The 54,006-nt window shown below is 37.6% G+C and overlaps 7 protein-coding genes across 8 annotated transcripts in view; 5 read left to right on the top strand and 2 right to left on the bottom strand.

The window, feature by feature from the left end:
- Positions 1-6,685: 6,685 nt before the first annotated feature.
- gnly (granulysin) lies at positions 6,686-7,439 on the top strand (the record flags this gene model as incomplete). The annotated part of the gene is made up of 4 exons (XM_079832746.1): positions 6,686-6,750; positions 6,918-7,024; positions 7,107-7,178; positions 7,266-7,439. The coding sequence occupies exons 1-4, from the start codon at positions 6,699-6,701 to the stop codon at positions 7,437-7,439; spliced, it is 405 nt and encodes a 134-aa protein (XP_079688872.1). The 5' UTR covers positions 6,686-6,698.
- A 4,004-nt stretch (positions 7,440-11,443) lies between these two features.
- Positions 11,444-13,902, top strand: spdya (speedy/RINGO cell cycle regulator family member A; the record flags this gene model as incomplete). The annotated part of the gene is made up of 6 exons (XM_079833771.1): positions 11,444-11,648; positions 11,813-11,871; positions 12,014-12,099; positions 12,951-13,122; positions 13,388-13,673; positions 13,841-13,902. The coding sequence occupies 6 exons, from the start codon at positions 11,444-11,446 to the stop codon at positions 13,900-13,902; spliced, it is 870 nt and encodes a 289-aa protein (XP_079689897.1).
- Positions 13,903-14,356: 454 nt separating this feature from the next.
- trmt61b (tRNA methyltransferase 61B) lies at positions 14,357-18,059 on the bottom strand. The gene is made up of 7 exons (XM_079832924.1): positions 16,973-18,059; positions 16,026-16,128; positions 15,693-15,883; positions 15,523-15,614; positions 14,847-15,034; positions 14,593-14,676; positions 14,357-14,478 (listed from the first exon to the last, which is right to left on the bottom strand). Exons 1-7 carry the CDS (start codon positions 17,639-17,641, stop codon positions 14,444-14,446), a joined length of 1,362 nt encoding a protein of 453 aa, XP_079689050.1. The 5' UTR covers positions 17,642-18,059; the 3' UTR covers positions 14,357-14,443.
- Positions 18,060-18,899: 840 nt separating this feature from the next.
- On the top strand, positions 18,900-31,831 carry wdr43 (WD repeat domain 43). The gene is made up of 18 exons (XM_079833035.1): positions 18,900-19,144; positions 20,405-20,539; positions 24,184-24,305; positions 24,421-24,541; positions 24,628-24,746; positions 26,286-26,388; positions 26,470-26,534; positions 26,624-26,786; positions 26,868-26,954; positions 29,006-29,131; positions 29,222-29,362; positions 29,501-29,587; positions 29,704-29,735; positions 29,985-30,048; positions 30,203-30,316; positions 30,402-30,471; positions 30,784-30,842; positions 30,927-31,831. The coding sequence occupies exons 1-18, from the start codon at positions 18,944-18,946 to the stop codon at positions 31,086-31,088; spliced, it is 1,971 nt and encodes a 656-aa protein (XP_079689161.1). The 5' UTR covers positions 18,900-18,943; the 3' UTR covers positions 31,089-31,831.
- A 7,431-nt stretch (positions 31,832-39,262) lies between these two features.
- Positions 39,263-43,229, top strand: gjb10 (gap junction protein beta 10). Of its 2 annotated transcripts, XR_013817756.1 has the most exons (3): positions 39,274-39,318; positions 40,368-41,764; positions 42,016-42,822. XR_013817756.1 is itself a non-coding variant. In XM_079833053.1 (2 exons), exon 2 carries the CDS (start codon positions 40,412-40,414, stop codon positions 41,207-41,209), a length of 798 nt encoding a protein of 265 aa, XP_079689179.1. In that variant the 5' UTR covers positions 39,263-39,318; positions 40,368-40,411; the 3' UTR covers positions 41,210-43,229. The 2 variants fall into 2 exon arrangements, 1 of the variants encoding a protein (XP_079689179.1); XM_079833053.1 differs by having other exon boundaries at positions 39,263-39,318; positions 40,368-43,229.
- Positions 43,230-44,592: 1,363 nt separating this feature from the next.
- On the top strand, positions 44,593-51,134 carry gjb3 (gap junction protein beta 3). Its single transcript, XM_079833049.1, has 2 exons — positions 44,593-45,109; positions 47,688-51,134. Exon 2 carries the CDS (start codon positions 47,762-47,764, stop codon positions 48,692-48,694), a length of 933 nt encoding a protein of 310 aa, XP_079689175.1. The 5' UTR covers positions 44,593-45,109; positions 47,688-47,761; the 3' UTR covers positions 48,695-51,134.
- hmgcl (3-hydroxy-3-methylglutaryl-CoA lyase) overlaps positions 49,671-54,006 on the bottom strand; it is an 8,789-nt gene continuing 4,453 nt past the window's right edge. Inside the window, exons 8-9 of the mRNA XM_079833048.1 lie at positions 53,475-53,600; positions 49,671-52,323 (exon numbers count right to left, since the gene is read on the bottom strand). Of these exons, the coding sequence (XP_079689174.1) occupies positions 52,222-52,323; positions 53,475-53,600 (228 nt within the window). The 3' untranslated portion in view covers positions 49,671-52,221. The remainder of the gene's footprint in view (positions 52,324-53,474; positions 53,601-54,006) is intronic.

The raw sequence follows: 54,006 nt of genomic DNA, 5'->3' as shown, positions 1-54,006 counted from the left end.
CTCTTAGTCTCATCATCTCTTGTTCCACTTCCTCATTCTGGATGCCTGACTCTGCTTCTCCGTGTCTGCCTTGTTCCGGGGTCGCCTGCCCCGACTTGTTCCATAAGTCTCTCAGCTCTCCCTTTGCTTCAGGTGACATTCCTTTCACGCCATTGCTTGTTAATTTGTGTTGCTGATGCGACCTTCTGACCCCGTTCTCATGACTTTGTTGTAAGGTTGGAATCCACCTGTCGGAGTAGTACCCCTTGGTTATATTCTGCATAGCCTCCTCCTGGTACCGGTAGGAGTTGATTCCGCTGTTTTGTGGTCCATATATCTCTTTGTTCCAGTTCTCAGATGATGGTCTCCTCTCCCTCTGTTGGCTATCTCGAAGTAACCTGTTTGGATAGAGTTCTTGCTTTTCTTTTTCATTATAAGTGTGTATGTCTGCTGGAATGTCACATTTTCCCTTGGCCTTTGTGGATGGCTGCATAACTTTAACAAAGTTCCCTTCGTCATCTTTCATGTAGGTCTCTTCATGCTGGGATTGTTTCTTTTTAGTGGGGCTTTCTTCTTTTTGGCTACATAATGGACTGGCTCCCTCCACATCCTCAGTTTGCTGTCTCAGATAATTGTCTAATATGTCGTCTCCTTCCTCTGCTGCAGCCCCATTTTCTTCTTCATCTTCCAGTGTTACGTTCCCACTAATCTCCACTGTCCCTTTCATTAGTGGGAGCTGTCTGGCTTCATCTATTTTATATTTTGGTGCATATGGGGGTGGCCTATCTTCCTTTACTATCTCTCTTTCTTCCTCCCTCTTGCCTTTGATTAATCCTACTGCCCAATCTTTGAATAATTTTAATACTTCCTGTTCCTTACCCCGTTTTTCCTCCCTCTTTTTAGTTTTATCATGGGCTTTATGATTCTTTATCAATGCTTCCATATCCCTTACTTGGGGCAATTCAAATGTTCCCTCTGCTGGCCACTTTGTGTTTAGTTTTTTGGTTCTTTTTTCCCACTTCTTTGAAAGATTTTTAATGGTGTCAGCACACATTGGGTATTGGGATGCTATCTTTTCTACTGGGGTTTTATCGCTTTGTGTCACCGAAGCCATTGTCTCAGGATTTTTGTTTATTATTTACTGGTCTTTAATAATTTTTCTTTATTCTCTTAATTGGTTCTTTTATTCATTTGTTTTAACTTTAGCCTTAGTTCCACAGCAGTTTCTTAGCTTTGGGACTTCTTATGTATTTTAGAATTGCTTTTATTTGTACCTCAGTCAATGACTTCGTTTCCACGCCCTCCAATTCTAGCCAATTGTGATTGTTGCGTTTCCAAACAATGTCCCTCCCCAGGCAGATCAGTTCAAAACTCCAGAGCTCAGACTCGTCCACCCTTCGACTTCTCAGAGTGACTCCTCCTGCCCAATAGGAATAGGTAAGACATGGGGTTAATTGGGTATCAAATCCAGCTGCCACAGTGATCGAAATATGCAATTCACTTTTTGGAAATTTAATAAAATCCAATGGTTCAAAGGCTTCAACCAGAGCTTTTCGTTCATCTAGATTTAGAATTTGCCTTCCCTTTTTTCCCCTCCTCCTTTTCTTTTTCTTCCCTTCTCTAGTCTCCATTTTCTCGCTGCTCTTCCTGCTCCTCAGCTTCCCTTTTGCTCTTGCGTATCTCCACCCACAGGTGGTGTATGTGCGCTGGGTTGTTTCCAAGCACTATTGACACTGCCAATCTTTCAAGTGTCCAGTTTGTGGTAGGTAGAGGCTCAACTCTCTCCCTCCTTCCTACTCTACACAGTGTCTGACTTTCCCACTTCACTGGCCTAACCCCAAGTGCCACTATGATGTAAGCGTTCTGTAGTATGGTCGCTCCTCCCCACTGCTGGGGTCGAAAGCGCCACAGGTTCTTCTTCAGATATGGGATTAGCACTGGTTCCAGTTTTATTTCTACTGATGTCAGTAAGGTTTCCAAGAGGGTGGTTCTGGGGGAACAGATCCGATCTAAATGTGGTTTCAAGTTTTTCAAAGTCATGTATTTTCTGATCTCATATCGCCAGCCCATCCATGGCCATTCGTCATCAATCTCTTTCAAATTTGTAATTCTTGTGAGTTGCCGCAATAACTCTTCTTTCTTCTCCTCTGTTAGTTCTCTCACCTGTCCTTCTTTGTCTACGTATTCCTCCTCTAACCAAAAGTGATTTCTGATTCCCTTCGACTCCACTAATGCCTTTTCAAAGTTAGCCCAATCTATTGAATCTCTTCCTCTTCTTCTAAACAAATGATCTTCCCATTCACTCCTAATCATCCATTCTGGCATTCTAGTCATCTCTTGAATACAGTAGTTTGGTTTTTGCTTTTAATTCTGTGCTCTCTGTAATCAACACAGCTCTTCTCTCCCTTATCTTGCCTTATCTGCCTGCCGGCACTCAAAAAAGCACTTTACTCAATGATTAACTGCTCATCCACTGCACACACTCTCACACACACACTTTTCAGGGGCCCCCTTGTTCATTCAGACGCACACATATACATCTCTTTCATGAGTCACAACACTTTTATTTTTATCACACTTCTATTCGCTCTGCTCAGACATTTATTTTACACTTTTGATGACTTTTGGGAGGGAAAAGGGTTATTTTTCACAATTAAAGGTTGTGTTTCTCCGTTTGGATCACACCGCTTGCAATCTGGAGAGTGTCCAAACAGACGACACAATAATTTTCTTGGAGTATTTTTAGTCTTAGCTTGAATTCTCACAAGACCTATTTTATTTTGTATATCCTGCTTTTTATCATTCATTTATATTTAATTCACATAGTATGCGGCAGTTGCATATTGCCAATGTTCATATGGTAATTTAGTCACTTTTAAGCTAAGTTTTCCCGTCTCTCTATTCAAACACGGCCTCCAGTGTGGGGCATTAAAAGCCACCACAACTGTTTGACCTTTATTTAATGGTGATTTTCTGCTTGTGGTAACAACCACTGATAATATTGCTGGATCTGTCAATATTATTTGCTCTATTTGTTTCCCTTTTTCTCTTCCCAAAAGCCTCAAACAATATTGCGCTCCCACTGGAGCAAATAAATACCTCTTATTCCACACTGTTTCTGCTCTCCCCCGTCCCTGTTCTTCTATTGCAATTGGAACAACTCTTTTCCACGGTATGCAAACACTTTCAGTCATTTACAACTTATTCTTTCTAGCTTTATACAGTTCAATTTACAATTTTTACAAGGCCTTTTTACTGTATTAATCTAATGGTTTTTCTCAGCATATTTCTCAAAGAAACTCTTTATGCCACTTTTCTCATACAGCCTCTTTCTAGGCTACACACACACACAAATAATGCACTCCTTGTGCTGGTCTCTCCCTGGACCCCTATGCAACCCTTGTGCATATATCGCGTCTCCCTGCGCGAGCGCACCTGCGCTTTGGCCTCTCCCTGGGCCTGGCCTCTCCCTGGGCCTGATTAACTATAAAAAACTGCGCGCTTTTTCTGAGACCTAGAAATTACACCTTTTACTCAAAAATATTACGTTTAATCTTACCCCAATTTATTCGTTTGGCAAGGCTTTTTAGGCAGAATCCCTAGGCAGCAGCTCGCCAGGGACCACACAAAACAAAATATAAGCAAAGTTGCTTACCTTATTTATGTGGCGCGCCTTTTGTTTTGTGAGGCCTCCTGCCAATCCGCCCACCACAGGATCCACTCCGCCTTTCCCAAGTCCCATCTGGGTCGCCAATTTATGTAGAAGCAGATCGGTGGTCTCAAGTGTCCTCTCAATCCAATTATTTCAGAAGAAAATAAGTCTCAGAAGCGAAGTTCCAGGTCTCAGAAGATTAAACTTTATTGCCAGAACAACAAAGTGAGATGCCAGCTGATCATCTGAAGTTTTTAGGGTAAAACATCACTTTATGTACCTTTTTCTTATCGCTATGGATCCAATGAGCACTTTTAAGCTTATCTCTAGCTTTTGGCTCCACCTTAGGTTTCGCCACCATTATAATTAAGTCATTCATTATGTTTCTAATGGTGGAAAATCCCATGCTTTCCATTTTTTTAAAAATCATCCTTTTACTTAACATTCCATTGTTTCCATATAGATACACACATTTCAGGTGGTTTCCATGCATACATACAAGTGGCATACATTAGGGACCTTCTTATCTGATGGTTCCTTTACCTCTAAGTGCCTAAAACCATCATCCTTCTGTTACCATTAAATACATGCACTTAAACTCATCCTTCATATTCTTCCATTAAAAGCACAGTAATGCAAACATTAATCATTACAACATGAAATAGACTTTGTGAAATTTTCCAACACATCCTACCTGGAGTAGACTCTTGAAGGACCAGCACCACATCCTCTTGCACCACTGTTTGAAGAATTCATCTTCCAGAATCTGGCAGTACGTTTTGGGAGTTAATTTTTAGTCCATCTCTGCCAAACGGACTTCAGGATGGACTAAAATGAACTTCCAAAACTTACTGGGCATGGGCATTTAAAAAAATTTGACTTTTCAGTCTGAGTTAAATCTCTTTTTTGGCTCAATTTATCTGTAAAAGAAAACATGCCTAATAATTCTGCACATCTGAATATAAGGTGTTTTTAATTTACAGCCTTCCTGAACAATTACATATCACTTATAGATTATTAAATACTAAATGAATAGTAGTTATTAGGATTACTGTGGTTTGGAATTGGTCAAATGTGCCTGTAAAAAAAAATGATCAGAAAATCAACGTGCCTAATAATTCTGCACACAGTGTATTCATAAACTAGGCCCCTAGAGGTCCTAGTAGTTGGGTTCTGATGTATGACTATTACTTAGTGTCTTAGTGTCTTGGAGCCCTTGGTTAAGTGCTTCTCACTGTATTTAGTCGTCATCTTTCATAGCACGGTGTGATTGTATTATCCCCGTAGCGTCTTGTCTTATTTATATTAACAAGACGAAAAACGCAGTACTTGTGTAGTATCACAAGGGAATGTACTCGGTTACTAACGTAACCTCGGTTCCCTTTGATATGGAACGAGTACTGCGTAATTTGCCGTGCTATGCGCAAAGACGCCTCATGCGTCACTTCAGTCGAAAGCTTGATTTGCCATGGTGAAATGGCCGCTTTTATAGCACGAGTCACCGCCTATTTCGGCGGGTTCGAGCGGGCTCGCTCACCATTGGCTCGCGCGTGCCGCGCCGTCATTGGTTCAATTTCTTTAACTTTTTTAACTAATTGACGTGCAGTATTCACTGCGTGATTGTATAAAGGCTTCAGAATCGGAGAAAAAGGAGTTTTCCCCGTAGTGCCTTGTCTTATTTATATTAATAAGACGAACGACGCAGCACTCGTTCCATATCTAAAGGCCAATTTATACTTCTGCGTCGGGTGTACGCCGTAGACTACGCGCGTAGCCGACACCGTCGTGAGCATTTATACTTCTGCGCTGTTGTCCGCGTCAATGTGCAATTCCACATGCAGACGCTAGTAGGCAGTGTCCTCGGGCATGTTGGTGTAATCAAGACAACAGCCGAAGAAGAAGCAGCTTGTTGTGTAGAATGTGTACATTCATGTCGGAATATCAGCAGCAGTGAGAGAGCGGCTTTTCTTGCAGCTTGAGTTGTTGTATCTAATACAAATTAAGCATCTCTAGTTGATTAGTAAAGTTAAATAAGGCGATCTGGCGCTGGAATGCGTTTGTGAAATCATGGCTCGTGGCCGCTGTTTTCACTAGTGGTGGCTCGAGCAATCGATTGCTGTTGCGGGGACTTAATTCACGAAATGTACCCTAATGTGTCCCTGTTCTTGATATACAATTACTGATTAACATATTTGGTTTTAATGAGAAAATAAATAAAACTATACTCAGCGGATCTATGTATTTATTTACTAGCATAAATAATCGCTGGACTACAAAATGTTGTGTTATAGCAGACGTAAGGAACTATCATCCCATTTCTGGACACACACACACACTCCTATTGCAGATTTTTTATTTATTTATTGACCTGAGGGAGGGGTTCTGGCAGACCAATCACAGCGCTTGCGGTCCGCGTAGAATTGACATGTTGTTACATTTTTGGAGAGGTGCGTGTCAGGGTACGGCGTAGGGTACGCGCGTATCACACACCCTACTGCGTAGCTACGGCGTAGGTCCGACGCAGAAGTATAAATTGGCCTTAAGGGAACCGAGGTTACGTTAGTAAACGAGTATGTTCATGTTACATCGTGCCCCTCACATGTTACAATGTACCCCACATATGGGGCATGTTGTCACATTTCACTTCCATTCTTTCGGGGTAAATCAAGAAAAAAAGTATACACTGTATTAATGGGGGGGGGGGGGTGTAAATTGTACTAGATGTGTGCAATTAATGTGTGATAAAATAAATAGGCTACTCTGAACCCCAAGTGGATTTACACAAAATGAGAAAGTCAAAAAGCGTTAGGTTGTGCTGCTCTCCCCTACTATAAAATGTAATATTTAGTCAAATTCAGTCGCTAGGGGAGGCCAGGCCCCTCTGGCCCGGCCGCAACCCACACCACCACCACAAGCTACGGCCATCTTTTACGCTGACCGCCCTGTCAAGATTTTGTATTTCAGCAACCTAAACAATTTCTCTAACTTCCCTTATTTACCATATAAATATGATATTCAGCCATAGCAGGCAGTTTTCTATACTGCTTGACTAAACTGTGATGCAGAGATGACAAAAAAATCACTTGTTTTTCTCCTGGGGTCCCTGCTGCTCTGTTCAGGTAAGATTCTTAAAAAATAACGGTTACATGTATGTTTCATGTTTAGACAGAAGAATTACAAACGATGTTGCCCTGCCGATAACAATCTGTAGTGTTCCCTAATATAAATGTAATTGTCATTTTTCCCTTTTTTCTTTCAAAGTTTTAACATATTTTGTGTTGTTCAGGCATTTCTGGTGTTCAGATGGGAATGTCTCCGCACTTTGACCATCTGAATCCTGTGAGGGAGATGGAGTTCAGATATCGTGAAAACAAAGCAACGGAGAACAAACAGGTAAATAAAGTATGTTCACTTATTCAAAGGAAAAAATAACACCAATTTCTTTTCATTAACAATATTCTAATTTCTCCCTCAGTTTATATTTTGTGGTATTTGCAAGAATGTTGTTGGGAAAGCAATAGCATATATTGGAAAAACAATGAATAAGGTTTGTAAAACATATTTATACATCTGTTCAACATACTTTAACTTCAGTGTTTTCCCTTTATCTTGATTTGTTCTCATCTTTTTGCAGGATGAGGTCAATCAGAAGATTGATACAATATGTAAAAAATTAAAAATTCCTGGTTGTGCAAGATTTGTGAAAAAATATAAAATTAAACTGGTCAATGCGCTGCTCTCTGGAGCCAATGCACAACAAATCTGTGTCAATTTAAAATTGTGCAAAAAGATGTACATGCAAGCTTAGAATTGTATTGTCACGTGTTATCATTTCTTCAAACACTTTATGACAATAAAGTTATGTTTTCAGTTTGCTTGGGATATTGTCCTCTACAGGTGATTTTTGCAGCAAATATCAAACAATTTACTTTTATGGGTATAACAGATTAAGAAAGCTCCCCGATTATTCTGCATGTGTTGATAGATATTTTTTCAATTAATCATAACTGTCATAATTAATCATAAAATGTATTTTCCTTGCAGTATTAACTTTTATATTTTATATTATTTGGTTCCGAACCGGAGTGTGTTTACGTCATCAAAGCAGCAGATGTTTACCCCGTTGCTTGGTAATGACAGCGAGCTAGAAGGTGGTAAAATGCATAGCGTTGCTCACCACACTTTTATATTTTTGTTTTTTAACTGTTGATTTTGTTACCAAAGCTTCAGTATGTAATGGCACTTGCGTAACCACCATAGACATTGAGGGGGGCAAGTATGTATTGCTGCGCAGCAGGCTAGACAATAGAGATCTTACTTCTATTCTTCTTACATCCAACTCAAACAGGTTTTGAAGTACACTTAGTAGAGAATAAATTCATAGGTGTCTAGGACACCTGGGTTAACTTAAGTCAGTTGACAGGTGAATGTTTTCCACAGTGTGTTTTTTATAGCTTCTGTATGTGTCTGATACAGTGAAATTAAATACATTCATCAAATACTAATATAAAGAGAAAACCAAGCTTCAAGAAATATTAGACAATGAAAAAGTGATGACATAAACATTAAACAGTTTTAGATAACCGGTAAAGCAATGATGTAGACATTAGATTAACCTAAGGAGACATTACTGATAATGTAAATATAGTAGGCTAACATTACTAGTTATAGTTATCATTCAAAGGTTTTTGTGTTGTTTGTTTTTTTGTTTTTAGGATAAAAGAGGATATGTTTTTGACTGAAATACTTGATTTTGATGTGAAAGTTTGAGGTTTGTACAAATCGGTGTGTAGTTACAAGATTGTGTTTGTGAGAAAATGTTCTCTCTAAAAGAAAACTGACAATGCCTCTCAAACAAAGCAACCGTTTAGCACTGTGGTTTTGTGGTATTTGCATTTCTGTCAGCTTCTTTACAGGACACGAGTAAACAGTTTTAACTCTCCAGAAGAAAATAACTGCTAACACAGTTTCAGTCATCATAAATAAAATAAAATAAAAAATAAACATTAAATTGACTTCATACTTTAAGTGCATGTTGTCTCATGTTCTTTTTATTTTCTGTGAAGTTAATACTGTTGCACATGCAAGAATGCTCATCCTAATCACATTGCGTGACTCCAATGACATGATTTCATAAATTAGACTGCAATGTGCAGTTAACAATGTCACACTTTTAGTTCTTTGACACTGGTCTGTTGTGCCTCTGCTCAGTGAGAGAGAGAGAGAGAGAGAGAGAGAGAGAGAGAGAGAGAGAGAGAGAGAGAGAGAGAGAGAGAGAGAGAGAGAGAGAGAGAGAGAGAGAGAGAGAGAGAGAGAGAGAGAGAGAGAGAGAGAGAGAGAGAGAGAGAGAGAGAGAGAGAGAGAGAGACTGATGAGCTTATAAGTAAGCAAAAAGGAAATGGAAAGCCTGAGGAAAGAGTGAAAATGAAGCTCTTTAAGTTCGGTGGGAGCCAGAGATGCCCTCATATTCTAAAACCTTACATAGTTTAATGGACGGATATGGAAATTACTTATCAGTATGTACAACACTTTGTCATTACTAGGGCCACTTAGCAGGACTCACTCATTCATGTAATTGAATATAATTATTATTATTATTTTTTTTTTTTTTTACCTCATTTCCCATTCCTCACATGCAAAGAGTGCGGCCGAAGCATGCAGTTTATCAAAAGATAGGAGAAAAATGGCAAAGTCACTTCGATGTGCCACACTTCCTGCTGCCAGCAGATGGTGACTATCCGCTTGTTAAGTCATGACTTGAGAATGCCATCAACAGCCGTTTATGGGCGCTTTTTATTCATATTAAACATCAAACATTTTAAAAAGTTAAACATTTTAAATACTTACAGTCTACACAACAGCGTCACAGACATTAATATTTTATTGATTTATAAAAGATGAATCACTGTCTGGCCATCTGGAATTTTGGTATGGAGATAAAGGTTATGATTGTAATTTTTTTGTAGTATCACACCACATTGTGTGTGTATATTAGCACCGTTTGTTGTTTTTCTTGTGGTATGAGATATGAGCGTTTGGACCCGGAAGCACTGCCGCGTGACGTCAGACTTAACAACCGAATAATTGAATATTGGCATGTAAATGTCTTCAGGACTCTTATCAAACATGTGAAGTTTGGGGCAGATCGGACATTACAACAGCTTCCCGTTTTATGGCGAAACATCAAACTTTGTCAGGCCGCCAGGGAAAACTCAAGACCTTCACAATTCAACTTCGCCAAGGCCTTTAGATTAGACTGACCCGTTTCAGATGTAAATTTGCGCAACTTGTGACGCATGTGCAAAGTTTAATGAGTTTACAAGCATGTTTATGCCCTCAAAAATGCGATTAATTTCGGAGAAGAAGAATTATAGACCGAGCAATTACAATAGGGTCCGCACATCATCGGTGCTCGGGCCCTAAATATGCAATTCTGTCAAATAAATATTTTTTTCAAAAGCTGTTTTAGATTTTAAACTTGATCATTTTTGTTTCCTCACCGTTGATGTGCTGGGTTTGCAAGAAGTCAGTTCATCAGATCAAGGGCATGGTTCTCCGTGAGAGGTAAACAAAAACTCTTTCTCCTACCTAAATTGTAAAGATATTTTGCTTGAAAATGCCTGCCCATATCTTTAATCAAATGTGTTTTTTGTTTAAGGAAATAGAGGCTGTGTGCAAAGCAATGCAAGTCCTCAAAAACATCTGCAAGAAACATGCAAATACCAATTCCTGATACTTCACCTACTGTTTCCTGGTAATAGCAAACAAACCTGTCAGCATTTGAGCATGTGCAAATAAATGTTATTGCTCTGTCGTAATGAACATGGTAATTTCTAAATATCAACCTGTCTGCTTTATTAGGCTATATGTGCTTGGATTTCCTATGTCCTAAATACAGGAAATGTAGTGTTACTTGTCTCAAATATTGTGTGCATTATTCATAGTCTGAACTATTATGAGCTAAATCTAATAGCAAAGATGCAATCATTTTTTACTGGACCATTTACTGCTCTTCACATGCATATTTTGTTCACTAATCACTTGAAATGGGATCTTATTTGCATTTGTTGTATTTAGTCAGTTGAAATATCAAACTATTTAAAAAAACAATTGTATATGTTTAATAAGGTTTTAAATGCAAATAAAGCATGTTTTTATAAAATATCCCCAGTTTGTACTTTTATGTATTCATTTAAGTGTTCCGACCTCTGATTGAAGAATATTTGACCACGTGACTGCTGAAATTCCCGCGTTGTACAAGGAAGAGCAGGTGCACGTGCGCGCTCGCGCGGCTTCCAGTTTGAAATATTTATTAAATGTTGATTTTGTTTTAATTCACGTTTAGAAAAAATATTATTAATGTTATACACAACAGCTAAAATTAAATCTTACCTATTTCAGTAATCTATCTAAACATACCTGAGAGCGCGTGGTGGCATCATGCGCGTGTCATTACTGAGTCGCGGTTTTTTAAACTGAGGTAAATTTGGTTTACAATGGAAAACTTGTCATATTGGGCTAAATCAGAATAACCACATAAAATCGAGCATAATGAACATTTGTGCTTATAATTAAGGCAGACAGGAATGGTGATAAGTAACTTGTATCTTTCTTTTAGCTGATAGATTTCAAGACGCTTCTTTAAATTGAATTTAGCAAAAGTCTGTCATAAACAAACGGGAATTCAGTAAATAACGAAATACGCTAACGTTAACGTTACCATTCATACTAAAATAAACATCGAATAATTATATAAAGACAATATTTACACAGTGTCTGTTCTGTGATATCGGCTGATTTAATCATTGAGAAATGATTAAACTGGGCCGACCATGGGCCGAAACCGCCCCATCTGGACCTACTCACGGTCTGCAGATCCGGCGCGGCCCGCGGAGAACGAGGCCGACCCCAGCCGGTCGGAACCAGCCAGACTCATCTCAGCAGCCTCGCAGGAAGACGCCCGGCCCGACCCTGCTGATCCAGAGGCAGGAGATGGCCGCCTTCTTCAGACTGTTCGGTGGGTTCAGCTAAACAGCTGCCAGTGAAACTTTATTAACGAAATGTCACCTCTATGTCCCACTGGTCACTTTTACATCAGGTTTATTACGAGTCAGAAATGTCAAGATCTAACTTATAGCTATATTTCTGTAGAATAAAAACTTCTATTTGCTGTCTGCTCAGATGATGATCTAATACAGGACTTTCTGTGGATGGACTGCTGCTGCAAACTTACCGACAAGGTAGCAAGACACATTTTGGTGTATTTAATATTTAGCCGTTTCTAGATTGTGCTCGGTTTTGTTGTTGAATTCAGAAAATATATATAGATATATATTCAGCTGTGTCTCTAAATCCAGTTCTCTATGTCTTTATCTATTATAGTATTTGTTGGCTATGACATTTGTGTACTTCAGGAGAGCCCGCTTCATTGTCACTGAACACAACAGAATGAACTTCTTCCTTGCTCTGTGAGTTGATCATCCTGTGCATGTTCTGTACACTGTAAAACGTGGCCTGTTGAATTTATCATGGAAAAAATGGCTGCTGTGGTTGCCAGAAATCCGTTGTAAAAAATACTGACAGGATGCATGTATATTTTACAACATATTACCACTTTTTATTTTATAGAATCTTAAAATGCCTATTTTGAACTACCAAAGTGCATTTTACCTTAAAATGTACTAATAACCACCAAAATAATACAGGTTGTACAATAGAAAGCCACGTGATGAATCAGAGTTCATCGTAAGTGACCATAAAACATGGTCAAAACTCATTTGTTGGTGCGCAGGGTCAGACAAAACAGTCAGGCTAACACTTAAAATAATAATGCAAAACACATTAACTAAATAACAGAAAATTTAGCATAGAAACACCCCAATACATTACTGATAACAAGAAAACAAAACTATTTAAAAATGTCATGCAAGGACTTCTGGGAATGTCTTTTACTCTTTTTAACTCTAAATTATTTGGTAATTAATTTGGCAATTCATATTTTTTACTTCCAGAAACCATACATTTTTTTCATATGTGATTTTAACCATTTACAATTTTTCATATGGTACGGTAACTTAGCAGTTAATCAACTAAAAGGTTTTTTACTCTAGCATTAAAAAACATAGTCAGAACTGTACTGTAACAGTCAAAAACGTACTGTATTTTTTCTGTATTTACAGTATATAGGGTTGTACTTGGGCTTGATGTTAAAGTTCTTCAAACGAACTGCAATATGTTATTATGTGCACAACAGAGAAGTCCCATTTATGGATACAACCTTAATTTCTAGAGTCCATTTGCTCCATTTTTCATACTCTAGCTATCTGGCAAACACAATGGAAGAGGATGAGGAGGAGACCAAATATGAGATCTTCCCCTGGGCTCTGGGAAAAAGCTGGAGGAAACATTTCCCACGATTCCTAAAGCAAAGAGACCAACTGTGGGCACGCATAGAGTACCGAGCTGCTGTCAGCAGACGATGCTGCGAGGAGGTACACCCCTCACTAGTGAAGTTCCACTTGTGCTAATTGTTCCTAATTGTTAATCTACTAAGAAAAGTGTGAATGTTTGTTGCAATGTGAGCACTGAATATAGCAATGAGCTGAAATGTATGCTTCTATGCACTTTTTGCACCGTGTCATTTATAAAATAAATTGACTTATTTAGTCTGGACTGGATTCAGTGTGCGGTCAGCAATCTTCTTGCTTGTTCTGAAAAATATCTCTAAATCACACCGTGCTTGATGTATGATTGCAGGTGATGGCTATTGTGCCATCTCATTTCATCTGGCAGCGTGAGCGTGCAGAGCATCACAGCGGTGCTCAGAGGCTGTACCAAAACTGTGAGGGGATCCACATTCCCCGTGGGCCTTCTGCTTCTCCAGAGCCTTGTTCTCTCTGTGCAAAGACCTCTGCTGTTCCTGTGCCTCGCCCATCCTCTACTGTAGCCCGTTCTTCAGCTGTACCCCAGGAGACCAAAGCTTCACAAAGGCGCAGTAAGATGACCAAAGCTCGGCACACCTGTAACTGCACGACTACAGCAGGTAAATGACGCCCTCTAGTGGCGTTAAAGGAAATGTATGGTGTGCACCACTACTTTTCATGACCACTGGGTACTTTTACTTTGGCCACCGCAACAGAAAATTGATCTATACCAATGCCTCAGTAGAAATATTTACCGTTGGCTTTTCTTCTCTTTGCATATTTACAGGAAGTGATCGAGTCAGTGAAACGTGTCAAGATCATTCCATGGACTGGATCAATGAGGAGTAGCTTGATTGCATAACATAGATCATATTTGCCTGTTGTTGACTGTATATCAGAGGCACTTCAGCTGTCTAAGGGGAGAACATCATTTCAGTCTCTAAACTGATCTTATAAGAAATGTACAGCATTGGTGTGAAAGAGGAATAGTCATGTACATTGTTCATATAAGATCTATAGAATATGTCAGAAAATCCTCTCACTATGTGAAGGTTTGTACATGTATTTTACTGTATCATAATCCTCATTACTATTTATTTCTTGTTGTACAACGTAATTTGATATTTCTGTAGTGTGCACTTACCGTCAGTCTGTGTCTTAATGAAACAAGTGTAACATTTGCTTGATATAAATATGAATGTGAATAAACGCCTATGAAATTTATTCCATGGATTGAGCAGATGATTAGATTCACTATACTTTGGCTTAAATACGAGAGCATGAAATGAAAATGTACAATAAAGACTTTTATTGGACAAGTTTATTGATAGTGCATTTATGAGACACAGCAGCTTTGTTTTACTCTTGTATGCACCTTAGAAGAGCACATCTATTTCAAGATCTTTCGTAATTTTATGAGGAAGGCTGAAAAGAAACACATTAAAATCAGGTACATTTCAATCACATACAAAATACCAAGAGATAAACATGCATATTGAGCTATTGGAATACACAGAACAATGGAGGGCTGTCTCTCACCTGTATGGCCGTTCTGTTCAGGATGAGGACGTGCTATGTATGGGACATCTCCAAATGGCACCGGATCTTGACAATTCAAATCCCCTTAAAACACAAGATAATCATTCTAACCAGGAATGATTTAAGCTGATGTTTGGATTTTTGTGTAATATAAGCAATGCAGAATCTGTGACTTGTTTGATGCAGTAAAACAAAAGATAAACACTGTAAACATTGGAGGAAAGAAATAATTAACATGTTAAGAAATAATTCACCTTCTGTGTCTTCACTTGGTTCACATTCATCATTTTCACGTGGAGCTTTTCGTTTGGTAAATGTTCCATCTTTTTTGAGTGATGGGCCAACAAGCCAATCCCTGTACTGAACCTCAACAATGCGTTCACACACCAGAGGAAGGGCGGAGCATCGCAGACCCTCCATCAGATCAATGACCTGTGTGATACTGGTGACAAAATCAAACATTATTGATACTTTCTATACACTACGGTTCAAAATTTTGTAGTTAATACGAATTATTTTGAAAAAAATTAATACTTTTATTCAAATAAACACTTATAATGTTCTTTTGAACTTTCTATACAAAAAAGTATAACGGTTTCCACAAAACTGTTTTCAACATTGATAATAATAGGAAATGTTTCTTGAGCACCAAATCGGCATTTTATTAGAATGCTTTCTGAAGGGTCATATTACTGGAGTAATGATGCTAAAAACTCAGCTTTGCCATCACAGGAATAAATAATATATATTTTTTAAATATATATATATTTTTAAATTGTAATATTTCACAATATTACTGTTAATTAAAAAGATGCTGCCTAGGTGAGCATAAGAGAATAAAAAAAAAAACTTGATAAGTGAAATTATAAAAATGATAGCGTATGAATATACATTTACATTGTTTTGTGTATGCACATCATTTTGTATTACTTTGCTTGATAAACAGCACACACAGATCCAAGATGGAGGTGAGGAACCACAGCAGGTAAGGCCAAATGTGGATTAACCATATCCAGAGCGACCTAACACACAAGAAGTCTTTCATATACAGACAGCAAATGATAAAAACATAAAACACATCACAGGGTATGGCTCCTCACCGAGTTAAAACCCCGCCCAGCTAGAAGAGGACCAGCAGATATGAGGTCTCCTTTGTGAAAGTGAATATTATCAGGCCATTCCTCCCCTCGCCGAAGGCTCCACGAGGACCTCCAACGCTGGTAGTTTAATACAGCACCTCTGTGATGGTCCTCTCTTATCTCCACACTCAAAACACTTCCTTTATATCCCACTGATGACACAAGTATGAATGAATTCCTGAGTGATATAAGGCAATAGTATACCTACTTCTGCAGGACAATACCCTCATAATCAGATGACACATTATATTGCTTTTTATGAACACCTAAAAGATGAGAGGAAATCTCACACACCTGCCCTGGACAAGAAAAGGCTCATAGCACCAGATCCAGAGCCTGATTCCAGAACACAATCTCCTTCGGTCACATCCATCATTGTCAACATCGCACTGGCGTCCTGCAGAGGGGAGAGATCCAAAAGACTTTTTTGTTTTCATTGGCATAAAACTCGTGGTGTAACCATCAAGTATAAAATAATAACATATTTTCCTTACACCTTGAAAGCATGTCAATTAACTTTCAAACGTTTGTAAGATATTTATTTTATGTGTTTAAAAAAACAATTTAAATTGAAAAAACAACTGTTTTCTGTTTAAATGTTTTTAATATTTTAAAATGTACTTTATTTTTGTGATGGCACAGCTGCATTTTCAGCATCATTACTCCAGTCTTCAGTGTCTCATGATCCTTCAGAAATCCTTCTAATAATATGCTGATTTAGTGCTCAGGAAACATTAGTATAAGAGTTAAAAATAGTTGTACTACTTAATAATTTTGTGAAAACTGTGATACTGTGAAAGTCCAAAATATAACTTTTTGGTACCAATGCAAAAGTCTTTAGTCTCTGACACTTTTGATCAATTTAATGCGCTATTGCTAATTCTTACTGAACAGTATGTACTGTAAATATACAGTATGTATTTAAAGTTACACACACACACACACACACACACACACACACACATATATATATATATATATATATATATATATATATATATATATATATATATAAATAAATGTACAACCTGAACTAAACTCAGAACTAAATTAATTCAAAAATGTAAAACATGTTCATTATGGAAAAGTTATTGCATGTTTGAACTGCCTCTTTATGGATTTTTGAATAAATTACTAGACTTAACAATCATCACATCACTGACCCGTATGCAGACAGTGCAGATATTACTGTTTCACTGATGTGTATGACTAACTGTTGTTTTGTGATGGTAATTTCTTACTTTAGGGTATGCAATAGCTGGCCCTCTCTTCATGAAGAGAGTGAACTCATCCAGGCTAGGTCGTCGAATGAGAATTGGGATTCCCATTGAAGTGCGTATGATGCTTCCAGCAGGACGCCCCTCCATGTCCTCATGAGATATGAATCCCCAGTTACTATGGAGCTTTAGGCCCTCCTTTAGCTGGAACATCTTCCGAAACTCTAGACGTCTCTTCCGACTGAACTCGGCCAGTAGAGTCTCTCCGAAACATATTGGCCTTTCCCCAGGAACATACACATGATGTGGAGCAAAAGATCCTTGAGTATCCGCTGTTGCCAATTCTTGCTCCTTCCCCAAACTCTGAGTGTCCTGTTCAACCTCATTGTTTCTAGTGTCCAGTAGTTCCAAAACCTCTTGACTCAGACTGTCTTCAGGCAGCATTTGACTGACCCTCTCCAGTGGGGACAGAGGTCGACGTCTTCCAGACAAAGTTCTTTGAGAGAATGGTGTGAAAGTGGACACAGGTGCATCTGAACCCTTGTCAGAATCATTTGGGTCAGTCCCAAATCTCCTCAGGCCACAGAGAAATGGTTTAATGCGAACCACATGATGTCTCTCGAAACACATGACATAGACTTTGGCAAATTTACGAGTCATGAATGAGAGACCCAAATGCAGTGAAACTGCCATGGTTTTGAGCTCAAGAAAGAACGACTTGAAGGATGAAGATATAGTCCTACACTTTTGAATGGTTAACTGGTTCTTCTCACCACACAATAATCAGAAACATCACACACAGCAGCTAGTTGAGAACTTCTATACTGACCATAATAGACATACTGCTAGGAACTCGCAAAACATGCATTATTTAATTCGCTACAAATTACATACAATAACCGTAGTAAAATATACAGTCAAACAAATGTGTAGTAATTAGATAGTTTCAAATGACATTTCATAACATCTAAAATATTCGATAAATAATTGTTTACTGTCTGGATTCCAACGTAAGTGGCAACTTAACTTGTGTCCATTATGTTAGACGAAAAACAATCCAGCATGATTCTTAAAGGGCGCCGCCATGATGAAAAGGACGTCACTGACAGATGCAGTACCACCTGGTCACCGGTAGGTGGTTTCTTTATCTGATTCTTGATTCAGTTTCCCTTATGATAAATATATTTGAAGGATCTTTAAATAGTTGTTTACGAGGTTTGTATAGGTCTAGGGAATTCTTTTCTTAAAGCCTAATATATATATAGTTTGTATGTTTTTTTCATAAATCATAATCACCTTATTACAGGTAGGTTTATAACTGGTTTACTGTTTAAACAATACACTTCTTCATACAAAAAAACAATAAAGTATATATATATATATATATATATATATATATATATATATATATATATATATATATATATATATATATATATATATATATATATATATATATATATATATATATTACACTTTTTATTGGAATTATTTGTTAAATGCTAATAAAGATGTGTATTTACATGAAGACACATGGGGCCATGACCCATAATTCGTTAGAATAATTACACGTACAAAATAACCATTTCCAGTAAACGTTACAGAATGAGAATTTTGATTAGATGTCTTTCTTTTTTTTCTGTTACAGTTCTAGTAGGTACCGTACACTATATGACAATTTAAAATGAAATATATTTAACTTAGGTACTGTGTACTAAAACGCATTCATTTGAGATATAGAGAGCAAATTAAACGTGCATTTGATGATAACTCCCGTCTCTCAAAGAGATAATTCTCTATTTCCAGATAACAAAATTTGAGCATGAAACTTCCGCGTCCGTCTGTGATTGGTTAAAAACAATAATGACACGCCCACAGAAACCAGCAGGGCCAATTAGCGTTTCCGTAGCGCCTGTGCAGCTGCGCATGCGCGCTTTGGAATTTTCTCTCACACGTGTTTCCCGTGGAGCAGACGGACGCACGCGGAATGGTAAGATGGCGGCGGACGGAGGCCGAGCTGCGCTACCCTGCGCCTTCAACCCCAAATCACAGCAGTTTCTGGCTCTGTGCGCACAGGACGGGAGACTGCGAATATGGAATACCGACAGCAAAACTCTACAACAGGAATACGTGCCTTCCGCGCACCTGAGCGCAGCCTGTACCTGTGTGACATGGGGGCCGTGCCGAGCAGTTCAGGTAACGCAGTGTTCGGGGTTCAGTCGGGGTATGCGGCCTGTTGTATCGCAGTGCACAGTTACAGGGTCTTCAGTTCGCTGTGTATTTATCCTCCATGTGATCATAAAACTGAAAATGTATTAATTAAGAATATCTATGCCGGGTGCTTTAGAGCTGCGCTCGTGGAGGGCGCTGCGCACATGTTGCGTGTGGCACATGTTCAGACACAGGCCGCGAGACGCGCAGATACAACACGAAATCCAGCATAAAACCTTTAAAATCACTTCACCGATTCCTAAAGGTCGGTTGCACACATATTGGGGCTCGTGAACATTGTTATTGTCGCCTGTTGGTTGTCTGTGGCTAATAACGTAGGCAGAAAAGGTTGATGTTGGCTAAAGTGATGATTCGCTATAATATATTTTATATCTCAAAATCATGTCAACAAGTCTGTTTTAGTGTTACTTATTTTTGTTGTTTCTATTTATCAATGTTGTATTTAAACGGACTTTGGCAAACTAACACATGGTCACATGGCTGCACAACGCTTACTCGTGAACTTTCTCTTGTTGCCGTTTAGTAAAGTGTCTATCAGAGATCAGTGTTTCTGTCAAACTGATGTATAGTAACATCCGGAACGTCATAGCCGTTGATTCTAGTTTGTGTTAGAGAAAGACAAAGTGACTATTCCATTGTTACTAGTAACACATACCAATTGTTTGACTTGGAGTTCTTTTCTGTTTTGATTAAGATATCAAACATTAACTTGTTAGAATGTTTTCTAATTTTGCTTGGTACATGTGGGTTTACTATTTATTTATTAGCTAATAATAGTTAGTTGTAACTATCCAAGTGGTTATTTGTAACTGCTCCAGTTTCCTTGTGCAAATAGGTGCTAGAATGTATGTAATGGATAATAACTAATTACTGTTAGCTTGATGTCTTTTTTTAAATACTTAAAGGCTTAAGTTAATAGTCCTTATTAACTAATAAAGTAACAAAACATGCTACTTTAAATGTACTACTATCTAATGAAGTTTCTAGTGAAATTGAAAAAACTCTAGTCACCATTTGGATTTATTTTCTAGTTATGTTAACACAGCTCTAGATAGCTTACATGCATTAAAGCCGCCTTAATGGAAATGACTGGGAACATTTTTAAAGAATGATCAATAGACCAATGTTTAAATATTTATAATTAAATAACACGCTTCTATTTTGGCAGAAGGGATTGTAATTAATGGTAATACATATTTTTTTCCTCTTTTATGTGTACTTTAGGATGTTCCACAGAGGAAGAGGAGAAAATGTGAGGCCGGGTCGGCAGTTGAGCAGTCCGATCTGTTGGCTCTGGGCACTGCTGCTGGGTCCATCCTCATCTACAGCACAGTGAAGGGAGACCTGCATTGCACTCTGGTAAGAATTCACCAACAACTGGTCCTTATGATGTTTGGCCAACGCAACTCAAAGATTTAAAGGGTTAGTTCACCCAAAAATGAATATTCTGTCATTAATTACTCATGTCATTCCAAACGTATGCCTTGCCCACCCAATCAAAACTTAGGAACGGATTTTGTTAATCTATTATGATTTGTGCATTGATTAAAAACAATCTGAGGTGGGCTCTATGTTAAAAGGTTCGATGAAGGGATGTAGAATGCCCCAAACAATTACATAAATAACACCTGAAAATTGCAGTATTTTTCCTTTATTAACTGAAAGTAACAACGCGGCGCGTTACATGCTCGCATGCTTCAATCTGTAGCCGAAAAGCAGAGGATGCCAATCACATGAGCGAAAACAGGCAGAAATTAGGGATGGGCATTTCAAGCTGAAATAATATTCAATGATTGCTGGGAATTATTCGATTATTATTTGAAAATCGAAACTCCTCCCCCACATGCACGCATGTATAGGCTACACACACAGAGGAAGAGAGACCATTCATGCTCTCAATCTGTATGATAACAAACTGTTTAATTCATTATTAACTCAAGCCATATAATTATTGTGACATGCTGAAACATATGACTGTTATTTGACATCGCCCCAAGTTATCATAACCGTTATATGCCACAAGTCTACAGTGTGCGTGTGAGACAAAGTGTTGTTCTTCTGTTGGTGTTTTTTACACTGGCAGTTTAGTTCGAAATGGGGCACTGTTCGCATGAAAAATTGCTTGTCATACAGAGTTTGGTGCGCACTGAGGTACCGAACCTGAGAACCCACAACCTGAGTTCGGTTGCACTTGAAATGTGCTGCGATTCATGTGAAAGCAACACTTGGGTGCGCACATGTTCAGGAAGAAAAGTAACCAGCGCATGCATTTTAGGCGATTACAATGTCAATAGTTCAATAACATGCATGTAAAGGATGATGATCTTGAAGATTTACCTTGGATGCGAGCCTGCAATGTATGCACACATAGCGAGTGCAATCAGGGCCGCAAATGAATGGCAATTCACGGTCTCCTCAAAAGAGTCTGTTTGCGAGCAGCAAAAGCCGCCTTCAAGCGAGACACTTACGGTAAACCCAAGGAGTTGTGTTCGTGAATATGTATCTTGTACATATTAATATACAACTCTGATTTGATTTGATTCATGCCAAGTTGAAATTAGCTTTAAAAAGTGCATATATTGCATGGACAGAGCTTGAACCTAATGTAAGTGTTTAAAATGCAGAGTTCAGTTGAAACCTTGCCCTCTTTGGCTTGCTGTTAAACTAAATGTACGAGGAAAACTCTGAAATAAGAATGCGCTGTTTATATTTTAATCTGTTTTCGTTTTTGCGGTTAAAAACGCAAGACGCCGGTCTAGAGACGCGTTTAAAAAAAAAGTTATTTTAATTTGAGTGCCATGTTTTAGAATGCCCTGTCATACACCCAACTCTGCAAAAGTTTGAAAGTGAGATGTGGGCGCAGCAGTCAAACAGGGTGATGTCTAGGGGTATCTTTACATTAAAAATGATAGAAAAGTAGCACAATGGAATGAAAAATACATTCTGTGTGACCTTTTAATTACCCATTTCCACGCAATTAAAATTGCATTCATTCCTATAGTAACATGTAGGCTTCCATTCTGTTTTCTTTCCAAATTGTCACTGGAAAGTAGAAAAGTCCACCCAGGAAATCTGCCTGCCCACCTTTTCTATTGGTGCCTAGAACCGGGCCTGTTCCAAACCCATAAGACTTTTGTTCTTCTTTGCAACACAAATGAAAATGGTGATTTTCTCTCTTCCTCCATTGAAAATCTATTCAACCAAATCATAAACCTAAATTAAGCGAATACGGTTGAGCTTCCGTTTACCATATTTAAGTGTTCTATGCATGTTCGCAGATCATTTATCAGAGTTTATGTGAATAAGTCTAAATTTAATCTGTTTATCATATAAAGCAATCATGTTTCTTTAGAAGACTTGCATTAATCCACTCAATTCTAGGGATGAAACAGTATGGAAATTTAACATCATGATTATAGTGACCCAAATTACCACGGTTATCAATATTATCACGGTTTTGTTCAAATGAGATGAAAGTGTTCAAAAAGAACAGGTGCACACTTAAAACATTTGAACTAGTTTTATATTTGAAAATCAACAAACAACAAATAAATCAAGCAGCTCTATGCTCTTTTTAAAGCTAGATTCTATTCTGTGGGATTTCCTTCCTTATAATGGCCGTCGTCAATAGCAACACATAACGCATAAATAATAATAATTTGTCGTAAATATAATCTCTAATATTATGTCTGTAAATATATTCAAGCAATATTCTCATCAGTGTTCAGCAATGATGCATTTTAATCTAGCGTATTTTGTGTAAGAGCCCAAACAGTATCCTAGTGAAATAATATCCATATTTCCATATGATTTGACAGTTTATTTTATTAAATATCAATTTAATAGTATGCATCATACCTGACACCTAGATTAACACTTTACAGTCAGTTTTATGACGGTCATTCTCTTCAAATGCTATTGAAGTCAGAAACACGTATAACGTTACCAATGTTGTATGTAACTTTAGAGACAGTCCCTAAATTCGCCAGCGTTATGCCAGTCATATCAGATGCGCTGTGGTTCTGCTGTTTGTTTGAAACCATTTTCGCTGCTGAAATAGAACAAAAACAGTCAACCACTGTATGATGATTGAATCTCCTGCATACATCGCACGTTTATCTCTGCTTTGAGTGCAGATTTCAGCGAGTGAGCGCGGCGCGCGCTCTGAACAAAACTCTGGCTAATCTGAACACCTCTGATTATGAGACGGCATTGCATTCATAAACTCAAAAGAAACATGTGTAAGTGGTTATAATGCGCAACGCGATTTTAACAGATGGCTTTTGAGAAGACTATAATAAATTCAACAGCCAGAGTGGCTAGTGTGCAGCCGAAATAACGTTACACCCACAAATGGCGGTTGTTAATGTCAAGCCCTGATTATCCCTTAAATGTCACCCTAGTCTTGACTGAATTTGTTCGTTCACTTCATGTTATTATTTCCCAGACGTAGTTTTGGTATTGAGGTCAAAGTCCTCTTGCCTTGTGTTCGTAGTTTTGAAGTGTTCCGCCAATTACAGCGACTTTCTTCTGGCATGTTCTGCAGACAGGGTGACCATCTTCGATTAAGTTTCCCTCTGGACTTTTGTAAAAGCCAAAATATGACCACACCTCAGATTTGGTCCTTTTAGAAGTCTGAACAATCTCCCGGCGCTGTCACTGCCTTCTGCCATTTCTTTTCATTCAAAAGACAGCGCTGCGCTGCGCCAGACTGACGCTGACTGGACAAGATTTACCGCAAGTTTTCACAATCGTGATAATCACAGGCGGTTTTAATGATAATTAAATTTTATACGATATTACTAACCGCCACTAAATTTTATCGTGGTTTATCGTGAAACCGGTAATTGTTTCATCCCTACTCAATTCATATGGATTTATTTTACAATCTCTTCCTTAAGTTTGTAATAACCCTGGGGAGAAAGTAGTTCACCAAACTAAAAAAGACAGATATGAGTGATTTCTGTTAATATAGGTGAAATTAAAAATGTTTGTCATCTCAGGATGGAGGACACAGTGGACCGGTGAACAGTGTCCAATGGCATCCAGAGGACCCCGTCTTATACAGCGGCTCAGATGACACACACATAGCCGAATGGGATTTGCAGAAAGGAAAAGTTAGTTGGTGAGTGTGTGCAGTTATTTGTGTTGGTTGTTTGACCAATATAGGTTTCCTCATGTTTTATTCAACATAATAAAGTTGTGTATCTGATTAACATGCGAACATGTTCTGTATTCAGCAAATGGAAGGCTGACAGATCAGCCGTCAGTAGCTTGTGTATAAGTCCAGATGGAAAGCTGCTGCTCTCAGCAGGAATGACCATCAAGATGTGGAACCTGGAGACTAAGGAAGTGTACAGGGTGAGTCTGACCTCTATGCTATTAGCAGCCACAGGTAAATAAAAACAGAAAAGTTTCAGATTTAATAATACCTCCCAAATTTGCAGAAATTCACTGGTCACTCTACCATGGTAACGACTCTCTGCTTCGCCACAACACGACCCCCAGACAGCAATGGGATGTACTTTCTGTCAGGAGCAGCTCACGACAGGCTTCTGAGTGTGTGGTATGTTACACCTTTACTAGCTAACACAGAAATAAACTCATAATGATAATTTATGGTTGGTGTGCAGTTCATTTCAATTTGGCCTTTTTGAGATTAGCAGCATTAGCTAATAATGGTTGGTGTGCAGTTCATTACAATTTGGCTTTTTTGAGATTAGCAGCATTAGCTAATAATGTATCCAATTAAGGGATGCACCACAATTTCTATTTTGTGAATTTGGTTATACCTTTGTAAATCATAGTTAGTGAATGTTTTCATTTGGAGACTTTGAGCTTTGGATACAGGGCTAAATGGTCAAATGCACACAAAAATGCCAGGCGTGGCAAGTGTACGTAAACCCAGTTGGTTTTGTCTTAAAGGAACACTCTACTTTTAAAAAAAATATATGCTAATTTTCCAACTCCCCTAGAGTTAAAAAGTTGAGTTTAACTGTTTTCGAATCATTCATCCGATCTATGGGTCTGGCGGTAGCACTTTTAGGATAGTTTAGCATAGATCATTGAATTTGATTAGACCGTTAGCATCTGGATGTTACTCGCGTTACTCTTCACTGCACACAACCTGAGGGACTCCAGTCTTTTTGATGAGACATAAATAAAAACAACCTACCTCATGCCGCAGGAATGGTACAGTGACGTTTTTAAACCGCGGTATACTTTGAAAATGCTAACCGGCCCATGCCTACATATAAGGTTTTGGCCTTATGGCCCACTCATAATCGTGTTAAATAATTGTGATTTACAATATTGAACAAAGGTAGAAATCTTGTTCCAGGGCCCTTATGGAAGACCCTTATAGGCCTCTGGGGCCCCCTGTACACAGTCCCCCTTTCTCAGTCTATGTATTTTGAGTAAAAAAAAATTATATGTGTTAATATTTACATGTAAAACTGATATTATGTTTAGTTGACAACAACTTTGCATTTTTAACTAGATATTTTCTTGCAGAGTTTCACACAGCTCATTTTATGGTAGAACAGGGGTATCTAACCCTGCTCCTGGAGGGCTACCATCCTGAAGAGTTCCGCTCCAAACCTGATCAAACACACCTTAAAAATCTAACAAGTCTTCATAGTTACTTAAATTGTTTTATCATAATTTACATTGTTTGATTAGGGATGGAGCTAAACCCTGCAGGACAGAGGACCTCAAGGGCTAGTTGAGTTGCCCACCCTAGTTCTACCATATAATGAGCTGTGTGAAACTACAATAATGCAACGACCAGTACAGTCGGCCCAGTTTACCTCGAGACACCACTCATTGTCAATACAGTGGATAATCCTTTTTTATACCCTAATAGGGCAACGTGTGCTGGGAGATGCCATTCATAAAATCCAAACTATATCATATATTTCAAAAAATCCTTTGGATATGTTTTACTGAAGTCTAGGTGATGTAAAAAGTGTCATGAAAGGATTTTTTGCTGATAATTTTCCACTCTTGCCTGTTTAAGGGTTAAGACAGCTGGGTCATGATATTGTATCTGAAATCTGAGGCTCAATAAACTGGTGACTGATTTAGTTCCTTCTGTGCTATTCAGGCAGGTGAGGTCTGATGGCAAAGACAAGAACTCAGTGGTGTCATTTACCCTGACAGATGAACCCCGACACATAGACCTTCAGACATCCAGCCGCAAAGATGAGGTGAGGATTTAATGGGCTTAATCCTTATCCATGATTGGAGTTATGTACTTGGGTTTTGACACCTCTCTGTATGTTTATCAGGCTATGAGGTTAGCAGTGGTGTGTAAGGATGGTCAGCTTCATCTCTTTGAGCACTTTCTAAATGGGTGAGTCTGTCCATCTTGTATTTATCATTGGAAATGGTTATTCTTGAAAACAGTTCAGTGAAGCTCATGTTCATATTTTTCTTCCTCAGGATATGCAAGAAGCCGCTGTCGCCAGTGTGTTCCCTGCAGGTCTCCACTATGAAGGGAGACTCGCCTGTGCCTGTGCCTCTGCTCGCAGCTGCTTTGTGTGCGGACAGACAGAACCTGATGCTGGCGTACGGACATCACCTGCAGCCTGTCATGGAGAAAACTGTAAGTACAGCACAAACTGATCATTGATTTTAGTGGGTTATTCAATTGGGCAATTATCTAACATGCCGTTTGTTCCCACAGCCATTTAACACGTCAGAGAGACATGCGTGCTTAGTCCGAGATGTACATGCCACACTTTCTCTCTCTGTAGACACAGCTGTCACCAAGGTAAGACCCTATCTATGCCATTAATACATACTTTGTTACATATTGGTCATTTGAGATTAATTTTCAAACACTATCTGCAGTGTTGCATACCATATTTGTAAAACTATTAAACACGGCTTATTTCTGATTCTGTATAATTATTACACAAATTTTTTTAATCTGTCTACCTGAGATATTTGTACTGATATTGTACTTATATTTGTAGATATTTGTGTTGTTGTAAACACATTTGTCACACTGTAGAACAATTTAACTGAACAGCAAAAAGAAAAGAAAAAAGGGATTGTTAAAGTAGTGAAATATCTAGGGCTGCAACTACTAGTTGTTGATGATAATTAATAATGAAAATCATCGACAACGATTCTCATTATCGATTAGTCGGGTCTGCCACCAACTTCCACCAGTCGTGCCAAATTACAGCACTGAATAACTCATTTCGATGGACAAAATGCATCTAAAAATAGTGGAGTGGGAACGGAGCGAGCTCCTGCTGGAGCAGTACATGATCCATGCGCCCAAAACATGAGAAGTCTTTATTTTAAGCTTCAAGTTAATGCATTAGCGTTTAACATACTCTGTCATGCTCTTTGACAGACGCATGTGCGCCCTCAGCACAAAACGTTCATTTTACAGGTTATATCCACTGATCTATATAGAGAACAGTGGTTATATCTTTATCTGTAAATGTTACTAATTCACGGGAGTATTTCCATTTTGCATGAAAGCGCATCGATCTGACATTAAGCTTCAAAATTCACTCAATGAGTATCTGTGCATTCGCATCAAACAGACAGAACGCAGTCGATACGGAGACAAATGTTCAGTGCAAAAACATTAATTTAGCTGAAATATCTGCCCTTGGACGCTTAATTTAGGTTTAAGAGTCAACATGTAATTCACATATTTTATGAGAGTACAACTGTAAAGGGAAAACGGCGTGTAATTGAATATAAATGGAAGATGTTTCTACAGGATAAAGAAATTACAGTAACAGGTTACTTTGCTCATAGCGTGTGTTCCTGCAGAACATTCCTCTTATCTGGTAACACTGAGTTTGTTTGTTTTTTGTGTTTTTCTTTAATATTATTTTAATGTAGGGATTTAAACTGTCCTTTTGCATAGTAACTTATTTTGCACATAATGTAGGCTCTAGCATAGATATACCCTTACGAAAATTAACCATGGTTCTATTTGATAGTAAAACCATGTTTTTTGCCTTATTGATTACCACACAAATACCATAGATAAAATGTGGATTGAAGCAAAGCTATGGTTAATTTGGTAACCATGGAATAACTACAATAACTAATTATTGTTTAAAGGCAATATAATAGTTTTATTTATTTATAAAAAATTATTGTTTTTGCCTTTTTATCCGATTAATAGAAAAAATTATTGGCTGATATCAAAATAATCCCAAGAAATATCATAAAAAGGTGTCCAAACTTGGTCCTGGAGGGCTGCTGTCCTGCAGACTTTAGCACCAACTTGCCTCAACACACATGTCTGGAAGTTTCTAGTATACCTAGAAAAACCTTGATTAGCTGTTTCAAGTGTGTTTAATTGGAGTTAGTTAAACTTGCAGGACAGTAGCCCTCCAGGTGCAGGATTGGATTCTCCTGATTTATAAGAAATTGTAACCGGTTACAGCATATAAAATGTACACTATAGTTAAAAAATGTTGGCGTCGACAAGATTTAGAAGGAAAAACCCTCATACTCCCCAAAGGTTGCATTTATTTGATCAAAAATAGGGAATTATATCAGTATTTTAATCATTTAAAAGCTGCATTTTCAGCATCATTACATCCTTCAAAAATCATTCTAATATGCTGATTTGCTCCTCAAGAAACATTATTTATTATCAGTGTTGAAAGAATGTCTTACTGACCCCAAACTTTTGAACGGTAGTGTATATGTAAATAACATTGTTAAATAAGTTCACTGTCAAATTACTAAATCAACTACCCTCTTTCCTCTGTAACACACTAGTACAGTAATGGTTTGGTTTATTGACATTCAGAGTGCATTCATTTGAACATCATTTTCTAGGTGAAGACACCAGTTGTTAATCAAAAGAGCAAAGTTTTAATACCAGGACTTCCAGGACACAAGGCACCAATCAAATTAACTCCAAATGAAGCAGAGAAAAGGAAAAAAGGGGCCAGTACCACAGAGGTAAGGCTAAAATGCTTACATTTTATCCCCAAAGAATTAAATAAGGAATTTATTTAAACTGTTTGAAAAATCCTGTCAATCTTACTCTAGATGTCTATTGAGGAGCGATTGGAGCAGATTGAGTTGAGTGTCGGGAAGGGTGCTGCTAAAGGCTCGTCCTCCCTGCAGACAGACAGTTTTGCTGTACTTCTTGTACAAGGCCTAGAGAGCAAAGACGAGAAGATCCTTAACGTAAGTTACACTACTCTGGCTACAAACATCATGCACAACAGATTGTTGTAGCCAGCTGAAAATGATCACTTTGTCTAGGTTCATAGACCATTTGTTAATGAACGCTGTTTGTATTCTTATTTTGATTCATTCCAACAGAAAATATTTCAAACCAAAAAAGAGACATTGATAAAGAACACTGTTGCCCGGTTACCACCCCCAGTTATCCTGCCGTTGTTGGAAGAGGTATGTTGTCATTGTGACATTGTTAAATACTATGCATTTTATACAAACTTCAAAAATCTTTTGAATCGTGTATATATATTATATACATTTAAATTATTCTATGGTTGTTTCTTTAGCTGGCCAGAAAACTGCAGGGACATCCGTACACGTGAGTAAATTTTCACTTCATTTTTAGCCTTGCCCAGAAAATCCTGAACACGGCAACGGTGAAAAACTGTTTAACGGTCTAACTCCTGAATTCAGTACTACATAGTTCACAGTCTTTGTAATGTGTTTCAGCAATACATTTCTAACATTTATAATGTGTTTAGAAACAAATCTCAGAATTGCCTTTACAGGGACTTAAAGGTTTTAAGGCATTAAACTTTTTGTAACGTGATTCTTTTTCTGTCTGCAGGGCTATGCTTGTAGTTCAGTGGTTTAAGGCTGTACTTGCACAACACGCATCATACTTGTCTTCGGTAAGTGCGTGTGGACCTCTATACCTGTCAAATAGATTTTCATAATGCAGATCTTAATGTTGCGCCAGTGCATCTTTAGCATTGTATCCATAGATCATATTTCTCACTTTTTGGGGGGTTCCTGATTTGGTCTGTTCATCTTGTTTCCCCATAGCTGCCGGATCTAGCGTCTCAGTTGGGCCCGATCTACCATGTGTTTGAGAGCAGGGTGAAGTTATTTCAGCAGCTCACCAGGCTTCATGGCAAATTATACCTGCTTCTAACACAGGTGAGCTGCTCAACACAGGCAACCAGAACAAATGGCTTGCGCACTGATTTTTTTGTTTGTTCACATTGTCATATTTTTCCACTAGGTGGCGACAAGCAACAGCGCGCGGAAAGTGTGTGAAGTTGACAGCACAGCAAAGCTGGTTTATGAAGAAGGTAATGAACTCCTTCATTTTTTTGTAACCGTACCAGTTTGTTTCTGCATCAAAATGCACTCAAATATAAAGAACCTAATTTTATCATAAACAGTTTAATCAATTTAGAAGTTTAATTCGTTCTTGATTAGTGGTTTAATCAACTGAGTAGCTTACTAAAATGCATCGGTCTGTATGTAAATTGATTAGCTTTAATCTTTATTTCCTTTTAAATGTGTATTAATTTGCATATTTCTGATTTGACCTGTCAAAATAGCCTTGAATGCTGACATTGCAAATGTAAATGACCTCTTCCTTTTTTTCTTTTCTATAGAGTCTTCAGATGAGGATGAAGTTTCAGAAGATGAAGGGCGTCCTGAGGATGACTCTGATGTAAGCCACTCTCACAGTTTTTCATTCTGGTGTGTTTGCAGTGTGGCATTATGGGATTGTTCTCATGTTGACTTGTCTTTTCAGAACTGGGAGGAGGATGAGGCAGCAATGGAAGTGACAGGAGACAAAAAGAACCACAAAGAGGAGGAGGAGGAGGATGATGATGAAGAGGAAGATATGAAAGATGAATCAAAAGCAAATGGAGATTCAGATATGGACCCTGAAAATGAAAGCGAGGAGGAATAATACCCATAAATCAGGCCGCTGGATTCAAAAAAGGACCCATACATTTATATATGATTTCATTTTATTTTCCTTTTGTTGAATTTTATTGTAACAAAACAAAAGGTTATGTTTTATAGAATTTTCGATAGCCAGTGCAGCCTGGACTTGTGGTTGTCTTTCTCAGAACAGTCACGAAGGGCGTGTGACCCTCATTTTGGGTGACTGACGGCTCCTCGTGCGAAGAGAGCACACACATTTGAGGTCCATTCGGGTCACTTTTCCTTTGACCTGTAACTGCCTCTGTTTTGTTGCCCAGCTTCTATGGGATACTGTGGGTTTCCCAAACCAAATCCCCCTGCAAGATTGCATCCTTAATCGGGCGTCCGATGTCCCTATGGTCCGAGCATACAAGCTTATCATGATTATGCCCATCAACATTGTCCTCTGCTCACATCTTTAATTTATCTGTTGTCATTACTCTCTCTGTCACAGTCATTTCTCATGTTTGATTTCTGTGTCCTGTGTGTGATTTCAGATGAGGGTTTTTTTTACACCCTCTGCAGTCATGACCCGGTTCTCAGTATTGAGAACAAAAAATGTGAACCTCTCCCAGTACAACATGAATATTAAAAACACAACACCAGAGGCGTGTACGTTAATAATTATACAGTGGTTGCGGTGAGCATCAACCAAAACCTTTCATGCAAACAATATATCGGCGACTGTTGTACAGTTTAAATGAAATAAATACAGTTTTGTTCTCATCTCTTGTTTGGGTTCATTTAAACTTCACATCTGGCTCTAAATAACAGCACTCTGGGTAATGATGTTAAATGTATCAACCTGAAGAGTGTGCATGTGTACACTGTACAAAAGTAATTGGTATTTGTAAAATGTGATGCATAGCGCTAAACAATTTCATCAGCTAGAGTAATTGCAATCTGTTAATTTTTATAAATGCACACATCTAGTGTAATTATTCTCCAAATCCTCAATTTGATACAATTTTCAATTTCAAGGTCAGGGTCAATTCGATTCTCTATTTTTACTTTTTTTTTTTTTTTAAAGTACAGTTTGCTATGCCATTTTTTAGACTAGACTTTTATGCAATATAATATCTGACCTTTGTTCGCAATGTACCACACTACATTGTCAAATTAAACTTGTATTAACAATATAATGTAACAATAACATATCTTTCTTCAGTCAATTGAAAACTTGGGCAAAATAACCTGCCAACTATTTTCTCTTTTGTAAGTGCAGTCTTCACAGACGACATTCAAGTTCACAACAAAACAAACAAAAACAAAACAGCCATGTCCATAGTTTTTTCTGAACAATTAAATGTCAAACTATTTCCGAAAAGTAGAACATATACCACACTGATAACTACTTTTTACCCCCTGAGAATGATGACTATTTTTTTTCATTATTTCATGACAGATATGTTGTTTAGAGCTGCTCGGAGTTGTCAAAAGCCTTCAAAAAAAATGTATAATAGAAGAAGACAACTGTAACAAGTTTGCAGTCTTCTTAAAGAGGAATATGGAAAGAGAACTGCTAAAATGTTAATTCCAAATTTAGACGGAAGAGTAGTTTGTGTTAGTTGTTGGTTTAACAGATAAATCTATGTTTTTGTGGTGCCTGCGGTCGGAGATGCCCTGCCATGTTAGTCGTGCTGCCAGTGAAGAATATGGTACATGCACATAGCAGAGCTTGCAAACTGGCTTTTTTGTCGACAATGCGAACGTTGCCAACATAACTCACTGGAAATCCAAAATACTTCCACACCGGCGACTTCAGTGAAAGAGGAGGGGGTTCAAGTTCTGTCGATGGGCAGTGTTGGGGAAAGGTACTTTGAAAAGTAATGTATTACAATATTGTGCTACTCCCTTAAAAAGTAACTAATTGAGTTACTTTTTAAGAAAAGTAATGTGTTACGTTACTTTTGCGTTACTCTTTCTCACTTGGGCTGGGCTTGTTTTTGGTTTTGTTTTAAAGGGTAACTAAACCCCTGCTCAGAGCTTAACTCCACCCACTGGCAATTTTCAAAAAATGCTGGAAAAGTGGGCAGAGCCCGGCGGACACAGAGGGGACAAACCGAGGGCGGGGCTGAGCGGAGGGCGTGCACCTGAGACCCGCAGTGACGGATTGATTGACAGCTGTCAGACTCGCGAGTCGCAAAGATGGAGAATGACTGGAGTGACGCCAGCTTTGCAACAGAGCGGTCATTTCACCTACCTTCACCTGAAGTGGAGGAGGGTGGATTGTCTGTAACAGACACAAACCCGGAGCCTTATCAATGCGAGCCGCTGCTCAAACTGCGTTAACTCCCGATGCCGACGATGCTAGTGAAGCAGCCGCGCAAGAGAACTGACCTGATCTATCTGCGTCCGCGGCAACCACTTGCGTGTCAGGGTTTGAAAGCGCGTCTCATGTATGAAAATGATCTGTACACATGACGGGCGGCAATAATATCGCAAGAAAAGCCTGACGTGTACTGACAACTTCATTATTTAACCGTATTTTCTTCAATACAATGTTAAAGCAAGTGTCAAGTGAGTTTCATTCATAATGTTTCTACTTCATGTAACATGACAGTTCATACTGGAGTGAAGCCGTTCTCATCGTGTGATTGGGGGAAACATTTCTGAGGGCGTGGTGAGCTCGTGCCAGGGGCGCGGATAGTGAGCCGTTGGAGGTACCATCCTACGTCACGATGTACCACAACGTCCAATAGGAAAATTCAACTGCAGTAGCCACCGTTCAACCTTAAGAGGGCAGCACTTTGGCGGTTTTACACCATATTTTATAGAATTAAAACACTTTATACTCAAATGTCAAAACATTTACTCGAATCAATGAACAGCATTAAGAAAGCCCCAGTATTACAGATCATTAACTAAAAAAAGTTGGTTTAGGGTTTAGTTACAAAAGTTATATTTTTGTGCAAATGTAAAAACCTCTTCATAACAAAATTGAAATAAGCCTCAGGCTGAGGTAAAAAGGAGAAAAAAGTTTTACCAATAAAAACTAAAAATCTAGTCATTTTTGCTTAACTAAATAATTAAAGGTCAGCAGCAAGACATTGGTCAATAAAGATAAATTACATGCATAAAATATTTGTTTTATTTAACATTTAAATATTGGAGGTTTGCATACTCTGATTTTGCATTTGACTGATTTTATTCATTTTGAGGAGTACAGAATCTTTATTGTGCAAGTGAGATGAATAAATGCTCATATTTAGTGTAGAACTACAATAACCCTCATGCAAACAACGCCTCTGCACTTACTCTCGATTTTTCTCAACATGGGAACAGGAGAGCTGTCAGTCAAATAAACGAGAAAAAGTAACTCAGATATTTTGCTGTAAATTTGAAAAGTAATACATTACTTTACTAGTAGTTACTTGAAAAAGTAATCTGATTACGTAACTCAAGTTGCTTGTAATGCGTTACCCCCAACACTGGATGGTCTCCTGCATCTGCAGTTGCCATGCTATCTTTTGAGTGGCTGTAGCTAAGTTAGAGGAGGTTGACTCGCGTGTATTTTTTCCCGCTTGGCAACAACCGGGCGTGGCAGCATCGACAAGTTCGAGATTGTGACCTAATATCGGTTGATTTCGATTTGACACCCTTAATATTAAAAATGCCTGGATTCCTGGGTTATAAGCAAAATAATTTAAGGTGTCAATAATTGTTCCCATAGTCGGCACTAGTGATTTACAGTTTTTTTGCATACAGTTGCTCTTCCCAGGGGCTCTCCATACGGGCCATTATACAGAATTGATGCAAAGTCAGAGGTGGAAACATCTTGAATTTTTTATTTTTTTTATTTTACATGTATGCAAATTGTTTAATATCCAAGGTACACATTTCTAGTAATTGGTACTCTGGGTTCGGGCCTAATTCCGAGCTCGAAGTAAATCATCTGACAGTAAATATCTGATAAGAACACCTAGAGCTATTCTTTGGGGAAGTATATGCAAGGTGAGAAGAGGTATGCACATCGATTTTTCTACCTTAAAAAAAATCTTATTTTCACAAAATGTCCATTGCAATAGACAATAAAATTATTTTAGTGTACAAAATGGTCTCACTTAAAGGGATAGTTCACCCAAAAATTAAAATAAGTCATCAGGTGTATATGACATTCTTCTTTCAGACGAATACAATCAGTTATATTAAAAATGTCTTGACTCTTCCAAGCTTTATAAAGGCAGTGAATTTGTCTCATTTATGGTGCATACATCCATTATAAAAGGGCACCCATCCATCATAAAAGTGCACCCATCCATCATAAAAGTGCACCCATCCATCATAAAAGTGCACCCATCCATCGTAAGTGCATCCAAGTGCAGCTATCCATAATAAAAGTGCATCTATCATCATAAAAATCAAGCTATCCATCATAAAAGTGCATCTATCCATCTTATAACTACTCCACACGGCTCCGGGGGTTAATAAAGGCCTTCTGAAGCCAAGCCAAGCGATTGGTTTGTGTGAGAAAAATATCCATATTTAAAACTTTATAGACTAAAATAACAAACTTCCGGCAGATTGATGTATGCATCTATATACGTCAAAAGAGTAACAACCCTTCACCCTTGATGCTTACATATTGATGAACGCAGAAGTACAGAGACACCGGTCATGAATTAGAGTCTAAAACAAGATTTTTTCAAGAGAAATGACGGAGGATTTTGATATTAGAGAAGAGGGGCTTGAGTTTGTTGGCCAGCACTATCAGCGAGAGGCGTCAAAGCGTGAGATGGAACCCTAACCCTAACCTGCTCCAGTACATCACGTCAGGGCTTACACTTTTATGATGGATGGATGCACTTTTATGATGGTTAGATGCACTTTTATGGCCTTCAAAAACCACCCAACAATTCACTGCCATTATAAAGCATGAGTGTGTGTGTGTTTACATAAAACATTAATTTAAGAATAATTTTTCCTTATTTCTTCCCTGAACCTTTGTATTCTCTCTGTCTCTCTGCTGTAGTTTTTCTATGTTTATATATATATATATATATATATATATATATATATATATATATATATATATATATATATATATATATATATATATATATATATATATATATATATATATATATATATATATATATTTTTTTTTTTATGTCATTCTCCCTGTCAAGTTAATCATAGAAGTTACTGACAACAACCAACCCTTTGCTAGTATATCATGGACTGCACCTTTGAGTAATTGTAATGTCATGAGGTCACAGAATTTTAACTTGCATACTAAAACACTACTTAAACATAGTACAATACTAATGATTTGCATAACTGTACTAAAAGTTTGTTTATTCCTCCAAATAAAGGATTATTTGTTCCATTTTGTCACTACCAAAACAATGGTGTCACAACCGAAACTTCAAGAAATGTTACGGTTGTGACTGTTTTGGTAGTGACAATTTTAGATAATTTTGAGTCTAGCTCAAATATGCTAATCAGCACATGGTTAGCAATCACTGGTCAGAACAGTTGAACACATACAAAAACTACATTTGATGGAATAACATCCCGAAAAGTTTTCTTAATTGCAGAAAAAATGACACTCCTTAAAGTTACACACAGATTTTCAGACTTAAGAACACTTTTACCTCAAAATAATGAGATCAATCTACTCATCAAGTAGCATATGAGAGAGAGGGACACAGGAAAATTTTCTCAGCCAGTGGACTAAAACATTCACTGTTACGGTAGTGACATGAAAATGCGGGACACGTTTTTTTACATAAAGTTTCATGATTTAAAAATAAAATATTAAATAAATATTTTTTAAACTTAATTTTGTTATAAAAATCAAAAATATTTATTTAAAAACAAGAATGGAAAAAATTGCAAAAAAATTTCAATATCATTTTCACAAGTTGAAATTTAGGGGTTAAGGTTCGGGACAGCCACCTCCTAATTGAAAGTACCCAATAAATTATGATTTTATATATAAAAAAGCTTACTGATATTTTAAGTATTATGGTGGGTTTCAATAGATAATTGAAGGATCTTAATAAACATCTAAAATTTGAATAATTAAATGCTTTTCAGATGTTTTTTGAATGTTGGACAGCAGTTTGCACCAATTCTGTAGAATTGCCCATACAGGTACATAAAAAAAAAAAAAAGAAGACGTGTTTTCGTTTAAATGTTTTCTCCTGCCCATAGATGGCACAAAATCTGATCTCAGCATTTTTGATGAATGGCTACATTTTGTCATTTCATCTGAATAGCAACATTGAGTTTTAGTCAGTCGAAACTGTTTTGAGATTCATTTATCTAATTTTGTGTCTCTCGAAAATAGGGATGTATTATGTTGATTATCAGTGTTTTTATGAGGGATTTGTGGACACATTGATATTTTTAGATTTGTTGAGTAAAAGTGATCGTTTTTATTTTGAAGAAAAAAAATTAAAAATAAAATTAGACCCTTGGGGTAAGATGACATTTTGTGCTATATAGTAGGGAGGTTAAGCCCAAAAAATAGGCCTTTGACTTCAAGTCATGATGCAAAGGTCCCCTTTGGTATGGAAGTACCTTAGGGCCATATAAATAAATTTATCCTAAGACACAAGTGAGATCACATTTTGTAAGTTCAGAAAAAGACCCAAATATATTCATACGCCTATTCATTATTTTTCTCACATGAATAGGGTAATTAACCTTTAGAATTAACCTTTAGATATCACCATGAAAATTACTGAGTTGATTACTTATATCAAGACAAACAAAAAGTTTATTACAAGTCTTTTTTAAATAGTTTGTTAACATGGACAAACGGTGCATAATCTAATTACAGATATGCTAATTTGCATAAATACCACAACATTGGGTACAGCGTTTTTAAAACATTCAGAGATTCAGTCAGTCATTAATTCAAGGTCCACTCAACTGTCAACTCTCAACTGTCACTAAGCTGTCCCTCAGGTAAGAAAAATGTCCTTTTGTTTTTCCTACATGGATTATTCATTAATATACATTAATAAAACATACCTGGTGATCAACTACAATTTATTGGGAACATCTGGATGTGTGTTGAGCTGTTGTACGACTATTTTTGGTGAAACGATGTCAAGTTTAGGATTAGCGAATAGTCTCATTAGCTAACACGGCTAGCAGCAGCAAATAACTTGTTAGCTGTTTTAAGATATGGATACATGGATTATTGTAGTCATTACACTGCCATGTAGGCTATGTAATTCAAGTCATTAATCTCAAGTAAGGGATAACGTATAGCGAGGCGGTAGTTATAGCGAATAACAACCCCTTCAGGCTGATTCAAGACCCCTCCATGACTGACTGAATCTCTGAATGTTTTAAAAACGCTGTACCCAATGTTTTGATCTGTTGTGGTATTTATGCAAATTAGCACATCTGTAATTAGATTATGCACCGTTTGTCCATGTTAACAAACAATTGAAAAAAAACGTAATACATTTTTTGTTTGTCTTGATATAAGTAATCAACTCAGTAATTTTCATGGTGATATCTAAAGGTTAAATGTGTTACCTTATTCATGTGAGAAAAATAATGAATAGGCGTATGAATAGGATATATTTGGGTCTTTTTCTGAAACTTACAAAATGTGATCTCACTTGTGTCTTAGGATAAATTTATTTCTATGGCCCTAAGGTACTTCCATACCAAAGGGGACCTTGCATCATGACTTGAAGTCAAAAGTCACTTAACCTCCATACTAATAACAACTAAATTAAATGTTTCAATTTTGTTCCTATAATAACACATTGATGGATGCATCACCATCCTGCACATGCTAAACGTAGGCTATATCTAAATATGTTACAATTTAAAAATTAATACACATTGTTCTTAAGGGTGGCATCTTCCCCCATCCTATACCCTACTGTATGAATGGAAATGTTATTAATGAATATTCCAGTGTTCTGAGATACGACTGTTGGCCGTAATTACAGTAAAAATGTTGCTTGAAAGATTTTAGTTTACGTGTTATGAGTCTAGAATAGGCTATATTACATGTTAACTTTTTTAATTTATAAGATGAAAAATATTGAAAGTTTCCACAATATACCTGTAGGTGGCATCGAAGCGTCACTCATGAAGTTCTCCACTAGGTGGCGTCGATGTGTACATTTCATCACACGTGTCACAGTTGTGTTTAACGCCCGCAGCTCGCCCGACCCCTCTACAAGACAATCACGGCACTGCGATACAGTGTGTAGACGATTGTGAGTTCTCCGACTGTAAGTATACGCTAAATAATCTTCCGTTTGTTTGTTTGTTTTACAAATACATTTGGTGTATGTATTTGATTGTGTCTCATCTAAACTTTCCGTGAGTTTTTTTCAACAGTCAAAAACGTTTGTAACGTTAGATGGTTTTTGTAGATTGTGAACTGAGTAGAGAGTTTAAAATGTTGGGCGATTGTACACAATAATACATAAGCTTCAATATATTTATTCCGTTTAACCGGAGTCCTATAAAGTGGAAATAGAAAGACTTTCTACCTAAACTGCTTGCACGAATAGTGAAAAAACAAGAGGCTTTTTTGACCTAATTGTTGTCTTGTTTATTCTAATTATTGTTTGATCATAACTAATAGTATGCTAAAAGAAACAAAACATGTAATGTTTAATGAACTTGAACTAAAGTGAAAGTTCAGATAAATGCTTCATTGAGCCTCCTTCATTCAGATATATAGTCTATATTTTGTAATATAAATGAATGTATATCACTAGCGATTATTTTAATAGCATTGCAATGTAAGCGACATGAAGTAAATGTATTAATAAGTTACTGCTTGAAATAATAAGCCTGCCATCAAATTCAACACTTTTATACAATATAAAAGGGGGATCCTTTCTCCATCTTTCTAAAAGGTAAAAGACCCCCTGCTTTAAAGTTATACTTCACACAGAAATTAAAATGTTGTCATTTACTCACCCTCATGTTGTTCCAAACCTGTATGAATTTCTTTGTTCTGTTGAACACAAAAGAAGATATTTTAAAGCATGTTGGTAACCAGACAGTTGACAGTTGCTTTAAAATATATTCTTTTGTGTTCAACTGAAGGAATAAACTCATACAGGTTTGGGGGCGAGTAAGTAATGACTAATTTAAATTTTGGGGTGATTTATCGCTTTAATATAAAAATGTAAATGATCACAGAAGATGTGTAGTTTAACTTGGTATAACAAAAGCCACACAAATACATTTTAATGTGTAGAAATGACAAGTTTCTATGAGATTTGTTTTGTCTCACACTGTCTTTCTCTGCACTCCTCCCTTTCAGGTGAGAGGTATTCAGGTGAGATAACCTGATCGCTCATAGGTGTCATGAATTGGGCTTTTCTTCAGGGTCTTCTGAGCGGGGTCAACAAGTACTCCACCGCGTTCGGCCGTGTCTGGCTGTCCATAGTCTTCCTTTTCAGGGTCATGGTCTTCGTTGTTGCTGCTGAGAAGGTGTGGGGCGACGAGCAGAAAGATTTTGCATGTAACACGGCTCAGCCTGGCTGCCACAATGTCTGCTATGACCACTTCTTCCCGGTGTCCCATATACGACTGTGGGCGCTGCAGCTCATCTTCGTCACCTGCCCGTCATTCCTCGTGGTGCTGCATGTGGCCTACCGCGACGAACGCGAACGCAAGAACCGCCTGAAATACGGTGACGACTGTCAGCGGTTGTACATCAACACCGGAAAGAAGCGTGGTGGTCTTTGGTGGACGTACGTCCTCTCGCTGGTATTTAAGATGGGAGTAGATGCGACCTTTGTGTATCTGCTATATCACATCTATGAGGGCTATGACTTCCCCATCATGGTGAAGTGTTCTGAGTCCCCCTGCCCCAATGTGGTCGACTGCTTCATCTCTCGGCCCACAGAGAAGCGAATATTCACCATCTTCATGGTGGTGACAAGTCTAGCGTGCATCCTGCTCTCGCTCATCGAGACGATCTACCTGGTGGGCAAACGCTGCTTTGAATGTGTCCACAGGGTGCAAGGGTCGCGGCAGATAAACAAGGCAAGGTCTATTACAAACATGAGGGGCTCAAATACTCTTTTAGAGACAAACAGCAAGAAACTGGCAAGGAAAGACCAGCCAGCGCCAGCATACAGTGTGGTCATCTCATCCTAAGGAAAACATGAGGAAAATACTTTCACCCAATGTGGGACTCCAAGAGATGGAAAATGTTCTTCACGTTCACCACGATGTGAACTTGAACATGACTGACTCAATGGACGGTTGGCAGTAGAGAGGAAGCTGCTCGTATGCTTACCCTATATCCACTGGATCTTTTTGCTGGAAAGTTGTGGCCTGATAAACAACATTGTATATTTGAATAGCGTATGGGGCCAAACACCATCATTCAGGATGACACGGTCTTTAGTTTGACTAAAGCAAGTCAATTCAGGGTTTGGGTGTGGTGTGGCTTCTATTAGGCCAAGTTCCAGAACACCAACGGGCACTTTGATTAAATAGCAAATACAAAACAGCTGGTATAAGCCCAGATAATATCTATTAATTACATATTTGTCAGTTTTTCAATTGACACTAACAAGCAAAACGTGACTGCAAATTATGCTAAACCATTCACATATTTTAATAAGTGTTCAACTTAGTGAGTTGTACTCATTTTTTAGCAGGAAACAAAAAAAGCCATTATCTATGAAAACCTATTTTCATCTCAGAGTAATTGACTTCTGAAATCTGTAATCATTTACTCACCCTCGTGTCATTCTTAACCCATATGACTCTTTCTTCTGCAAAATACGAAAGACTTCTGAAGAAGGTTTTAACTGTTTTAGTCCATATAATGAAGGTCAGTGGGATCTAAAACAACATTGGACCCCATTGACTTGCATTGTATGGACAAAAAACACATCTTTTGTGTTCCACAGAAGAAAGAAAGTCATACAGGTTTAGAATGACATGGGAGTGAGTAAATGATCACCGAGTTTTATTTAATGTTTTAGTTTTTGAGTCGACTATCCCTTTGATCATCAACATTTTAACGTACAATGTGGCTTTATTATTTTAATTCAAATTTGATCTCATAATTATCTTTTTTATCTAATTCTCTGAGGCGGAAACAGGTTTCTATAAATATCTTTGGCTTTGCTTGTAAAATGATTTTGTTCTTTTGGATGCAAGTACAGCATGCAAATATGTCTACATTTCTTCTCCATCCAGTCATCAAATAAAGTACATGCTGTTAAACTCAACACATTTTTGCAATACATCCCTAAATCCATTATTTTGTAAACCCTGATAATGAACTTAAATTTGAATGTAAATTTGTTTGTTTACAAATTCTTGCAAACCAGTTTGAACTGTATTTTATTTGTCACTTTTTTATTATTGTCAGTTTTGCTGAGTTTTTTAAATTTTTTTATGGTATATTAGCTGGTGTGTGTGTGTGTGTGTGTGTGTGTGTTTATGCGAATGTGTGCATAAACTGTGGTGCTTCAATCTAATGTCTTCCAAGAATTTGCGGTATTTAATTTTCAAGAATTTTTTGATAAAGATTTTCAACACTGCCAAGATGAGCAAATTCAAAGGAGGCTGTTTTGCCTGTGTGTGTATGAGAGTTTTGAATTCAATGATAAACATGTATCCATAAAAGTAAACATTCTCCGAGGTTAGAAATCCTGTTTGTATGCAAACCTTTCAGAATTCTTTCCTTATTGCTGTGTGTTTAGAGTTGTTTACATTTGATATACATTAAAATCTGCTTTTTATTTTCTTACAATCTGTTTCTCATTTAAATCAGTGATGTCTGACTTTAGAGGATGCTGATGAACGCTGTGACTTTGCTGTTCACAGATTTTATGTAACTTTTAAAACCAGTTATTCTGCATGTGAGTGTGCTGTGGAGCAAGAAAATGGCAAGAATGAAAATATGCAGATAGAGATAAACATCATGTGCTGTGTCGACATGACATTTGATTTCTCTTCACATCAAGCTGCAAAATGGCAAGACAGAACAAGAAAGAAATGTAGGCTAGTTCAATTTTTATATCTACTTTCAAGGACAATAAAAAGAAACGCACACACAACGTATCAATGCAAAATGGCAAGACAGAACAAGAAAGAAATGTAGGCTAGTTACATTTTTATGTATACTTTCAAGGACAATAAAATGAAACCCACACACACAACGTATCAATGTTGGGCCATTTCTGCCTAGATTTGTAAATGCCTGTCGCACTGCGGAAAAACAAACCACTTTTCCTCTTTAGGCAGTTTTGTAACTAGATATTCCGACTAGATATTCAACTGTATTCCGGTTACACCATTCAGTCTTCACTCCTTTCATGAGATAAAAGCGCCCCAAGACAAATAAAAAAAAGTTCCACCCTGTTTCATCACCAATGTACTAGCCTGTCTCTATTTTTCTTGATATCTCCATAACCTCTGTACAGTGAAAGGGAAGGGTAGATGTAGCTAACTTCATGTTGAAGCAGGTTTCGTAAGTTAAGGTGTGGAAACCAATCCAACAAGTCTTTTTTTCCCCTTTTTTAACACAGCCGACATTCCACTCCCTGTTGATTGTGCTCTTGCTTTACTTCCTCTCCATCTCTTTTCATCATCAGTAATGCTTTAATTATACCAACATTTGCTTACCACACATATTCTGTATGTAGCAAGCTTGGTGCATGTTTAACTAATGTTTTTGTTAGTAAAAATCTACGTTAGAAGTTCAATTCAGTATGCATTTCACCACATAAACAAGTGTAAACCCGTTGAACATTTTTAAAACGGGCCGATCTGGTTCAGTGTTTCTTTTGCAATGTTTTATAATGTTTCCTCTTCCTGAACAAACAAGTTCAGAACGAACACATGGCCGGAATAACTCAAAGCAGGCATGATTTCCACTAGATTTTGAAAACACATCAAGAGGAAGACTGGCAGTCCTAATGGCAAAATTATAGATGGCTTTTTTTTTTAAGAACTAGAGTTCATTTTATGCCTGAAGCCGAGAATGAATCATCCTGCAAATGTTTTAGCAGTGAGTCAGAGGCCGTGTGACTAAACAGAATCCCTTCTCGCTTTGATGACAAAGAACCACAGAGACTTTTCCTGTGGAAAACTCAACTTCTGGTTCACTTGGGATCAAACCGCCAGTCCTTTGTATTACCATTCCATATCCCTAATCAGGCTCTCGCCACCAGCTATAGCTATATCATTTTATAAAATTGCATTGATATAAGGAGAATCAAGTTGAGATAAACTCACATCCACACCAAAGGGCTTTCCCTAAGGATTTCCCATATCACAGACCTAATGCAAGACTTGCTTGGAACACATACAAATGAATTAGGCTACCCAAGATAATTAGTACTGTCTGACAAAACATTTAAAGTATGCCTCCACAGACCCACTACAGCATGACAAGTTTCTAGGCAGCAAAAAGTAAAAAAAAACATCTAAAGTTGTTGTTCAGGACGAGGTGTGGTCCTGACTACAGGGAGCGCAGGCATTCATGGACAAGTCTGTACATACCAGAGAAGCCGCCTGCAGACGTTGGCAACACCACAGACCACTAACAAGCAGTGTGTACTTGACAGAGCTGTCCAAACAAAGGGAGTCTTATTTATTGTGCAATAAGTTGGAAAATGTTGCTAGGCTTCAGAGGCAAGGGTCTCCTATTTGTCCCACAAAACACAATGCAGTACCAATATTAACAATATACAAAAAAAAAATATATATATACAAAAAAACAACAACTATTGAGTAGGTACAGCGTAGCTAATGGCAGACATTGCAACTTGAGAAAAAGGAACATGCTTTGTTCCCAACATTGGACATTTAAGACAATACACGATTTTGCGAGCATTCTACACACATATATGTATTTAATGAGCGTGCAATCTTTAAAGTAAGAGGTTTATGGCAGAGCTGTGTCCTCTAGTCTGGATACTGAACTCCACCCTCAATGAGGCGTGCACCAAACCAGATCCACAGGAAAGAAACAGAGGTCTTCAGAGAAGAGTTTAACAGCCGCTGAATTATAAGAGAACTGAAACATCTAAAGTAAGTAATAAACTTAGTTTTTTTTTGTGTAGTGTTAGAATTCACTGTGTTCAAATGACAATAATAATCTGCCCTAAAAAGGTTTTCATCACTATAAATTCTTCGTTTCCGTTCATTACCTTGACATCTCTGTATCATCAAAGCGGTTTCTTTTTCATAAGAAATTTAAGGCAAAATGGTTGAAAAGTAGCCTAAGCTATAAAGCATTTAAACATTAGCCTACGCTTAAGATTTTATTCGGTTGAATTTTTTGTGAAATCTATCTTTAGAAGCGCTTTTATAATTATCGTATTATTATAAGTAGCCTATGTCTGCCTTTACAAAACTAAATATTTTTATTATAAGTTTTGCAAAGCTGCGATTGACAATTGAAAACGAAAACTGATAGCCATGACAAAGAAATTCTGGACACAAAGTAGCGAAAAAGACAGCGGCACAGGTTTTACTTTGCCTACAGTTTACACAAAACAAGATATCACGTGTACGTAGCTACTTAAAATAGTTTGTAAAAAAAAAAAAAAAAAAAAATGTTAAAGCACATTCATTCGGTTTAGGAAAAAAAAATGTATGGGTCTGTCAAGTTTCAAAATAACAAAAGAGCACCATAAAAGTACCAGCATATGACTTGTGCCTATATATTTTAGCCTTCTGAAGGAATACAATAGCATTCTGTGACTAACAGATTACAAATTAAGTCATTATTCACTGTTAATTCTCCTAACTGCTGTGATCAGATCATTGAGTCAATGAGTCGAATTCAAGAATCAAATTGTAGTTGAATGAATAATTCAGGGCCTTTTCCCCAAAATCACCATACTAATCCATATGGATAAGAGTGGCCTGGATATTCTTAAAAAAATTACCTTTAGCTGGTACACAACACTGTTTTCAACTAAAATCTGAAAGCTTTCTATGTGTTTTGGACGTTCGTTTACACGCCGAGGGCATTTTGGGGGTCTGAAAAATGAAACTTTGGAAAACGGCTTTCAAAGTGCACATTTTTGAAAACGATACCATTATTGTCTCTGTGTAAACTACATTAAAACATTTTTGTGAAAATGGCGACGTCATGCGCATGCCCATAGAGGGGACATTCTAAAACGCTTAACGTGACTTAATGTACTAAGAAAGTGTTATTAAGAGACCAAACTCAGTAAACATAATACTAATGAAGTAGGCTATACTATTTACAAAAAAAAGTTATTAGTATTATGTTTACTGAGTTTGGTCTCTTAATAACACTGTCTTAGTAGATTAAAGGGGCTATATGTGTTTTTCTGAAATTTAAACTCGCGACTGACACCTGTGGCCAAAAAATAGAACTGCTCTTATTTTCTGCTCGCTCTCGCAGCGGTGGTGACGTCACATCCGCAGACAGCGCGGGAAAAACCTACCCGCCAGAAAATAGGAAAAATAGGATACAGGCTTATAGGTGCACCCACTGTGAGCGGACAAGGTGTCAGTATGCTCATCAGGAGATGTTTGAGTCATAAATGGTAAAATAAAAAGGCTATTGTTATGTTTATTTTGGGGAAAAAGTTGCATATAGCCCCTTTAAGTCACGTTAAGCGTTTTAGAATGTCCCCTATAGAGTGGTGCAGGTATGACGTCACTTTGTAGACCAACCAGCAGTTAGCATCACACTGGTTCCCTCGCAAAAACCCAAAACGATTTTTCTATAGGCTTTTGGATTATCGCAAAAACAAGCTCTGTGGTCAACAAAAGTTTATGATCCTTACAATTTTTGTCCATCAAGATCATTTTCACAGATGAACACAACTTCTATGATTTTTGAAGCCTAAATGCAGTCGCCAGCTGTAAAAAACTACACCACGGTTGCTCATCTTCAACGTCATCACCACTAAACTTCCGAAAACTCTTTTTTTTAATCTTCCCAGAAATTTTGTTTGTAAGAGCACAATTATAAGAGGCTGTAAAAGTGGACTGAGTTTACTTGTTCAGCGTGATGACGTTTAATCTCCCCGACGACCTCTGTAGTCCCATTTAGCCACTTGTTAGCAACTCCCTTTTTCAAGACACATAACAGCTTAAAAAAATTAAGAGTGGGGTAATACTGATGTATTTTATGTTATAGAATAAAACGTGAAAGTGTCTTGAGCTTCACCACAAACCTTATTTATAGCCATATAACCAAAAACCCATCCAAAAAACTCATTGACTTCGGGACGATGGAACCGGAAGTGCTAAAATGCTAACTCGTTTCCACATTTCGGATTACAAAGTGATGGCATACCTGCACCACTCTATTATGAGTTCAGACTACAGGCGCATAGTTTTTCTTTACAAAGTGACCGCCAACTACTGGCCTGGCATGATTAATGCAACATTTTAGGTTGTTTTCCCGGATACGTGTGAACGGGGATGTTTTGTTGTCTGTACACGGAAAACGCAAAGGAAAAACGTTTCAGTTTTTAGTACATCATTGTCGTGTAAACATGCCCTTAGTGTGTTGGAATAATGTGAGGGTGAGTAAATGAAGCTTGGACTCTCCCACCATATTGCTTTTTACAATACGTTGTTTTGAATCAGTTCACTCACTGTGATCTTTTTTCCCCAGGGCTGCTATATTCTTTATCAGACAGAAGATCAGAGGAAGAATTCATAGAAGAGTGAGTTTTCTTTGCTCTCAACATGGACTGGAAGACATTTCAAGCCCTTCTCAGTGGGGTGAATAGATACTCGACTGCATTCGGCCGGATCTGGCTCTCTGTGGTTTTTGTGTTCAGAGTGATGGTTTACGTTGTAGCGGCCGAGAGAGTTTGGGGCGATGAGCAGAAGGACTTTGACTGCAACACCAAGCAGCCAGGCTGCGCGAACGTTTGCTACGACTACTTCTTCCCCATTTCCCACATCCGACTGTGGGCTCTGCAGCTCATCTTCGTCACCTGTCCGTCGTTGATGGTCGTCATGCACGTGAAGTACCGTGATGAGCGTGAACGCAAGTACCGTGAGAAGCATGGGGAAAAAGTCAAGCTCTACGACAACACGGGGAAGAAGCACGGTGGACTGTGGTGGACGTACCTGATCAGCCTTTTTGTCAAGGCCGCCATCGAGATCACCTTCTTGTACATCCTCCATCACATCTACGACAGTTTTTACCTGCCACGGCTGGTGAAATGTGAAATCCAGCCGTGTCCTAACATTGTGGATTGTTACATTGGCCGACCAACAGAGAAAAGAGTCTTCACCTACTTCATGGTCGGAGCTTCGGCACTCTGCATAGTGCTCAGTGTCTGTGAGATCATCTATCTGATCTCCAAACGCGTCATCCGCTGTGCCAACAAGTATAAGAGGCCCCACAGAAGCAGCACACCGCTTGATGGACGATACCGAGATGAGGACAGCAACTGCACCCTTCCTATGCATGAGTTGGACAACAAACCCCAGTATAAGTTGGAGCCTAAACCAGACTTTAAGTTTGAGTACAAACCTGGGCCTAAACCACAGTTTAAATCTGAACTCAAGCCAACGTTTAAGCCAGCCTACAGGTCGAGCGTGGACATGAGAGCTTCTGCTCCAAATCTCTCAGCACCTATGTACAAGATGCAGTCTGATATACTCTGAGGGGCATGTTTCCCTCTGCGTCAAGTATTATCTGCGCCAAATTCATCCAAAGGCATAAAAGACAGTCTGGATAGTCTCAAAATATTTCATTGTCCATCAAGACCTATAGAACTGCTAGTCTTGGGTGATTGTCATTTGGCAGATGGTCGTGAAATTCTGTAAGCCAGAAACGTTTGCCTTGGATATAGCAGGGATTAAGTATTGTGCCTAATGGCATAGTAATGATTAATCAGGACTGTGATTTCACTGCTACCTGGGTTCAAACCTGAAGTTACCAGCCTAGTTCCTTTAGGCTTCAATACCAGCTCAAATGACTGCATTATGACCAAGAACTTATGGTGACAAAATCATTCCTTTTCTTCTGATTCATTCTTCTTCTAATCCATTTCTTAAAAAGAACAAAGGTGAAAACCCATGAAAAAGCAAAAGAGTTATCAAATAACCAGGAAGGCATTCATGGAGAACACACCTTACATACAAAACCCACCTCCGCCTTCAAGCGCACAAAGAACGATAGGAGGAAGAGTGGTTTCATTGTATGTAAGAAGATGTAATGAAAATGCCTCATGGGTCATTGATTGTTTATGTCTCATTGATTATGAAATGTCTCATTTCTCAATGTCCTGGATTTGTAGCAAAAATAAGAACAAAGACTATCACAGTTTCAGAGATCATAGTTGACGGTTATGTGTGAACACTCATGAACTCTATCTGAACTCAAATTCTTATGCTGGAAAAACAGGTGGTATTTAAAATAAACCACAGTTTATGATGGAAAGTAACCATGGAAAGTTTTTTTCTACTTTTTGTTGTGAAAGACTGTGGACTAACCATTTCTGATCTACACTTGGCAAGCATTTGTAAGGGTCTGACTTTGTTCAGACTTGCTGTTATGATCGTGTTACATATTTTAACTGAGATCTTTCATGCTCTTTCATGCTGCATACCCTGCCTTAGTATCAAAAACTCAATGAATGCACTGACATTTTTTTATTTAATGAAATATCTTCAGGTGATTGTAAAAAAGAACAAGAAAAAAAAAACGCCAAAATGTATCCTAAATGATTGTATGATGCAATATGAGATGGTTTTGTAAATTGAGGAAGCTTTGATGTTTTATTAATTTTGATACTCTTTAAATAAAGTATAAAATGTGCCATTTTGTCTCATGTTTAAAAGATTAACTGCGAAATTGCTATAGCTTAAATCATGAACAGACATTTGAATCAAAGAGGAAACAATAAAGGAAGTGGATGAACAACTTCAGTTCACTTTGACAGAACATGAACATTGTTATTCATTTTCCTTTGTCAGAAGCTGCACATTATAAAATGGAAACTCATTGTAATAGTGATACATTTATGGTGATCTATTAAAAATAGCATTCAAATGTTTAGGGTCAGTAAGACTTTTTTAAAAGATATAACTTGTATTCAGCAATAGTGGAGCGGCTAAGTGCTTATGTTTGGCAGAATCGTTCAGTTTATGATACAAGCATGAAAATTGGCATGAGCAGTCTCCATGGGTCACTTGACAAAAAAATTGTCCGAGCCACTTGAAATTTCAAGATGGTGGCCATTTTTCAAGATGGCCGACACCTTAGTGGAGCAGTTAAGTGATATAGTGGTTTATTTGGGGATACAAGCATGAAAATTGGCATGAGCAGTCTCTGATGGTCACTAGACAATAAGCCACCCACAGCTACTTGAAATTTCAAGATGGCAACCATACAAGGACACATTACGGATAAAAATCGACAGTTTACAACTTCACAAAAGATTGGAAATAAATGCTGTTCTTTTGAATGTTTTACTCATCAAAGAATCCTAAAAAAAAATGGATCATGGTTTCCTCTAAAATATTAGTATTTTCAATTTCTGAAGGATCATGTGACACTGAAAACTAGAGTTATGATACGGTTTTGCATCACATGAATAAATTACATTTTAAAGTATATTCAAATATAAAGGTTATTCAAAATTACAGTTTTTTGTGTTTTTGTTTTGACTGCTTTACAAACAGTTTACTTGCTCTTATAGTCAGAATTTTAATAGATCAAATCAAAATCTCTGGAAAATATTATAGTGCCTACCTCATGTATAGGTATCTTTATTATGAATGTTTGGACACATGAACACCATCATATTTCATAAAGAGATATTCATAAATAGACAACTTTGTTTTTAAAATTGTTATTCTTCAGAATAATCACATATGTATATGCAGTTCTCAGCATTCCATTTACCAGATGCCACTTCATAATGAAAGTACGAGAGCTATTTGAAATTTTTCACGGCTGAAGAACTCATAAAACCTTAGTAATGCTTGAACTAATACGTTTTTCAGGGTTGGTGTATGATGTCAAACAAAATGCGTAAATGAGACTTGATGATCCAGTTCATCAGCCTTAAAACAAATAAACAGAAGTACTTTGCATAACAGAAAGTTACTTTGTTTCCTCTGGGCAAAAAGATTCCTATTTTTTGTTTGTTACAGTTGTTAAAAAAAAAAAGGGTCCAGCTGTCAGCCTAACTGGTTTTCTAGTCTAAAGATAAGTTTACTACATTGCATGACTCATAAAATAACTTTTCTTTTGATCTTGTCTTTAATCATTAAAATGAAAAAAAAAAAAAAAATGAAAAAAAAAAAAATTAATCACACAATATCTGTCAACAACACAACGAAAAAACCCCCACAAGACATGTCTCAACAATAAATTAAAGGAAATCTACAGGAATTGAACAAACCTGCAGAGCTTCTGCTTGATTTGTTCCTGTAACAAAACACACTGCTTATATAAAGGGGTTTTCCTTCAATATTTTTTTTTTCCTGGAGAGGAACAATATTCATCATTAATCAGTTATCATAGAGTTGCATTACTTCCGTTTCCTGAGTCTTTTAATTTTAATGGGTGTGTTATGAATACCAGAGTTGTACTGCATTTTACTGATAATGACAGATATTTCCATTTCAAAATGACCCAAAATGGCACACGCAGACAAAGGTCTGGTGATGTTAGACATAAAATTATGTGTGACGCCTCATTCTGTGAAACATTGTCACATTAGTAATAATACAAAACAACATTAGTAATGTGATACAGTCTAACCAGCAAGACATTTGCATATGATTAACAATATTCAAAGTAAAATTACTTCCCTCATTTATTGCCTTTAGGCATCATACATTGATCTTACTTCAGCAGAACATAAAATATTGAATTAATTTACTAGAAATTAACATACTCTGTATTTATCAATATATCAAGGCACAAGAGAACAGTTTTGGTCTGTCAGGTTGTGAATATGAGTGATATGAGTTCACAAGCGTCCTTTTCACCACCAGACTAATTCCCACATCCACAGTAGAGAACGGATGTGCTCATCCCCAGAGTCCAGCTCCACTGTGATTAGAGATATTTATTTAAAATATGCTGTAAATGAAGAGGCTTCACTGCATACTAAGGGATAACATAGTGTGACCCTCACAAGAGTGGCACTATGCTCACTTAGAAGTGAAAGAAGACTTTAGAGCTTGCAGGAGGCCTGAGCTACTTTTGAATTTGTCCTTCTGTTTAGTGAATGACAGATGAATGAGCCAGCGTCCAAGAGTTTGTGCAGGTCCACTCCCTGAAACAGAAACAACAGTCTGAATGGGTGCTATAATTGTTTTTTACCCAGAGCTTCGCGTAAGCAAAGATGTTTTTGTGACATTACAATTTTTCATGTTCTCAGACCCCCTCTTAAGCCAGGTGCACACTGTACGATTTACAATAGTCCTTTATGACTGTTGCTTGTCAGATTGTACGAACATGTTTCCACCTGTAAGTCATGTCACACTGTGGGATTTCAGTTGTCATTAATGTCAAGACTTTACGACAGTCAAGACGCATTGAAAACGGATGCACGCAAGAAGACTTGTTCTGTGGAGTGTGCGTCACATCTTGACACTGCCAGAATTTTGTCTGAGGTAAAATGTGATTGCAATGGTCATTAATCGGCTGTAGTGAACATGTCAAACTAACGGTCAAAGACTTCAGATTTTGGCCTAGGATCTGAGGAATCTTTTTAGGATTCACAGAATGTGTCTGTGAGAGCTAAAATGTAAAATGTCTCTATAACTGTAGGACAATTATGCCATGATGTATTGATTGGCAGAGCGGTTTCTTTAATGAATGTTTAGTTTGTAAACTTTTTCTTTTTTGAAGCTGACCATTACCTTATACTCCCTTACAGTACAACTAATGTTCAAAACATTGAAAATAATAAGAAATGCTTCCTAAACACCATTTCAGCATATTAGAATGATTTCTGAAGGATCATGTGACACTGAAGACTAGAGTAATGATGCTGAAAATTCAGCTTTGCCATCACAGGAATAAATTACATTTTAAAATATATTCAGATAAAAAAATTATTATTATTTTAAACTGCAATAATATTTCACAATATTAATGTTTTTATTGTATTTTGATCAAATAAACGCAGCCTTGGTGACCATAAAAGACTTCTTTCAAAAACATAAAATCTTACTGACCCTAAACTTTTAAATGGCGGTGTACTTTATAGAAAGCCCCAAATGAAAAGATACACAATCATCCAGCAAAATCAGTCATTAGGTGTGACATCACCTATCAAAACCAAGTTGTTTTGGGTAGGGCTAGTAAAATTATGCATTTATAGACCAGAACTTTCAAAAATTTAAATCTGGAGACGGCAGTAAAAATTGACTAAAAGAATAAGTAAATCTTAAAATGCATACATAGTCATGTTGGACTTACAGTATGGATTCCCAGTCCGTGCAGCATATAGACCACATCTTCAGTTGCAACATTCCCAGAAGCCCCCTGGGCATATGGGCAGCCACCTAGCCCTGCAACGGAGGAGTCCACGACACTTACCCCATTCTAGAATAGAGCACAGGAAACAAAAGGGTGTTGCTCATTTAAAGAATGTGAGAAATGACGTTCAGAATGTGTACGCAAAGAGCAGGTCTGGCGACAAACATAGCTGTAAACAAACTTTTTTGACAAAGTGCTGCACAACGGAGCTTTATACAGTTCAAATTAAAACATGGAAGACATTTTTTTATTTATTACTTAAAAAATAACGTTTTGATAATTTAGTATTATTATATTAGTGTTAGTATTATTATTACACTGAGACGTATCTAAATTCTACTGTGCAACAATAATATATTTGTCAAGTTTACATTTACATTTATGCATTTGGCAGACGCTTTTATCCAAAGCGACCTACATTAGTTAAACCAAGTTAAACCAAACTTTTATTTTGACGGGTTGCCATGAAGAT

This window comes from Gobio gobio (assembly GCF_949357685.1).
Source record: "Gobio gobio genome assembly, chromosome: 13".
In the NCBI taxonomy this organism is placed as follows: Eukaryota; Metazoa; Chordata; class Actinopteri; order Cypriniformes; family Gobionidae; genus Gobio; species Gobio gobio.
The sequence above is the reverse complement of the archived record's forward strand: the minus strand, read 5'-3'. Positions and strand labels throughout refer to the sequence as shown.

What these genes read in the sequence shown, in the direction of transcription:
- trmt61b (XM_079832924.1), bottom strand. Translation starts at nt 17,641, where the DNA reads ATGGCAGTTTCACTGCATTTGGGTCTCTCATTCATGACTCGTAAATTT. An exon ending in ACCAAGTGAAGACACAGAAG is followed by an intron (nt 14,677 to 14,846) that starts GTGAATTATTTC and finishes TTGTGTTTTAAG; the next exon opens with GGGATTTGAATTGTCAAGAT. An exon ending in TGAACAGAACGGCCATACAG is followed by an intron (nt 14,479 to 14,592) that starts GTGAGAGACAGC and finishes GTTTCTTTTCAG; the next exon opens with CCTTCCTCATAAAATTACGA.
- wdr43 (XM_079833035.1), top strand. Translation starts at nt 18,944, where the DNA reads ATGGCGGCGGACGGAGGCCGAGCTGCGCTACCCTGCGCCTTCAACCCC. An exon ending in AGCCTGTCATGGAGAAAACT is followed by an intron (nt 26,787 to 26,867) that starts GTAAGTACAGCA and finishes TTGTTCCCACAG; the next exon opens with CCATTTAACACGTCAGAGAG. An exon ending in TAGACACAGCTGTCACCAAG is followed by an intron (nt 26,955 to 29,005) that starts GTAAGACCCTAT and finishes ATCATTTTCTAG; the next exon opens with GTGAAGACACCAGTTGTTAA.
- gjb10 (XM_079833053.1), top strand. Translation starts at nt 40,412, where the DNA reads ATGAATTGGGCTTTTCTTCAGGGTCTTCTGAGCGGGGTCAACAAGTAC.
- gjb3 (XM_079833049.1), top strand. Translation starts at nt 47,762, where the DNA reads ATGGACTGGAAGACATTTCAAGCCCTTCTCAGTGGGGTGAATAGATAC.